The sequence below is a fragment of the Salvelinus sp. IW2-2015 genome, linkage group LG3 (assembly GCF_002910315.2).
Source record: "Salvelinus sp. IW2-2015 linkage group LG3, ASM291031v2, whole genome shotgun sequence".
NCBI lineage: Eukaryota > Metazoa > Chordata > Actinopteri > Salmoniformes > Salmonidae > Salvelinus > Salvelinus sp. IW2-2015.
In genome coordinates, this window is record NC_036840.1 from 7,652,379 (window position 1) to 7,720,886 (window position 68,508).

Here is a 68,508-nt window from a genome sequence, read left to right on the forward strand (position 1 = left end):
AAGGATCTAAACACAGTTTTTTATTTTTAAAACATTTGTAAAAATGTCTAAAAACCTGTTTTCACTTTGACATTATGGGGAATTGTGTGTAGATTGATGAGGATTCTTTAAAAATATTTTTTTTTAATAAGGCTGTAACGTAACAAAATATGGAAAAAGTCAAGGGGTCTGAATACTTTRCGAATGCACTGTATACCTTGAGAAGTGTAGAAGTATAGTATGGATATATGTTGCATCTGGTTCCTCTGCTACATTTGAGGAAGAGATTCAATGGTTGTGGTGAGAGAGCTGAGGTCTCCTGTCCTTGTTTCCAGGGWACCATCCTCATCAACAACATGGTGAAAGTGGTGCGCAGTGATGACCCGAGCATCAATGGGATCATCCATGAGATTGACACCTTCATGATACCAGAGAGGCTGAAGAAGGCTGATGTGATAGAGGGGCCAGTATGTACAAAGATAAAGACTATTTGTAATCAATATACCTGTTTAAATCTGTCAAACACTCCATCATGGGATAACTCATCACCATCTCCCTGTCCCTCTCTCTTTCCCTKTCCATCTCTCCCTTCACAGTTGAACCTCACTGATGTGGCTGATGGTAATGGTTACAAGACCTTCTACAAACTGCTGTTGGTTAGTATTTGTCCCTGTGAAGTTCCTATTTCCTTTATGGATTCTGAGAATAACAATCTTAAACTTCTCGCCTGAAAAGTGTTAAAGAAGGTGTTCTTCTCTGTTTCTCCCTGCAGGACACAGATGTGATGGCAATGGTGAACGACCCCCTCCACCAGCCCGTGACATTGTTCCTGCCGTCGGACCGCGCCATGGCCGCACTGCCCCAGGAGCAGAAAGACTTCCTTTACAACACACAGAACAGAGGACACCTGCTGGAGTATCTCAAATACCACATCCTCCGAGACACCAAGGTGTATGCAGCAGAGCTGGTCCACATCGATCCTATACGGACGCTCCAGGGATCCGAACTCAAAGCCAACTGTGGAGGGCTGGACAACATAGTGAGTAAAACAAAGTAGTGTTGTGTTTGTACAACACTAACAAGCGGAATATAATTTAGAGGCAAAAAAAGTAAGGCCATCTTGTGGTATTTGGATTGACCCAGACCCCAACGTTTTCTGAGAGATGTACTTTTCTGCACAGGGTGAAATCTTCCTCAACGACGGGAACTGCCGAATCATCCAGAGGCACATCCCCTTCAACGGTGGGATAGCCTATGGGATCGACTGTCTGCTGAACCCGCCGAGCCTCGGGGGTCGCTGTGACAAAAAGGAAACTGTAGATTTCCCGGTGAGTGTGACCATATCATGCAGTAGAAAGTCTTTTGTATTGCTACCATGGAATAAGGTGATTAGAATTATTATTGTCTTAGAATGTTTTTTTCTGTGTTTCTCCTGTGTGATAGCTACCCTGTTCATTCTGCACATCATCAACACGCTGCCCCCCTGGGTCCAAACTCAAGGTATCTGTTCACCCATCCACCCGTCGTAACCGTTATGTGAATATAACACTTGCATCTCTCCCCATACTAAAAACTGCACCTTTATATGTATTCTGCAGGAGGTGAAGAAATGTGACCTGCACATGATAGTGAATATGAATAAAGGCTGCCAGGCCTTATGTACTTTTGTCCTCTGGCAACCCAAGTGCTGTACTGGCTTCTATGGACGTGACTGTCTGGGTAAGAACTCCCAAAATCTGCCTCAGATCTCCCTGATCAGACCAAGACWGCATCTCAAATGGCATCTTATTCCCTTTATAGTGCACTACTTGTCAAATGTACTAGGGAACAGGGTACTATTTGGAATGCAACCTACTAAATAGGACAACAATGACAGTTTTGTGGTGAAAACCCCAGAAAAGAATGTAATTCTCAAAGACTAGCTCCAAAAGTCTCATGCAGTCTCAGAAATGTGATTGGCATTCGTTGAAGCAGGTGTTTGAAGTGAGACTACAGATCTGAGTTGTTTCCCATCATGACTTTGACTTCCTGTTCGTGTTTACCTCAAGTTTGTCCTGGCGGGAATTCATCTCCCTGTTTGAACCATGGAAAGTGTGATGACGGTCACCTAGGCAACGGTAACTGCACATGTGACACTGGTTTCCATGGCGACGCCTGTGAGTTGTGTAAAAAAAGCCACTATGGACCGGACTGCACAGGTGTGTAGTGCTCTAGTGTGGATACCTTCATCTCAAGATTTAGTTGTGCTACCTCGTGTGAAGAATTTCATTGTGAACTTGTGTGGCTTAATTTAGTATAATCTTGAATCATTCTCCGTACTGAATCTTGAACCTGATTTGTGATATGATGTCATTTTTTCCTCAGCATGTAACTGCACAGAGCATGGGTCATGTGAAGAAGGCCTTAAAGGGACAGGCTCCTGTTTCTGTGAACAGGGCTGGACCGGGCAGCGCTGTGAGACACAACTAGGTAAAGAACCACAAGTTACAAAATGTCCACCACACAAAGGAAAACCAAGAGCCATCATCTTGAAATGGCAATTTCTGCTACATTTAAAACACTGATATTTAGCATTTAAACTTTGATGTTAACTGTTCCTGTCACCCTTCACCCCCTCTCCCTATAGCGGAGGGTCCAGTCTGCTCCCCAACCTGCTCTCAGAACGGCATATGTAAAGAGAACAACACCTGTGTATGTAAACTTTTCTACGAGGGAGACGGCATCAGCTGCATAGGTAATGGCCTGCAGAGACAACACTGGAGTACTACAACACACACACATTTCCACACACACATCCCACATGCAGACACATACGGTGTATACGCACATGAAACAAATTCTGTACATCACTGTTGATCACTGCTTCTCTTCTGTGTCATGAATTTCTCCTTTTGCTGCTCCTTCCTCCTCCTCTCCACGCCCTCTAGTGGCTGACCTGTGTAAGTTCTGGAACGGTGGCTGTGCCCAGGGAGCTAAGTGCAGTCAGAAGGGGGAGACGGTGAGCTGCGCCTGCCCTCAGGGACACTCTGGAGACGGCTTCATCTGTCGGCCCATAGACCCTTGCTCCGTCGATGACAACGGGGGTTGCCACGAGCACGCCACCTGCACCATGACTGGGCCGGTAAGGGGTCAGCCACGGGGTGCCATGGGTACTACAGGGGTTGCTATGGTAACTTATTAGCGTACCGCCAATAGTCCCAGCATGTCAGCTATAAATATGAATTCATCTTTGTGTGTGTGTGTGTGTGTGTGTCTACAGGGAAAGAAGAAGTGTGTGTGTAAGGATAACTACATCGGGGACGGTGTGACGTGTGAGGTGAAGGAGCTTCTTGTGAACCGTTGTCTCCAGGAGAACGGGCAGTGCCACTCTGACGCCCAGTGTACCGACCTTCACTACGAGGGTACGCCATGCACGCACACACATACTGTACACTCCTTGTATAGGAGTTTCATTTAAAGTCTGCATAAGAATACATAGGATATATATACAGTATAGCTCTTTTCCAAGACCCAAACGCACACATGTGGTGTGTGATATGCTGTGATGTTTACATCTTCTATCTTTGGTGCCCACCAGACAGCACAGTCGGTGTGTTCCACTTCCGGTCCAACAAGGGACAGTACAAGCTGAACTATACATCGGCCCAGGAGGCCTGCACAGGAGAGGGGGGAACCATCGCCACGTACACACAGCTCTCCTACGCACAGCAGGTGAGCACACACACATTAACACACACCAGAAAAGATACACAAACACATTTACCCACACATACATATTCACACACACAGACACACACACAGACTGACAAACACCTACTATGCTACCCCTCTGTCTCCAGGCTGGGCTCAACCTGTGTGCGGCTAGCTGGCTGGACCAGGCCAGAGTGGCCTACCCCACCACCTACTCCAACCCCAAGTGTGGCTTTGGTCACGTGGGCATCGTAGACTACGGCTTACGCAACAACCTCAGCGAGACCTGGGACACCTTCTGCTACAGGGTCAAGGGTAAGAGGGGAAAATGAGAGGAGGGAATAATTGAGAGGGGAGGGAAAGAGGGAGAGCGAGACAGCCCTCTTTATGTGTGAAAAATGTGTTTTCTAAGGTGTTTCATACGGTGTGTGTGTCCCCCTCCAGAGGTGAAATGTGAATGTAAAGCAGGATATATAGGAGATGGATACTCCTGCATTGGAAACCTCCTGCAGGTCCTCACTGAGAAGCCCACCTTCTCCAACTTCCTCTCTGTGAGTATCTAAATGGTATCATTCTATTCAGGTTTTGATTTATTGTATGTTCACTCACAGTGGTTTGTTACTGATCCGGTGTCTTTTTTACCTGCAGCAAATCCTGAACTACTCCCAGATGTCCGTGTCAGGAAAACAGTTTATGAAGCGCCTCAGTAACCTGACCATCCAGTCCACTCTGTTTGTACCTGATAATACCGGACTGTACCAGAACCAGGTACAAGAACACCCTGTCAGACACACTGACATGCATTCTGATGCACACCCGGACATATGTATGCACAGTCTCACACAGCTACTCACACACAGCCCTGTACATTACCACCAGAGGCATCATGCCAGATTTGTCAGATTTGTCATGTTTAAATATACAAAATAATAATAATAAAATAAAATAAATATTTTGAGAATTTGGCAGGATGTCCAACCGGCCTCACAACCGCAGAACACGTAACCACGCCAGCCCAGGACCTCCACATCCGGCTTCTTCACCTGCGGGATCGTCTGACACCAGTCACCTGGACAGCTGATGAAACTGGGGGTTTGCACAATCGAAGAATTTCTGCATAACCTGTCAGAAACCGTCTTGGGGAAGCTCATCTGAGTGCTCGTAGTCCTCACCAGGGTGTTGACCTGACTGCAGTTCGGCGTCGTAACAGACTTCAATGGGCAAATGCTCACCTTTCGATGGCCACTGGCACACTGGAGAAGTGTTATCTTCAGGGATGAATCCCGTTTTCAATTGTACCGGGCAGATGGCAGACAAGGCGTCGTGTGGCGAATGGTTTGCTGTTGTCAACGTTGTGAACAGAGTGCCGTGGCGGTGGGGTTATGGTATGGGCAGGCATAAGCTACAGACAATGAACACAATTGCATTTTATCGATGGCAATTTAAATGCACAGACATACCGTGACGAGATCCTTAGGCCCATTGTCGTGCCATTCATCCGCTGCCATCACCTCATGTTTCAGCATGATAATGCACGGCCCCATGTCGCAAGGATCTATACACAATTCCTGGAAGCTGAAAATGTCCCAGTTCTTCCATGGCCTGCATACTCACCAGACATGTCACCCATTGAGCATGTTTGGGATGCTCTGGATTGACGTGTACGACAGCGTGTTCCAGTTCCCGCCAATATCCAGCAAATCCAAGTTGCTAGCTTATCTAATTATCTTAGTTGGTAGACTTTAGAAAAGTAAGCAATTACTAAATGTACTGAATAAGACTCACATTCCTTTCAATCTTTTACCCAGATTTTTGCAAAGAAGCATATTTCGTTTTTTTGTTAAAAATATAACCACAGGAGGATGGTGGCACCTTCATTGGGGAGGACCGGCTCGGGGTAATGGCTGGAGGTGAAAAAGTGGAATGCTGTCAAATACATCAAACACATGGTTTCCCACGTTAGCGGAGACTGCATTATTGGTAAACGCTGCATATGTCGGCCCAATCGGAAATGACCTTTAAATGTCTGTCGCGCAATCTGTACCGCTTCATCGATCCAGATTGAATAGAGCCCTTACTCAGACTTATATGAACATGTATATGTATAAATGTGTACACTCACTCTCCTGTGTTGTATTGCCCAGACACTGACCCACAGGGACATGGAGTACCATCTCTCGGAGGGCCGGGCCTTGGCCCTGAAAGACCTGACCAACGGCAGCCGTATCCACACCCGGCTGGGCCAAAGCCTCATTGTCCTGGGTATCGTTGACTTCCTCAACCCAAAGGTCCTGGTGAGACATGGAGCTACAGTACTGTACACATCAACCCTGTACTTACTGTACTTTGGGCATTCACTCACTGTACCACACTCAGGTTCTCTGTTGTTTTTCAGTCCCCGGTATAGGAATGTATTATATATTGCCCTGGTTAACCAGGTCTCCTAGATTGAACTAAGATGTTTGAGAAAATGTGAAAATTAGCTACTGAACCAGCCTCATAGACCGCATATTATAGAACAGCTAACCACTGAAAATAAAGTTTGACTTCATGATTGTAGTCTGTGAGCTCAAACTGGTCCCATCCTGATCTCTCTCTCTCTGTAGAGTTCCTCACGTTATATCAACGACCGCTTCATCGTCGACTCCGACATCCTGGCATCCAATGGGATCATCCATGTGCTGCAGGGACCCCTCAAAGCCCCTCCCCCTTGGATAGTGGTGAGATTATTACATCATTTTCTGTTTAGTTTCTCTCCTTGATCTCTGACGAGATGTTGCTAAACTACTGGTCCTTGATCAGATTTATAGTTTATGGTTAAGATTAGGACTGATTCAAATTGTGAGAACTGATCCTACATCAGTTGGTAAGGTCAGGTATTGGTGGACTCCTGTGTCTGACCTCTGACCCTATCTGTGACTGGTCCCCCAGCTCCACGCGGGTCACAAGGCAGGGATGGGGATTGGAGTTGTGCTGTTGATCATGCTGATGGCTGGGGCTGGGTTCGTAGGCTACCACTTCTACACCCACAAGACCAAACCATTCCAGTTCCACTACTTTAAGGTGAGTGTGTTGGTTGAATGATGTCTGAATGTTGTGCAACAAGGACTTTTTGTCTCATTGGAGGCAATCAGCTGTTTACTGATATTCTGTCGGTTCAGAAACTAACGTACAATAAAACATGGGGAACCTCGAACTTGATAATTGACCTTTGCCCTCTTTTGCAGGAAGAGGACGAGACGCCTCCAGACTGCAACCCTGCCATCTGCAACCCCAGCATTGTTAACCCCACTTATGACTCTGCCCCTGCCACAAGTGAACCCGTTCCATCTGAGCTTCCTGTAAGTGACCCCACCCTATTTTATTTGTATACCAACCACTGTAGAGAAAATATGTGCATGAATATGAATTCTATTGAACTATATGTGGTGAAGTAGCACCTTTGCTTTAGGGGGTGACACCATAACTCCAGATGACATATGAATGTGTTTTAACAGGAGGAGGACAAACACCATGTGGTAGAGGGTGGCCCGTATGACCTGCTCCAGGACTGCTGAGAGACACACGTCACAGTCCTCACTCTCCCTCTGATAAAGCTGTGAGGAGTGCTACTACATGTTGTACACGTGTTGACCAGTGGAGGGCAGCACTGTGGGACTAAGAGCACCATTCAATCTGTAGTTCAGCACTATAGAAATGTCATTTCCGATTGCACGGACATTTGAAGCATTTACCGTCAATGCGGGAACATTGCCGTTAAATTTAAATAGCGCTAAACTTCCACGACACAGCTTGACTCGAGCCCGAAGACTATCCTCCTCAGAGAGAGTTGGACAGTGCCCTAAGGACAAACAGGGCTCAGTCTCCCACAAAACAACCTCACTATGGACTCATTCTCAGTGCCTTGTCTAGTAATGTTAGCAGTCTTCCTGTGGCGCAATCGTGAAATAAATATTATACAGATTTTTGGGGGGTTAATTCATATACAAAATAAGTATTTTAAGTCTCTGTCAAAAAGGGTTTACCCACAATTTCAAATCTTTAATAGTATGAAACGGAGATAACCAGATGCAACCATCTTTGTTGATAAAAACATTTGAAGCAATGCTTGAGCAAATCTTTCCATTCATCCAACCAACACACTCAAGAAAACGTTTAACCACAGCCAAATATACATATCAACCGAACTCTCAATGTACAATTATGAAGCAAAGCATAAGCATAAAGGACTCTGGCGTTAGGATCTCGCCCCATAAGCATGGGTTTACAGGTCTGAACTCTGGGGCACTCTGCAGGTCAGTGAGTCAAGGCCACTTGGAGTGGCTGCCACATAAAAGGTGGCATTGGCAGAAGGGAACAAATTATGGTACAGAGGGAACAAATTCTTAGGATTCCCTCTGTGATACAGACAGCAAAGAGCAGTGCTTATGGAGATACTCCTGTAAGTGGGCACTTCTTTTTATAAATGAGAATATATTTAAAAACGAAGTGCCCACCTTTTCCCCCAGGAGTTTCTTCATAGGAGGAGACCCCAGGGATTCACCCCCATGACATCTACCAGCCTTCCAACCATTACTGAGTGTCAACACAACCCCATACTTATATTGGTGAGATCCTTACCAGAGAGCCACTGGCTCTTTCACACTGAACACGTCTCTGTACATTTGTCATGAATAAATGCATAAACAAAGAGCACCACATATTGGTCATTGATCTCTGAAAAAGGTGTCTGTTCCTATAGAAAATCAGCCCAGGTCGAATCACTAAAATAATTGAACCCACAAATGTAAAAACGGGGATTGAAGCTCAAAGCCACAGACTCCGTCCCTTTTTGTTGTTGTTGTTGACCTTTAACATAACATGCAGACCTGTTAGTTTACCTGGTATCGACAAGCCCACCTTTTCAACTAGATTTGACAAGATAGAAAGTGTCCTTTCAGTCTTTTTCCATCTGTAGTTTGTCAAATCTAAGTGTTCAGTTTCAATATACAGCCAAGATTTCTTTTAAACACTGACCAGTAAAAAGTACCTTTACATTTGAATCGCACAATCTGTACCGCCTCAGCGATAGACTGGTAGACTGGGCTCTAGGGGTTCGAATTTCTCCTTAGAGCCCAGTCATTTTGCAGCAGTGCTTTAACCGAATACACTAAGCTTAAGTAATACTACATGTCTCAAGAAATGTACACAGATGTGGAATATAAAGATTTCTTCGGAGCAGTTATGCATTTCAGCTGTTAAGAAGAATGCGACGAAGGGTTTTGAAGTTTGAACAGCAATCCACAGATTCCTAAGGCAAAAGGTTTAGCAGGACAAAGCTTTCAGAATACAGTATTCTTGACGATGTCGCTATACAGTTTCTCGTGGTCGGGATAGAGGACCCAGGTTTAGATATCATTACATGGAACCACTGTTGACAACTTGACATTAAAAAAAGTCTGTCTGATGCGGTGCATGAAAAGTTTCACTGAGGTACAATAACTGCACCCAGCCTAAATATCATATTAAAGATATAGCACAAGATTAAAAATGTTGGACAACAACCGTTAAAATGTATGAATGCATTCCCAGAATTCAGATAAAGTGTTCCCTGAAGGACAGATGGCAAAGCCCAAAAACAGCTCATAACAAAGCACCACTGTACTGTGATGTCAGGGACTCGCCCGTAGGCATGTCTGAAGACTCATCCATAGGCTGACCTGAGAATATGGTGACGGAAGGAGGCACAGAGAAAATAGACATTTTTGCTTGTGTATGTACAATATATGGGTGTGTGTGTGTGAGAGAGAGAGAACTGACTGAATACAAGGCCACAGTGGTGGTCTCCGAGTCACAGAGCTGGTTGGATTGGTAGTTACTGTAGAAAGAGCTGGTCAGAAACACCTGAGATTTACATGAAGGTAACACCCCTTCTCTCCAGCCTCCATCCCGAGACAAGGGGCAACAACAAGAACGTAACAGGAAGTCCCATGGCAGCAGTCCCACATCACTTCCTCTTCTTAGTGCTCTTGTCGGCATCCCGTCTACTCTCCTCAGAGTTCTCCCTCTCTGCTTTGAGACTGGAGGCCGAGGCATTTTTCGCTGCTGTCTGGACCTTAGCCTTCTTGGCCTTGGGTTCGGCTAGAGTGGGTTTAGCCTTTCGGCCCCTCAGGACCCCAGAGAGCAGGGTTTTGAAGAGCCAGATGGTGGCGACAGTGGCCAGGAGGGACCAGAGCACCAGGTGTCCGGGTAGAGTCTGAACGTGGCCCCGTACCTGCTTCAGAGCCTGGGCCAGAGACGAGTCAGGACTGGGCTGAATCGGGAACTTCTCCTGCACACAAGTTAATATGTAAGCACATGTACATACACAACAAAGACACGTAAGAGTGTGAGTGTTGTTGGTATGAGTGTCTGAGAAATCAGATTTGGTACACCTGGCCATACAGCACACACTAGTACGCACCACACACACACACAAAAAAGCAAAGGGGAGCGTGAATTCCATATACTTGAACTTGTTCTCAACTTGCCTACCTGGTTAAATAAAGGTGAAATTAATTTTTTTTAAATATAGCCAATACACCACCACATCTGGAGTTGAGGGCAATCATCATAAGCCACAGTACTGATATTATTAGCACAATACAAAGTTACAACGTGACCCAGTTGAGCAAAAAGGCTTAGCTACCTTGAGTCCGTGCTGGTTGAGCATGGCCTCCAGAGTAGGGCCACCCAGCTGCACTGCAGGATAGAACTCCTCTGAATAGTCTCTCCTCCACCACTCATTAGGACCAGACCTGACAGGGAAGACAACCAATACACCACTCGTTACCATAGGAACATTTTATTTGTGTCTGGTTGAATCGAGTGGCTTTATCGAATTCTGACGATTAGCATACTATACATTTTGTGGGCATTTGATGAATAACATTACTTAATATAGCGAATATTTAAGTTCACTTGTATATCTTAACTGATTTTATGAATGAATAATCTAAGGAATTCATGGGTTAACCATTAGCACTCTCTCCCCAGCACACCCACTGCTGTGGTGGATGTCGTAGGCTGCTCACCCGTCCTGTGTGGTCTGGGTGAACCAGTACCGGTAGAGGCTGGCTCGGAGGTAGACCGGAGGGGCCTGGCTGAATGGGTATTGGGCTGAGTCTGTCTGGATCAGTCTCACCACTGGGACACAGGGAGAGATACAGAGTCATGTGTGAGCAACATAGTGCAGCGTGTAGGTAAGTGGTCATCTGAGTGTTGCTGGTATTTCTCCTTTGTTGGAAGGTTAATGATCTACAGTGTGAGAGTAAATCATGCCCACCTCACACTGACTAACGGTTTTACATGTCAGGCGCATACCACCGAATTTCTGGGTCCGTATTCATAAAGCGTCTCAGAGTAGGAGTGCTGATCTAGGATCAGTTTTGCCTTTAAGATCATAATCAATAAGATTAAATAGACATGGAGGGGGCCTGATCCTAGAAAAGACCACAGGCCTAAAAACATCCATCAAGAGCCAAAATACAAGTAGCCTGCCAGATGCAACTTGCGCTTTCCTCATATTAAAACAAAGACGTCTGTGCTCTATACTTTAATTGAAAAATAGAAGTCATTACCCCAGAGTGCAGTACATACCATCCTTCTTGCCCTGCAGTAGGCAGTGCACTAGGCTTGTGAACCAGGGGCTCTGTTCGGCCAGTCCCTGGGCTGCCTGGCTCATCTGCCAGTCTAACCGTGGCTGGTGGGGGGCCACCACTGGAGGGGCCACGCCCACGTTCCCCGGCTTGTACATGAACTCTATCTCCTAGGAGGGCCAATTGGGAAAGGTGCATTGAAACACGATACACCTTTTGCAGAACTATATAAGACTGTTTTACTTTATAAAAGTCAAGTAGTTGAGGAAGATAATGTGATTGAGGACATTCCATGTCTAATATTGTGAAAGCTGTGAAAAAACTAAAACTTTTCAGCCAAAACTATTATTTTGGTCCCCGCTCTCTTACGGTCCAGGTATTCTTGTCCATGCTGCCTTCTAGGACGACCTCTGACCTCCCGTCCACCCCAGTCATCCTGCTGTCCAGGCTGTAGGCACTGACCAGTCTATAGCGCTCCACTAGGCTGTAGGCCTGTCTAACCTCCGGGAGGATCTTACTGCTGTACACCTGCTCCATGGACGAGTAGGGCACCTGGGGACGAGGACAACACCATGACCAATCAGAGAGAATCTTATAAACAGTGCTAACTACTAGACCAATAGTAACTCCAACAGACCAATTAGGTAGATTTATGCTGTCTTCATTAAAATGATTCACTATTACACAAAACACTGGCAAAGTAATTAGATGGGTTTTACTCAATAGATGAATGCAAGTATGAAAGAAAAATATTTAAGTTAACAACCAATCAGAAGGCTCCCTGTGTGATTGAGAGGTGTGACTCACCACACTGATAGCAAATACGGCGACTGCAGCAGAGGCAATGACAGCCCATTGGACAAGACCCCAGAGCTTCCAGAGGCACCCTCTAACACACACACACCTGGGGAGAGTAAACACAGATCTGAGATCAGTGGACATTAACGCAAAACAAGGATGACTCACGCTGCACCGGGGCAGACCACTGTTCTGGGGTCAGCAAATGCAGTGGAACTAGATATGAACTAGATCTACAGTTGTAGTCGGACGTTTACATACAGTCGTGATCAAAAGTTTTGTGAATGGCACAAATATGAATTTCCACAAAGTTTGCTGCCTCATTGTCTTTAGATATTTTTGTCAGATGTTACTATGGAATACTGAAGTATAATTACAAGCATTTTACAAGTGTCAAAGGCTTTTATTGACAATTACATAAAGTTGATGCAAAGAGTCAATATTTGCAGTGTTGACCCTTCTTTTTCAAGACCTCTGCAATCCGCCCTGGCATGTTGTCAATTAACTTCTGGGCCACATCCTGACTGATGGTAGCCCCTTCTTGCATAATCAATGCTTGGAGTTTGTCAGAATTTGTGGGGTTTTGTTTGTCCACCCGCCTCTTGAGGATTGACCACAAGTTCCCAATGGGATTAAGGTCTGGGGAGTTTCCTGGCCATGGACCCAAAATATCGATGTTTTGTTCCCCGAGCCACTTAGTTATCACTTTTGCCATATGGCAAGGTGCTCCATCATGCTGGAAAAGGCATTGTTCGTCACCAAACTGTTCCTGGATGGTTGGGAGAAGTTGCTCTCGGAGGATGTGTTGGTACCATTCTTTATTCATGGCTGTGTTCTTAGGCAAAATTGTGAGTGAGCCCACTCCCTTGGCTGAGAAGCAACCCCACACATGAATGGTCTCAGGATGCTTTACTGTTGGCATGACACAGGACTGATGGTAGCGCTCACCTTGTTTCTTCCAGACAAGCTTTAATTCCGGATGCCCCAAACAATCGGAAAGGGAATTCATCAGAGAAAATGACTTTACCCCAGTCCTCAGTAGTCCAATCCCTGTACTTTTTGCAGAATATCAGTCTGTCCCTGGTGTTTTTCCTGGAGAGAAGTGGCTTCTTTGCTGCCCTTCTTGACACCAGGCCATCCTCCAAAAGTCTTCACCTCACTGTGCGTGCAGATGCACTCACACCTGCCTGCTGCCATTCCTGAGCAAGCTTTGTACTGGTGGTGCCCCGATCCCGCAGCTGAATCAACTTTAGGAGATGGTCCTGGCGCTTGCTGGACTTTCTTGGGCGCCCTGATGCCTTCTTCACAACAATTGAACCGCTCTCCTTGAAGTTCTTTATGATCCAATAAATTGTTGATTTAGGTGCAATGTTACTGGCAACAATATCCTTGCCTGTGAAGCCCTTTTTGTGCAAAGCAATGATGATGGCACGCGTTTCCTTTTTAGGTAACCATTGTTACAGAGGAAGAACAATGATTCCAAGCACCACCCTCCTTTTGAAGCTTCCAGTCTGTTATTCAAACTCAATCAGCCTTACAGTGTGATCTCTAACACTCACACCTGTCAACTGGTCCTTTTGTGGCAGGGCTGAAATGCAGTGGAAATGTTTTTGGGGCGATTCAGTTCATTTGCATGGCAAAGAGGGACTTTGCAATTAATTGCAATTCATCTGATCACTCTTCACAACATTCTGGAGTATATGCAAATTGCCATGATACAAACTGAGGCAGCAGACTTTGTGAAAATTTATATGTGTGTCATTCAAGACTACCCCTTTTTCCTCCAAACATAACAATGGTCATTATGGCCAAACAGTTCTATTTTTGTTTCATCAGACCGGAGGGCATTTCTCCAAAAAGTAAAATCATTGTCCCCATGTGCAGTTGCAAACCGTAGTCTGGCTTTTTTTATGGCGGTTTTGGAGCAGTGGCTTCTTCCTCGCTGAGCGGCCTTTCAGGTTATGTCGATATAGGACTCGTTTTACTGTGGATATAGATACTTTTGTACCCATTTCCTCCAGCATCTTCACAAGGTCCTTTGCTGTTGTTCTGGGATTGATTTGCACCTTTCGCACCAAAGTACGTTCATCTCTAGGACAGAATGCGTCTCCTTCCTGAGTGGTATGACAGCTACGTGGTCCCATGGTGTTTATACTTGCGTACTATTGTTTGTACAGATGAACGTGGTTCCTTCAGGCGTTTGGAAATTGCTCCCGAGGATGAACCAGATTTGTGGAGGTCAACAATTTTTTTCTGAGGTCTTGGCTGATTTCTTTTGATTTTCCCATGATGTCAAACAAAGAGGCATCGAGTTTGAAGGTAGGCCTTGAAATACATCCACAGGTACACATCCAATTGACTCAAATTATGTCAATTAGCCTATCAGAAGCTTCTAAAGCCATGACATTTTCTGGAATTTTCCAAGCTGTTTAAAAGGCACAGTCAACTTAGTATATGTAAACTTCTGACCCACTGAAATTGTGATACAGTGAATTATAAGTGAAATAATCTGTCTGTTAACAATTGTTGGAAAAATTACTTGTGTCATACACAAACTAGATGTCCTAACCGACTTGCCAAAACTCCACAAAGAAATTAGTGGAGTGGTTGAAAAACGAGATTTAATGACTCCAACATAAGTGTATGTAAACTTCCGACACACACTAAACTTAAACTTTCAACCGTATTTCGCTACTGAAAAACTCCTGGTCCTAAGATTTACCATCTTTGAATCACAAACTTTATTACAGATACTGTTTAAGTATGATATAGGCCTACTCACCCAAGCATGGCTGCCACCACCTCCCAGGTGAGAGAGAGAACTCCTACCCAGATAGTGGGTCCTGTCACAAGCTTCAACCAATTGCCAAACTGCTGCTGGGTGAAGGCTACAAAACAGGACAAATACATGAAACAAAATCACTTAACCATTAACATAACAATGTCAATGATTGACATCCTACAAGAAATAAAATAAAGCAACACTACCGAGTCACTAGGTATACAGTATTACAGTGCCTTCGGAATGTCTTCAGACCCCTTGACTTTTTCCTTATTTTGTTACATTGCAGCCTTATTCTAAAATTGATTAACTATACCCCATAATGACAAAGTGAAAACAGGTTTTTATCATTTTTTGCAGTATTAAAAGTAAAAAACAGAAATACCTTATTTAGGTAAGTATTCAGACCCTTTGCTATGAGACTCGAAATTGAGCTCAGGTGCATTCTGTTTCCATTGATCATCCTTGAGATGTTTCTACAACTTTATTGGAGTCCACCTGCGGTAAATTCAAATGATTTGGAAAGCCACACATACCTGTCTTTATAAGGTCCCACAGTTGATAGTGCATGTCAGAGCAAAAACAAAGCCATGAGGTCAAAGGAATTGTTTGTAGAGCTCTGAGACAAGATTGTCAAGGCACAGATCTGGAAAGGGCTCCAAAAAATGGCTACAGCATTGAAGGTCCCCAAGAACACGGTGGCCTCCATCATTATTAAATGACAGAAGTTTGGAACCACCAAGCCTCTTCCTAGAGCTGGCCACCCGGCCAAACTGAGCAATCGTGGGGAGAAAGGCCTTGGTCAGGGATAAGACCAAGAACCAGATGGTCACTCTGACAGAGCTCCAGAGTTCATCTGTGGAGATGGGAGAACCTTCCAGAAGGACAACCATCTCTGCAGCACTCCAATCAGGCCTTTATGGTAGAGTGCCAGACGAAAACCACTTCTCAGTAAAAGGCACATGACAGCTTGCTTAGAGTATGCCAAAAGGCACCTAAAGGACTCTGAAACCATGACAAACAAGATTCTCTGGTCTGATGAAACCAAGATTGAACTCTTTGGCCTGAATGCCAAGCGTCACATCTGGAGGAAACCTGACACCATCCCTACGGTGAACCATGGTGGCAGCATCATGCTGGGGGAAGTTTTTCAGCGGCAGGGACTGGGAGACTAGTCAGGATAGAGGCAAATTTGAACAGAGCAAAGTGATGAGAGATCCTTGATGAAAACCTACTTATGTAAATGTGATTTTTTAATTTGATACATTTTCAAAAAAAATCTTAAAACCTGTTTTTGCTTCGTCATTATGGGGTATTGTATGTAGATTTGTTTAAATGTAATTGCTCAATCAATTTTAGAATAAAGGTGTAATGTAACAAAATGTGGAAAAAGTCAAGGGGTCTGAATACCGAATGCCCTGTTAACCTACCGGTTTTAGAGGTAATAGACTTGGCCTCCCAGTCAATCTCCAGTGTGAAGAGCACTTTAGTTCCATAGATGATGGCAGCAAATACAGACAGCAACACCAATGACATTATGGTTTGGTGCCAGGCTGCAAAAAAAAAAAACTTAATTAGATTAGGTACTCTTTAGTATCACAAGCAGAGCCCATCATTTGTTTTTGTCCAGCTACTAAAAATGTATTATGTAAGTTACGTTAAGGGGTTACCCATTAGGACATTAGGAATGTTAACTGTAGATAAACTAAATACATCACAGAAGTACTTAAACAGGATAACACCTGACATCCTGCCAGATCAGACCACTCTGCCCGAGAATAAAACAATGAACCCCCCCCTTTTCCCTCTCCCTGCCATCAAGACTCAAGGACACCCATCGGAACTGAACCAGTGTTTTGCTGGCATGCACTCAGCAATGCACCCCTCACTGTGTAATGTCAACGTTGGCCAACTGGCGAGGCAGAACAGGAAAAGAAAGGAAGCCGATCATTACTGTAACAGCCTTTGTGTTTTATAGTACCTTCCACCAGCTTAAACACCATACTGGGTGTGGATAATGCTGTATTAGGGAGAAAGCTGGCCTGAACGTCTACTCTGGCGTTAAATGTGAGCTGTGAGAGTTGAAGGTTGCATAAGAAGAGAAGTTAGGTCATACTCTTGGCGCTCTTCTTCTTGCCGTGGCCCAGCCAGTAGCTGATATGGTCGTCGTCCAACAGGGAGAAAGTCAGAGCCAGGGAGAGGAAGGGGAGGAAGCCATAGTTCCCCACGAACATTAACTTCACCTGGTACACTGCCTGGTTATCAGTTACAGAGAGAAGTAGGTAGGTATAGTTAGAAAAAGGCATCGTGCAAATTACATGTGTGGGGTCGCAATCCTGCAACATTCAAAATCCCCTTAGACAGATACAGTTAGGTGTCATTCATTCCCATACAAGCTAACATGTAACACAACACAACACACACACACAACACACACACACACACACACACACACCACACACACACAAACACACACACACAACACACACACACACACACACACACACACACACCAACACACACACACACACACACACACACACACACACACACACACACACAGGGAGTCTAGAGCCTTATAGCAGTATCTGAGTCTGGCGATTCCCTGGATGATAACAGACTGATAAACACCTACTACTAGTACAATTTTTCTAAACCTCTCCTCTCTCAGCCAGACCTCAACAACTTGATCGCGATTTAGGGGGGGGTGAAAACTTTGAAAACACTGGAGCGCTATATTTCAGTGTTGTTCAATCTTTCTTAGACATTTAACATGTCATGTTTAGCAGCTGCTGGTGTAACCACACACACACCTGAATGTAGAAGGTGCCAGTCTGAGGTGGCGGATGGGGGCGAAGTAGAGGGGGGCACAGCATCTTGTCACCAACAGACGACAGTCCCCAGCTTCAGGTACAGTCTGGAGCTGCTGGATGAACCAGGACCAGGGCAGGGGGATTCCTGGCCTCAAAATGTGTTTCACCGCTGGGAAGAGGGAGGGGGTTGATGGGGTGACAGAGGGAGGAGGGATATGAGAATGGATGAGTAGATTGCCCATAAACTGCACCTCACACCTTTTTGAGATCCCGTTTTTAAATCTCGGACACTTTTCCTGAACTGCGACTGATGTGTAGTGAGGCTCCAGGCATCATCATTATCATCATGGAAGTTAATGAGAATACTGCCGCTGGGTGAGGTACATACCTTACGTGATGCACACTTTACAATCATAGCCAAGCACATGCATTCCTTCCTCATTGTCATTATTATAAATCTACAAGCATGACTAATGTTATCATTACACACCAGTCTTCACATTACTCGTACCATTGAACATAGAACTCCCAATTAGTTGCGGTCCAGAAGCTGTTGGGACACTGGCATGACATTGGACAGGAGTCACATTTCAGCCCAACGTCCAAGACTCCCATTTAGTTGCAGTCCCGAGGAATACTAAACAAAATATAAACGCAATGTAAGTGGTCCCATGTTTCATGAGCTGAAATAAAAGATCCCATACATTTTCCATAGCACAAAATGCTTTTCTACCAAATTTTGTGCACAAATTTGTTTCCTTCCTGTTAGTGAACATTTCTCCTTTGCCAAGATAATCCATCCACCTGACAGGTGGCACATCAAGAAGCTGATTAAACAGTATGATTACACGGTGCACTTGTGCTGGTGACAGAGACAACCACCCAAAAAATGTCCACCAAAGCCGTTGCCAGAGAATTGAATGTTTTTCTCTACCATAAGCATAATGTCATTTTAGAGAATTTGCAGTATATCCAGTCGGCCTCACAACGCAGACACGTGTAACCAGACCACGTGTAACCACGCCAGCCCAGGACCTCCACATCCGGCTGAATTCTGCTGGCTGACCCATTGCTGAGTCATGTGAAATCCATAGATTAGGGTCTAATGAATTTTATTTAATAGACTGATTCATATATAAACTAACTCCGTAAAAATCATTGAAATTGTGTTGCGTTTATATTTTTGTTCAGTATACATTGAACAGTACAGTTTTGTGTCATAAGAGGTTCCCCTGTCTCACCAGTGAGCCCCCACCAGCTGGGGCAGTGGCTGGCAAGCTTGGCGACACCGGAGCCAAAGGTGAGGCGGAACAGGAGCCAGCGCACCAGCCAGAAGGTCACAGCGTCATGCTGACGGAATGCCGAGCGCCACCGCAGGAGGTTGAGCGGCGCGACGAGCACAGTCAGGAAGCCCGCCTCCAACAGCAGACTGTCCCTACGGGAGGGAATCAAATGAGACATTAATAATCAAATACCACTCTCCTTGAAAAAAAAATCCCAACTCCTCCTCACATCATACCTATAAAATGTATAGGGCACTGAACTCCCTCCAACAACCCAAAATCTCAGGTCTCAAAGAAATGACAAAGTTGAAACGTATTAAATCAATAAATACAATCAATAGATGACATTTCACTTGAAATTCCTCCACCAGAAGGCTACATGAAATTCCTGCTCAAAACAGTGGAATACAGTAAATATTCAGTGAGCTTCAAATCCAATGACACTGCCTTTCAGGAAATCAGTTAGCCTAGTAGAAGCAATGCCCGTTAGAGCCAGAGGCACTGAGATGGCAAAACATACTGGTAGCTGGTCATCTTAAAACCGGTTGTAGTTGGCATTCTCTTCATGCAAAACCAAATGGTGTGCGTTAGGGGATAGCCAGCTAACTATAAACAGTTCAGACACACCCACCTCTACTACTTATAAAAACACAACCAGGCAACTATTTATTATCTATTTACCACTTCATGCAATTGCTGTGGAACCCAATGCCTTACACAGGCCCAGTCCTGGCCTTTCTGACGCCCTAGGCGAGACAAAAACAAATTCCGCCCACCCTATATCCCCGCAAAACTAGAATAGTCCCTGTAAGCAAAAAGACGTTGAAAAGACGTCTAAAATACGTCTTTATCAGAGGTGGGGGAAAAATCGTACTTTTTAGGTCTTTGTTTGTCCCGATTCCTGTGACAAATCAAAATAAAATAGGATATGGTGTTCGCTAACATGTCAGCGCATTTTTTGTTGTTGTTGATTGGGCACCATTTATGTTAAGCTATTTGATTGGAGAAACGTGCATGACGTAAAAAGTGTCTGCCTCAATACATTTTCATGCATACCCTTTCTACCGTAGGCTAGATCTGCTACGTGATTCTTTTTTGTTAGATGATTTTTTCATAGACAGAAAGTTGGTGTTTGCATCTCTCCAACAGCACCCTGGAGAGGCACGCTGGGAATGGACCAGCTAAATATTTTTCACCCCTGCCTTTGACAAAGTGGGCACTGCTTATCACAAGGTGGCATCAGAGCTCACCTAAAAATCCCATATGCCACTGGTCGAAAGAAATTGTCATTGTTTTTGGGCAGAACTATGTGAGGTTTTATGTGTTGTTTAAGGTATGCCTTGGTCAGTTTAGCCCTTGTCAATCTACTGCCATAGGCAGCCGCCTAATCATGCCTGATGGGCAGCCCGGCCCTGGCCTTATGTCATCTTGCTTTGCTACAACCAGATACCAGTAAATGTGTTGCAATTCTTGCACATCTCCAAGCTTAGCTAAAAGTCCATAACTCTAAAACCATATTACATGTGTGATAGATGTCCTTCAATGCAAAGTCCGCTTACCCCTATAAAATATGCATGATGTCTAAGACTGTTACATATGCACAAACACTTTCAACAACCGTTCTAGTCGCAGGATAGACAACCGGTGCACTGTAATATGTAATCAACACAGAATTATGAAGAGTGGACAGTGGATTTGACTGGCAAATGGTTCCAATAGCAGTTTATTGTCTGACACTAATGCTCTTGCAGTAAAACCCGTGGGTGATAACAAAATGACGTCACACAGACCCAGTAGACTTTGTGTTCAGCAATAGCACTTTAGTAAACAAAGTACTTTTCGTTTCAATGTTACGCTCTATCAATTCAGCCCATATGAGAATTCAGAACAGATCACTTACCACTGAAAACGCAGAAAGTCTTGACCCACCTGTCAAGAGTAAATGATGTTGATTAATTTACTGTGTAATTTATTTACGGTACAGTATCTAACCAAACCAATGGCAGACAGACAGCCACCTCCACCCACCGACCTGACAGAGGGAGAGGTAGAGGGCCCAGAGGCAGAAGAAGACCAGGCTGTCTCGGAGGGGCTCCAGTAGGGCTGCTCCCAGGGCTAAGAGAGCCCCCGCCAGGCAGAGGAGCTCCATTGCCTGCTGGGCGTCCAGGTCCAGACCCAGCCAGGGCCCCAGCAACAGCAGGGAGGGGTGGGCATGTATCTGCTCCAACACTGGCCTGGAGCCGTCCACACGGGGCTCCACCAGGCGCACAGGCAGGACCCCCTCATTGCCATAGAGACCTGGCCACAGAGACAAAGAGCAGGGATGGATAAACAAAACAGAGGGGGGGGGGGGGGGGAGGATTGTGTTTATTGAGAATGGGGTTAGTGAATAGAGGTCATATTCACATACTTAAAGTAAGTGGGTTTATGGTACCCTGCTAAATAGGTCAAAGGTCATGTATGTGAAAACAAGACACTTGTTTTATCTGTGCTGTCTGCTTATTCAGTCGAATGGAACATGCGAAAGAAAGGTGGAGTTTAGAAGCTTACATTGCTTACGGGTTGACCCAAGATTGTGATCAACTGATTGGAATGTAGCATTATGCATGGAATAACTTTTTAATTAAAAAACTGAAAGCATACAGCTAGTCTTACTACAGTTCTTTGGAATCTAGTGTATTTAGTGTACTTTTGAGACAACAGGTGAAGCTGAGAGAGCAGAAGTGCCACTACGACATACCTGGCACACAGAGTGGACCAACTGAAAGTATGCTCACATTTGGAATTAGAAGCAGAGAAATAAAGTAAAACACAAACACTAAATTGTCCATAGTCACGTTCAATGCATCTCATCTTGCCAGCACTTGTCAAATGAGATGTGTTATTTCAGTTAGGCAACCTGCTGCCTGACAGTAAAGTGACTATGGAGTGGATTGCAAGTAATGGACATATTTTGCACTTGGTAAAATGTGTTTTGTATTGGATATTTGATTCTCCCCTCAATAGCTATTGAAACAAGTATGCCATGATTATGAAGATAATACTATCTAAAATCAGGGGTGGATGGAGAAAAATCCACACTTAAGATTTCAAATCTTCAATAGCTCTTACACAAAGCGTTCAATCACTATGAAAATTATAAATTCTATATTATAAACTCGGCGGTTTGAGCCCCGAATGCTGATTGGCTAAAAAGCCATGGTATATCGGACCGTATATGACTTTTTTTTACTATTCTAATTACATTGGTAACCAGTTTATAATAGCAATAAGGCACCTCGGGGGTATGGTCAATATACCACAGCAAATGGCTGTATCAAGGCACTCCGCCGTGCGTAAGAACAGCCCTTAGCCGTGGTATACGGCCATATACCACACCTTCTCGGGCCTTATTGCTTAAAATCGGGGGAGGATGGACAAATATCCATGTTTGTTTGTGTAAAGAAAAGTACAAACACTACACCTTGTATTCCAAAACCAACATCAGCGGGAGTATATGATGATTACAATTTGGCGGCGTCTAGTCAGAAATCCTGTCTAGGATGTTGGTTTCAGACGTTTTGGAATACAAGGTGTAGTGTTTGCACCTTTCTTTACAATAGTGGTGAAATCCACGGAATGTTCCACACAGGAACAGCCGACGACAATACCGCACCGAATAGATGACGAGCTGTAAAGGATTCCAAGGGTAAATATCATTGACACACACACACACACACACACACACACACACACACACACACACACACACACACACACACACACCACCACACCACACACACACACACACACACACACGTTCTAAATGCTGAGTTGATTAGCAGGTGGACCCAGGTGGACCATGTAGCAGCCTGAGTGAATGGGGCCGTCAATTAATCACCCATCTCCTCCCACCCCAACAACATGTTATTTAACAGAAAGAGATATTGAACACTAAACGCAACAACAAAAAATCTATAGAAAAAATATATTTTTTTAATCCATCCTCCCCTGATTATGAATAAATCATTTTCATAATCATATCGTGCTTTGCGTAAAAGCTATTGAAGATTTAAACCCCCCGATAAAGAAAATCTAAATGTCTAAGAATAAGAAGTGGATTTTGGTCAATCCTCCCCGATTCAGAATCTATCATTTTCATAATAATAGAATGTTTGGTTCAATAGCTATTGAGGAGACAAAACCGAATAGCAACCCAAGATTCAATATAAAACTCATTTTACCTTGGTACATTTCACATACAATTTGCATAATAAGACGGCTGCATGATAAAGTAAAGTGGTGTAATGACAGTGACTGGCAAATCAACATGACTACAAGTTCGTATTTAGACTGGGAAAAGGTGAAAATTATACTACAAGTCAGATCTATTGTATACTGTTAGGGGTCTGAGCCAAGCTCGAATACTGGATTTATGACGGGTTATTCCCAACGCACTCAGCGCTTGCAGGAAGCTTCAGTGTGCACCTTCTGGGGGAAAATCCTAACCCTCAAACAGACAGACACAGCCATAAAAAAGACAACGACCTTGTAAAGAAAACATCCACTTGTCCCAAGCAAATATCTAAAACGGGCATCTGTCCAACAATGGCCAGTGCTGTCAGGACGTGGCCATAGCATGTAAGGCCACATCACTTCTATAGCTGCCAACCTGCATCACTCTCCTTTATACAGCCACCCTGCCCTAGCCTCATACGAACTTGTGAGCTCGCGAGATCAGGATGGTTCGTACGAGGCTAAGACCACCCTACATTAATGTTTGGCTCTCATTACTACGCATAGTGACATTCTATAACAAGGCATTCACCTATACAACTAGTTAATGTTTATAAATAAATACGAACACATCAATGTCGATCTGTGTACGTAAAGTATCAAACTGAATAGTCTACTGAATATACATTCTCCTTTTCTAGGCCTAGGCTATAGTGATGGTGCATGAGTTGTAACACTGTAGCAAAGGCAATGAACCTAGCGAAATAGCTTGGCGCGTGGAAGTTGTCATTAGGTCGCCCGATCAGTCCAACAGCACAGGCTAGGTCAGAAAGTAGTCATTTCATCCCCAGTGTACTTAACCGACCAGATGCAACTACATGAATCAGTTCATCATCACAAGCGAAACATATGGACAAAGTGGGAACCACCCGACTCAACGACGCAGAGCTGAACACCTTTCCATGACCATCAACAGTCAACCAATAATAAGGTTCCTTCGATTACAATTAATAAATAGATGTTAAATATATCAATGTTGTTTTACCTGGTATCTGAACATAGAGGGATGCAAAAGCAAACATGTAAATAATTGCCATACTCCATAAAAACATATGACGCGGTAGTCTGGTTTCCCCCATGTTTACGGCTTGGCGTTCCTGCTAAATATAAAAATATTTTCTACGTCTTTCAACACAGCACGAATAAATAACGGCCGCTGTGCAATTCATCCAGTACGGTAAAAAAAATAACTGGATGGTGCAGAAGGCGTGGTTCTTCTTCTTCTTCTGTGGAATGTATATCGCGGTTGGAAACCAACTTTAAACTGCATTACCGCCACCAACTGGACTGGAGTGTGGACCAGAGACAGCGAAGTCGGATGTTTCGCCAGCACTTTCAATGTACTATTTAGCCTTGTGTGTCCCAGTCTCAGCCTTGTGACCACTTTCCTCCCTTCTGTCTCGGCCAGGGAAGTGTCATTAGTCCTTTGTTGTACAGCCAGAAGAGTTCAAGAAGCGATTAGTGAAGTAGAGCAGTGGTCCCTCAGGTGGGACTTCAGGTTGAGAAAACACAGACTGTGTTTTTTTCTAGAAAGAAGGTTGGGGAGGAAATATACTTGAAGCTGTATGGAAGGAATCTGGAGAGGGTGGAAGGGGTTTAGGTTCCTGGGGTCTGGTTTGACACTTGACACTTGAATGACTCCTGTTCACTCAACTCCTGAAACTGACCCCACTCTGCTTTACCAAATATCCATTTTCTACTGATTCTTCCTCCCTCAATCCTACACTACACATGATCGGATAGTGATCACTACGCACTGTAAATTCCTCCAAAACATCCCAACGACATCTGCCTGCCATTCAACTTGAGATCAAAGTAAGATCCAGAGCAGATTCATTTCCAGTTACTGGGTCAATCCCGGTTCCTCGGCCGTCATTAAGACTCACAAGCCCTTTCTCATCCAGTATTTCCTCCAACACTTGTCAGTTTACATCAGTCCGTGACCCTCCCCAGAGCATACTATGAGCATTAAAATCCCCACACCACATTACCCGTCTCCTATCTTGACCTTCTACATTCCCAAGGGCCAGCAACTCCAATCTCTTACACAGGTTGTGAAGGTTCACTATTATCACTATTACCATATCCCACCCCTCCCAACCACAACGCTACCACTACATACTACTGTTCCACTCCCTCTCCCACACACCTATATGAGTTCCCTTGCTTTATAAAGGTAACACACCCTCCTCCTCCCCCTGCCATCCTATCTCTATGGACTGCAACATAACCTTGTAATACAAAATCTAGAGTAGGTTTTAGTCATGTCTCCTGGAGACATATCACATCAGGTTTGGCTGGTAACTCCTCAATAAACTGTTTTAACTCTCGACCATTAGCCATCAAACTTCTGGCATTCCATTGAAGGATTAACGCAATAATGCAAATTAACCAATACATGAACCTGGCTGGAATCCACCTTTTTCCACTCCACCACTACACTCCATCCCATCCTCCTCAACTCCTAACCTCCCTACCTTTCCATCCATCTCTGCTCCAGTCACAGCTCAGCGTTGCTCAACCACCTCCACCGGATTTCTCCTCCGTTTCGCTTATCTTTGTTGAAATCTATTAATTAACTTAGCTATATTGAATAATCATTGTTTATCTATCCTAATTCATTAAATGTGGACAGCTTCTCAGCCCGGTGTGGTTTCTCACTTGCTATGGCCACAATAGAGCTCCACAGTGGAGGTGTCATAATACCCATAAAACCTAGCGGTCAAAGAGGGAAATGGTTCCAATTGTTTTTCCACCATTCATTTTTTCCCATAGGGAATTTTAGAAACACTGAAAAGTCACCTCGTCCTAAAGAGATTTACACTGTTATCAACATGTCACGCCAGGGTAAGCCTACATGAAACACAGCTCTTATTTTAAGTGTTGGAACCATTTCTTTGTTTGACCACTAGGTTTTCTGGGTATTATGACTCATACTGTGGTACTCTATAGAGCTGCCATCTTGTAGTCCTAAAACTTTGAAATAAATAAAGCCATCCCTATGGGAAAAAATCATGGGGAATGAACAGGGTTTTGGAAAACACACAGAAAAAGGTCTGAGGTCAACACAGGCTTATGATATCTTATATGTTTTGTTTTATGAGATAATAGCAGTCAATTAACATGACATTTATGATGCGTTTATCCGCGTGCCACGCACGCCCTTATGAAACGAAATCATTGAGTTGTATAGAGATCACAACGTTGTATCTGTCCCACTATGGCTTCTGTGAGTGCACGGGCCCTGCCATTGAGGCCATCTATCTCCATTTTGAAGTAGTCAATGTACTTTTTCTTCTACAAGTTGGTAAACAAACTGAAAGGGCCCAGTGTCGTTTGAACAGGTATAAAGCCTTGGTTGGCGATTTGCTGCCACTTGCAGTTATGGAATGTTTTCGGAGTATAATTCATTGGCTGATTCCCTGATGACCTGGATGGAATTATGTGATTCTTCCTTAACCCATAGGAAGTCCCACTACTTCAAAATGAGGAAAGTCAACACTTCCAATTCCCGAACAGGCTTTTGGGCACTAGAGTTCTCTATATAACTCTATGAATGAAACATTTTTAAAAACAAAGCCTACACAAAAATAATCTTTGTATCGGGTCATTAGTTACTGTAGCCTACAAACATTTTATCTTCATTCAAATAAATAATGCGGGTAAATCTGACATTCCCCATGGGTTGTGTCGTGGTAGCTGGCTGTCTAGACAGGGAGGACGGGTTATTCCAGGTCAACCCAAGGCTCCTGACATTTTAAGCTGTGCAGCGCCTGTTTGAATGATACATCAGCATTATCTTACAGTGGCACTGGTAGTTTTTCCAAGAATGCCATTGACTTTTATAGGTAGCCGAATATTGACGTATTGTGATAAAAAAGGAACCCTGTGTTAGATTATAGGCCAGATAAACAGAGCAGGAGGCTGAACGTCTGTCCCATGACTGTTTAAACAGATGTTGTTTTATGAAAGTTGCAGCCCCCCCCCCCCAATTCATCAGGGAATGGATGCTACAAGTTATCGAAAGCGTTCCACAGGGATGCTGGCCCATGTTGACTCCAATGCTTCCCACAGTTGTGTCAAGTTGGCTGGATGTCCTTTGGGTGGTGGACCATTCTTGATACACACAGGAAACTGCTGCGTGTGAAAAACTCAGTAATGTTGCAATTGACACAAACCGGTGCGCCTGGCACCCACTACCATAACCTGTTCAAAAGGCACTTAAATATTTTGTCTTGCCCATTCACCCTCTGAATGGCACACATACACAATCCATATCCCAAGGCTTTCAAAACTCCTTCGTAAACCTGTCTCCTCCCATTTATCTACACTGATTGGTGGATTTAAGTGCCATAAGGGATCATATCTTGCACCTGGATTCACCTGGTCAGGCTATCATGGAATGAGAAAGTGTTCATAATATTTTGTGCACTCAGTGTACATTCCTACCTCCTTAAAACATGTTCCTACGTTATAATTGAATGTATAAAATCATGTGCAATTTACCTCAATCATAGTTTACAAAAATTACAAGAGAAAAGTAAATATCTCTTTGACAAACGATATGAAGACAGAAATACAGTGTGCGACAACAGTCAGCTTTGTGTGTGTGCCCGTCACGTTCTTCTCAAACCTATTGGAACATCTAATTGTGATTGCGTCATACACCGTGTCATTGTGGGCCTTTGCCTTTACACAAGTCTGAAAATGAACACTGGATCAAAAAAGTTATTGTTTATTCCGTTATGTGAAACAAAGTCAGATGTCAGTGGTTATGTTTGTGATCCAGGAATGATAAGCCGATAGTCGGGAGAAGACTGCTGGTGTGCTGATGTCACAGCTCGGGCTGCCCCATGTGACCACCCCAAAGAGGAAGAAGACCCCATTTATTTTCTGGCAGAGGAGTGGAGCACCAGAGTCCCCCTATAGATAGGGAAAATACTTGATATTTGAAAACATGATACATTAATGTTAAAACAATGTAACTATAACAATGTTGTGAACGTTTGCGTGCACTAGTCCAGTCGTGTGTTCAACATCAACTTAGAATCATTCCTAATTTTTATGAAGACCACTCGTTCACATCAGTAGTGTTTGTTCATAGCCATTTTACAACCATTCATTGATCCAAATCGTCACCCAGGTCTTCATGAGTACACCATAGAGTTAACCGTCCCACTATACATACCATGCAGGAGACAGAGCCGGCTGGGTCTGTACACAGCTGAGTGTCCCTAATGAGATCCTCTCCCCAGCTCTCTCTACAAGCGGTCCTGTTGACCAGACCCAGCCTGGCCTGGTGCAGGGTGGCTCTGCTAACCTTCGCTAGGGGGAGACAAGAGAGCACATTATATATAGAGAAGGATGCTGCCTACTTATGATAATGTGTAAGAGCAAGACCGATGAAACACCGTGGATCCAGGAGGAGTCCCTCCAGTTCCTCAGTGGTAAACCAGCCACCAACACGAGAACTTATGGTCATGAGTTATTATGTTGCTGTACATACGTGCCGATTTGCTGGATCCCCAGCCTGTTGTCACACAGGACCAGCTGTCATCCAGCTTCACATCCTCATGTGGGAGGCAAACTGGAGACACTGTGTCATCTAGGGACATATCATAGAAGAACCACCGCCAGAATAAGCATCCTAGATATGTCACATGCTTTAGGCCTGCAAGCCAAGTTAACGGTCCTGTAAACCAATACAATCAGTGAGCTAAAGTAACCCATACTGGAAGAGTATTTGATACCAAATCGAGCTGGAACACTGAGCTTGATGAGTGTGAGGTCAGAGGTCGGAGGGAAGGTTCCGTCGTGGGGGTGGCTGAACACCTCGTCCACCGGGATGGTCTGGGCAGCCATGAACCTCAGGTCGTGACCTCCCAGCACCACGGTGTCAACTGTAGCTCTGAAAGAGAGGAGAGAATAGACCCCAGTAGTCTCGTTTCACTGTCAAAAAATAAAATGAAACCATCTAGTGTTCAGTGAACTAACAATGTCAAATACAGATAGCCTACTCAAATAATTAACATCCAATCACATTAACCGTTACTCTCTCGCGGGAATTCCACTAATGGAGTAAGGCCCGCTTCCATAGAGACACATAACAGCTCTACCAGCAGTACTAAACCTGCACCTGTCGACAACACAAGTTGTTCTGCTTCCACGAGCACATCAGTAATTCTACATGTGTTGCTAGCCAACCTAGCATGTACACTGACAGTTGTGAAACATGCAGCCAAAGACATGTATAAAAGCAATAGATACCATTAATAAGAAAGGGGCTAGAAGTGTCTTATATGCTGAGCTACCGAGTGGCTAGGACAGGCAGGCCCCATAATATTGTGGAGGACTTAATTCTTCCTGCTGCCGCAGATATGGCTGGGACAATGCTGGAGGAAAAGGCCAAAACTACACAGATAGCCTTCATCAAACAGCACTGTTTCACGACACATCAGGAGATGTTTTGAAACAATTACTGCTTCGCATACAAGCCAGTGAATTCTATGCATTATTGCTGGATGAGGAGTCAGACGTGGCGGGCCTGGCACAGCTCCTGGTATATGTCCGTTACGTTTATGGGGGGTCAATTAAGGAAGACATCCTCTTCTGGAAACAGGAGAGGATATTATTAAAGTACTGGACAGCTTTGACATCAAATGGATGGTCAAGATGTGTTGGTATCTGTACTGATGGCGCAAAAGCCATGGCAGGGAGACAGTGGAGTGGCAATGCACGTGCAAGCAGTTGCTCCCGATGCCACTTGGGTACACTGCAGCATCCACCGAGAGGCTCTTGCTGCCAAAGGAATGCCTGACAGCATGAAAGACATTTTGGACACTACAGTGAAAATGGTTAACTTTGTTAAAGCAAGGCCCCTGAACTCTCGTGTATTTTCTGAAATACGCAATGATATGAGCAGCGACCATGTAACACGTTTACAACATACAGAGGTGCGCTGGTTATCAAGGGGCAAAGTAATTACATGTTTTTTTTAAATTGAGAGACGAGCTTAAAGTTCTCTTTACTGATCATCATTTTCACTTGTCTGACGAGTTTCTCACACGACTGGCCTATCTGGGTGATGTTTTTCCTCGCCTGAATGATCTGAATCTAGGATTACAGGGAATCTCCGCAACTATATTCAATATGCGGGACAAAATTGAGGCTATAATTAAGAAGTTGGAGCTCTTCTCTGTCTGCATTAACAAGGCCAACACACAGGTCTTTCAATCATTGTATGATTTTTTTGTGTGCAAATTAACACAAGCTTAAGGACTAAGTCAAATGTGAAAGTGAAGCACCGGAGTGAGTTGGGTGCGCAATTTCGCAGGTACTTAAAGAACCCAGTTACTTAACTGGGTTCTTTATCCCTTTCATGCCCTGCCTCCAGTCCACTTACCGACATCTGAACAAGAGACCCTCATCGAAATTGCAACAAGCGGTTCTGTGAAAATGTAATTTAAAATCAGCCACTGCCAGATTTCTGGATTGGGCTGCACTCAGAGTATCCTGCCTTGGCAAATCATGCTGTTAAGACACTGATGCCCTTTGCAACCACGTACCTATGCGAGAGTGGATTCTCCACCCTCACTAGCATGAAAACTAAATACAGGCACATTGTGTGAGAAATTATTTAAGACTGAGACCCTCTAGTACAACATTGCAGAGTTATGTGCATCCTTTCAAGCACATCCATTAACCTGTGGTGAGTTAATCACAATTTGATGAACAAATAAGGTTTTATATGTAAGATGGCTAAATAAAGAGCAAAATTGTTGATTATTATTATTTGTCCCCTGGTCCTATAAGAGCTCTTTGACACTTCCCACGAGCTGGGTTGTGACAAACACTCATTCTTATGTTTAATAAATGTGAGTTTATCGTATAGTGCGTGTGGCAGGCTTACAACGATGGCAAAACTTTTGAGAGTGCGCTGACCCTGGTGCTAGAGGGGGTACACAGCTGGAGGTTGAATGTTTGAAGGGGTACGGGGCTATAAAAAGTTTGGGAACCACTGATGTAGAGGTTAGATTACAGACGATAGTGTGTGTCCTGTGTCGGTACTTGGTGACTGACTCACTTGCTGTGGCAGTGTTGCGGTACCAGGACCCAGTGGTGGTGGATCAGGGTCCCGCTGCAGTAATGTCTCCCTTTGGACTGCAGACTGACCTGCCAGGGCCAGGAGTTGGCGCACGCCTCTGTCACACTCCCCACCCGCACCTCACCCTCCAAGGTCACATACACCCCTGCCGGGCGGGAATCCAGCCGGCAGGTCAATATCTTACTCTGACCACAACTCTCTGGGAGACAGCAAGAGAGGGTACAAGAGGGTTAGTGGTCAAACTGAATATGATCTGCTGTTTTGATAATGCAATGTTTTGATCAACAAAATAAAATTTGATGTGCTGGCAGTAAGATTAAAATTAATCAGACATTAATTTTTACTCCCGTAAACATTTTTATTTCAGGTAGTTAACTAATTTAGCAGTGACATAACCTACCTTCAGTCACAGTAATACCACCAGACATAGACTTTTCACCTGTTAAAAATAAAAGATCATTAATAAATCTCCTGAGTGCTTAAAATGAAGTACTTCTCTAGGGTTGGGCTCCAAGTGTGTACTTACCTTGAATTAATTCATTGATCCAGTCTAGGTAGACCTGTACTTTAGTATAGACCCCAGGCCTCTGGGCTCTACCACAGCCCACTCCCCAGCTGACCACTCCAGCCAACTCATACCTGGACCCTGTGTAGCAGGACAGAGGTCCACCTGAGTCACCCTGCAGGAACAACCACATCACAAGACGAGGATCACAGGACACAGACTTTTTGTATGAAAGTAGAATACAATGAAAGGGATAAATACATGAAAGCATTGCCAGGGTTCGAGTTCACTACCTGGCAGGCGTCTACGCCTCCTTCAGGGTCTCCAGCACAGAACATGGTGGGCTGAACTACACCACGGTAGAACTTGTTACAGTCCTCTGGGGACAGGCAGGTCACATTAACCTCCTGGAGTCTGTTGGCACGAGGCCCATCTGAGAGTAGAAGAGTAGGAAGAGGGAGAAAGAGCACACGAAGAGGGGAAAACAAGAAACAGGACCTTCCTCACTGTGAATGATCAATTATGATTTAAAGTCAGTCATGATCCTAGAAGACCATACCTGACCTTTCTTATAAAGAGAAAAAAGGCAACTAAATTTCAAAAAGGAATGTAGGCAATCTACTGACTCTCTCTGGTGGTACCCCAGCCGGTCACTGTGCATTGCTTTTTGGGTTCGATTGGCCTCATCCATATCTCTATGGGTCTCACACACTGGTTGAAAATCAGCAGGGTCTTCAGCTTCACCAGGGCAATGTCATGCATCTTTGTCATGCGGTTGTAATCCTTGTGGGTGACTATTTTTGAGATTGCAACCAACTGAAAACAAAAAGAAATGTGTGCCTTAACAGGTAAAATGTCAATGCAGAATAGTAATACAGGGGGGGAAAAATCTGTTTAATGACTTGAATGTTGTTCGTCCATGTGTGTGTATATCCCACCTGTTGACATTCTTCATTAGGATTCTCAAGGTCGTGTTTTCCCGCCATCACAGTCCAGAAATCCACTTTGTTATACCTGTAAAACGCCATCCATAATCACTTTGATTTCTCTAGCTATACATCTATTCAATTTATTGTTACTTGAACTTCCAGAACTACTCACTGCTTGAAGCAGTGTGCGGCAGTCAGAACCCACTGAGGAGCGATGATGGCACCACCACAGGCTGGCATGGTGGTAAAGCGTAGGGATACCTGCCATGGCCAGGAGTGGGCCCAGGCCTCCACACCACCAATGATCCTCACCTCCATCTCCTGCTCTGGCACAAAGGACCGAACCCCTGCCAGATCTGCAACAAAGCTCAGAGGTTACAGGTTTCTTTATTGGTGTGCAGGGACAGGTTACTCATTGCATCAGGACATGGGGGGGGGGGGCTTAGTTTTAAGTAGCTTAGTATAGCAGTGCATGTCTGGTCTTGCCAGTAGGGCTGATGCTACCAGTGTTTGTGTAGATCATTGTGCGCATTACATATAGCCAGAATAGATTCTGAACCTACGCTTGCTTACAGCTGCCCAAGAGTTTTCCCGGACTTAAATGCTTTAATTACATCAACAAGTTCTTCCTCTGTAATTTGTCCTTCACATGAGTCTCTGTACAGAAGTTAATTTTACATTATTATAGAAAGAAAATCCATTCCTCTAACTAGTGGAGATGGAGGAGACTGAAACGAAAATATATGCTTAAAGCACTTTGCTTCCACTTTCAAAATATTGGTTTGGTGAATTGTGGGTGACTGTCATTTGTAACAAGTTATAGTCAACAACAACAAAAAATAGATTAAATTGGTGCATTTTTCCACATTCCATCCAATTCACTTTATAATATATTACACTTGATCTTTCTTAAGTTCTTCCATTTATTTTCCCTCCAACTTATTCTGTGCCTCCATGTTAGTTTTTATTGACATCTGTACGGTTAGTCCCATTTCCTTTGTTAATACGAACTCTTTTGACCTAAATTGCATTTGTTTTAAAGATTAGTATTGAATGGCCTCTAAAGCCACATTTAAAAGTGTCCCATACAATACGGGATCTGCTGTACTGTACGTAGTGTCGGAAAAAGTAAGTTATAAATTCTTCTGTCCTGGTTAAAAACAAGGTATCATCCAATAGGCTTTGATTACATTTCCAATATCCTCGCCCAGGTGGAAATTCTGTCAGAGAAATGTATACGCCAATTATTTGATGGTCCGACCGCATTCTGTCAGCACTTTATCTTTTGGTGCCAGGGAGAATGACAGTCAAGACGACTAGCTTGATTGAGCCTCCGCCATGTAGATCTCACTAGCTCGGGATATTTAAGCCTCCATTTATGCACTAGTTTTAATATATCGATGATATTCGTGATTTCTTTAAGTGCATGGGGATGATAGTTTGTAGTGCGATTTATTTTACGGTCCATCGAGTTATTTAAAACAGTATTATAATCTCCAACCATAATAAATGGAACAATGTATTGCTTGATCAATTATTATATGTTTTCAAAGCAGCATGGTTAATCAGTATTTGGACCATATAGATTAATGACCCAAATCCGTTTGTGGTCCAATAACATATTTAAAATAATCCATCTACCTTGCGGATCTGTTTGGACAATTTGTACATTCAAATCAAAATGGTTAATTCATATCATCACCCCTTTGAGTTTCTATGCCCATGGGAGAAGTATATTTGCCTCCCCCGCCAGTCCTTTTCCCACACAACTTCATCTAAAATTGTTGAATGCGTGTCCTGTAAACAGATATTATTTTCCATCTCTTTAAGCCAGGTAAATACTGATCCGTCTTTTCTTACTGTCCGCTAAACCATTTCAATTATAACTGGCTATACGTATTTAACCATAATGAGACTCAATTCCGTTTATCATAATATGTTTGGAAACATACCATTAAAAAGTACCACAATAATTGAGTGTCCATATAGCTGTACCATGATATTTGCGTCGCTACTAAGTGAACCTCCAATTGTTCTCCACTATTCCACCCGCTAAAACCTACCCCCGCCACCCCAGGTTGGGTTGTAGTCAGTGACAGGCAGATCACCCCTGTCCCACTGGATCCTAGAGATTGGGATCCATCCTTAAAAAGAGCACACAATGCCAACGCCCTCACCTCGATTGTTTTAGGATTCACTGTTAAACGTGTTCTTCCATACCTTCAAATTGAAATCCGCTGGTGAGGGTTGCATTTCCCTCTTCTGTTCCGTTCAATGCACCATTTTGAAGATTCTGTACAATTTCAGTCTGGTTAAGTACATCTAAAGAGAATGGTCAAAAATCACAGAAGCATCCCCATTTACTCAATCAAGTCACTACAACAAAACTAGAACGAAAATCAATGTGTTGCCCTTACCGTGCTGGATTCCAAGCCCCAACACAGACAGATACACAATTAGGAAAACACACATTTTCATCCAAAGTGCATTAAAAAGTTGATTGGTTTAAGACTGATGGCCCAATCGGAATAAAAGTGACACGGGTAAATGACACGTGACAATGTGCCTTTCTACTTTCAAGCACTCATCAGCTTCCCACGCTGCACCTGCCACCATCATCACCTAATTAGATTCCTTAACATGTAATGCACCCACTAGGCCAGATGAGGGCAGTATAGACCCATTTCATATGACTCTTCCATCACAACGATAGGGCAACTTCTATTTATCAGACACCTCACAGCACGCACCGACACCAGTTAAAAAAACATACATTTATTTGTATGGTGCAAATCAATCTCAGTCATTGCACTAGTCAGTTCGTCTTTATCCTGTTGTACATTCCACATCAAACATTCATTCGCGATCATCATAGCAACATCAACAGCAACAAATAATACACAGCTTCAGAAATGTTGAGCGGATCAGAGGGTCAGTGTTAGGCCTTAGGAGGAGTCTATAGACACTAGCTTACTTGTACTTGCGGAAGGCTACGTTGAGCAGACGTTGCTTGCTTCTCAGAGGCTCTGCCATAGCTTGAGGTTAAAAGCACATGTTGTCAATGTGTTCACGGAGCACACCGATACCTTGTCTTATAACAGGGCTTATGTATCCCAAGCTCAGGCTGAGGGGTTGCAGGGACCACATTTGAGTCAAGGCAAGCCCAACCCTAAGCACGGATATACAGTGACTTCAGCAAACTGTCCTTCATGTTGGCAAAATGCAATTTGTCTTCCAGCTAGAATGATATTGTTGGAGCATTTACAGTGAACATGACACCCAGTACATTTCAAAATCTCAACATGGGTTTACTTATGGTTTTGCTCATCAGCAGAGATGAGGGAAGTGATCACAGATTTAGTGACTAAAAACAGGATTTAACATGAAATTAAATACAAACACAAATCAAACTAAACAAAACATTTTCAAAAGCAGATCAGTTTGTTTGAAGCGTTTTCAGGCTGGGCGATGTGTGGAGCTCGCGGTACTGTCTTAAAGAGAGCTGATCCAGTCCGCTCCAATTTGAAGTGCTGCTGGCTGAATCTCCATCTCCACTCCTTAGGGTCCTCTCTCCATCTGCTTCCCCCAGAATGTGACTCCAATCACAGGCTTAACCAGCCTCATGCTCCCCTGGAAGCTCCATCACCCCCAGTCTGCTTCCATACCCTGCAACCCTGTCATGTTCACCATAATCTCACATCATCAACCAGGTAGGTTGACTTAAGAAGGTATTTTTTTAACCGTACTGTTGGGGCATCCAGGGTCCTTGGTCCCCAACTCATGCCCAGAATAGTGCTGTGTCTGGGTTAGTCTAGGCCCCGGTCAGCCTCCTCTCCAGCCGGTCCAGCTTGGCCAGGTTCTCCTTCAGCAGCTTGGAGCCAGGGGTTAGGATCAGGGCCCTCTGGTAGTACTGCCTGGCTGCTGCATAGTCTCCCTGCAGTGGATCAAATACAGACATTTATCAGCTCTCATCCTTTGCCATATATGCTTGATATGCAATTCCGGTATAATCAAAGACTTGATGACTTGTAAAATGGCTTTTGACGTATGCAAATTAACTCTACTGTGTAGTCGTAGTACCTTGATATGTTGAATTCCTCCCATGTTCATCCAAGCCTGCGATTGGTCAGGTTTTAGTTCCACTACCAGCTTGTAGCTCTGTAATGAAGACCACGCATACCTTAATATAAAGTAGTTACAACCAACGATCACTAGATGGCAGTAGGGTTCTTATGCTCGGACTATAAAGTGAATACGAAGGGAGAAAAGTTGACTTAGAAGATTACGGAAACTTTAAAATCGGCGCAACATGTTGTGTGTCTTTGAACACCAAACACCCTGAAACAATAGAATATGCAATCAAAATACCACAAGCAGACATTGGATCCGTTTCAACATTGTCAACCACCACACCCCAAAGCCCGCATGATCTCAATTGGCCCTGTTGTGCCTTTTCTTAGAAGGGGAACAACACCCGAACAAGAGCTGGAGCCCTGGCGCCCGGCCAAGACCCACTGAGAGAGACAGAACTGCAGAGTTTATCTCTAAAAGAAACCCTGAGAATAAACTGTTCAACATAGCAGGCCTTTGTTGACTTCCTGAACTGAAGAAAGACGGAGAGATGGAGGGAGAGAAAAGGGAGTGAGAGAGTGGAAAGGGAGAGAGAGACAGGGAGGGAGTGGAAAGACAGAGAGACTTGCTCTCTAAGTAAAGAGAGAGAGGGAAGAGAGACCTGCTGTATAAGCAGAGAGAGTTCAGCACGAGGACAAAACGAAAGAAAGACGGAGGGAAGAGAAAGAAGGTTATCTTAGGACACACACTCTCTCTTGTGAGAAGTGTGGTTGGGGGGAAATGGGCTTATTTGTTGATGCAGATAGTGGAGGAGATATGGTGTTATTTTAGTGACAGGGGGGGGAAAGATCAAGGCAGCGAAAGGCCTGGAACGCTGTTTGATGTGATTTTATTTGCAAACTTTGTATCTCTTCTCTCTCTCAAGTGTGTCCGCTTGAACAGGAGAAAAAAAGCGCCCGGCGCTTAGAAGATCCACAGGCGGAAACCCCTGCAGATAATATACTTCATGTAGGAGATGCAAATCGGGTTGTTTTTAAGGAATATACCTAAAAATATGTTATTTTCTTTATTCCTAGTAGCTTTCGGGGAGATTGGGATATATGAGCCAATTAGTGGTTTCGTTTTGTAAGGGGTAAAGTTTGAGGTTATAGGAAGTTCTAAAGTTATTCACAGAGGTGAAAGGAGAGAAAAGAAAATACAAGAGAAAAGTAGATAATGAGGGCGAGAGAGGGGTTATGACGGTGAGGAGAGAGAGAGGGGTAATGCCATTGAGGGAGAGAGAGAGAGGGGTAATGACGGTGAGGGGAAGAGAGAGGGGTAATGATCTAGGGAGAGAGAAGAGGGTTTGGTGAGAGGGAGAGAGAGAGGGGTAATGACAGTGAGGAGGGAGAGAGAGGAGGGGTAATGACAGTGAGGAGGGAGAGAGAGAGGGTAATGACAGTGAGGAGGAGAGAGAGAGAGGGTAATGACAGTGAGGAGGGAGAGAGGAGAGGGGTAATGACGTGAGGAGAGAGAGAGAGAGAGGGGTAATGACAGTGAGAGGAGAGAGAGAGAGGGGTAATGACAGTGAGGAGAGAGAGAGAGAGAGGGTAATGACAGTGAGGAGGGAGAGAGAGAGGGTAATGACAGTGAGGAGGGAGAGAGAGAGGGGAATGACAGTGAGGAGGGAGAGAGGGTATGATGGTGAGGACGGGAGAGAAGAGGGTGTAATGTTGAGGAAGGAGAGAGAGGAGAGCGTCAAGCAGGAGACAAAGTTAATTAGGTTGGAGAGGTTGAAACATTAGTGCATGAGGAGAGAGGGAGTCTGAGGAGAGAGAGAGCAGATGGAGAAAAGTATGCAGAGTAATGAGGGGTGTGTGTGTGTGTGTGTGTGTGTGTGTGTGTGTGTGTGTGTGTTGTGTGTTGTGTGTGTGTGTGTGGAGCCTCCTGTACCTCGAAGGCTCTGTCCAGCTGGTTCATCTCTCTGAGCTGGTTGCCCTTGGAGAAGTGAAGCTCTGCCCTGACAGACATGTCTAAGGGGTTTTGCAGTAGTGCCTTGTCTAGAGCATCCAGAGCCTGAAGGAAGAGGAGAGAATTAGTACACATATACAGAGGTTACCACACACACACACGTGCATACACACACACACACGCATCCACACTGGGATCCTGATGGTGTGTGGAGACAGTTTCAGAGTGTTCTCATGAGTAAAGCTCACCACGACATTACTTCTGTTTCTCGACTGTATCACCAGTGTTACACTAGGTACACACCCTTCCATGGTTAGGGATAGACTTCCATGGTTAGGATAGGACTTCCATGGTTAGGGATAGACTTCCATGTTCACGGGATAGACTTCCATGGTTAGGGATAGACTTCATGGCTAGGGATAGACTTTCCATGGCTAGGGATAGACTTCCATGGTTAGGGATAGACTTCCATGGTTAGGGAGAGACTTCCATGGCTAGGTAGATCCATGGCTAGGGATAGACTTCCATGGCTTAGGGATAGACTTCCATGGTTAGGGATAGACTTCCATGTTAGGGATAGACTTCCATGGTTAGGGATAGACTTCCATTAGGCTAGGGAATAGACTTCCATGGCTAGGGATAGACTTCCATGGTAGGGATAGACTTCCATGGTTAGGGATAGACTTCCATGGTTAGGGATAGACTTCCATGGCTAGAGATTAGACTTCCATGGCTAGGGATAGACTTCCATGGTTAGGGATAGACTTCCATGGTTAGGGATAGACTTCCATGGCTAGGGATAGACTTCCATGGCTAGGGATAGACTTCCATGGCTAGCGGATAGACTTCCATGGTTAGGGATAGACTTCCATGGTAGGGATAGAACTTCCATGGTTAGGGATAGACTTCCGTGGTTAGGGATAGACTTCCGATGGTTAGGGATAGACTTCCCGTGGTTAGGGATAGACTTCCATGACTAGGGATAGACTTCCATGACTAGGGATAGACTTCCATGGCTAGGGATGACAGTGAGGACTTGTGAAGAGCAGAATGTAATTTTAACCTAAAAGCCCCAGCAGCCTTGCCTTGACCCCAAGTCAGAGCAGGTCCACTGAGGCCATGGTCCAGTGAGTCCCAGGAGCCGGGCCACGGAGCTGGAAACACAAACGTCTGAGGCTTTTTGGTAAAACACCTTGCTAAATCCTCATTGGAAATGCACCATGACATATCAGAGAGAGACAGACTCGTCATTCACTGGCTGATGAGCAGAGAAAAGGTCGTCAGAGAGAGATAAAAAATAAAAAATAAAAAAAGAGAGTGAGGCTGATTATAGTGGTAGACAGTGTTCTGTGGAGAGAGAGAGAGAGAGAGCGAGAGCGAGAGCTGAGAGATTTGAAGGGGACAGAAAAGAACTAGGAAGAGAGAGGTGGGAATTCAATGTAATTTACTTTTGCCTCTGGGAGAGAGAAGTCTCATCCTTGAGATAACATAAATATCATCAGTTCCCTTTGACAGAAAGAGAGAAAGAAAAAAAGCATGTATAAAACCCCCATTAAGGGGATATGGAGATCGTGTAGCTAACACAACTGGAAGCGTAGCAGTATCCCTGGTGAGTTAGTATGTAGACACTAGACAGAAACACACTAAGACTATCCAAAGGGAGGATGGTGTAATATTCACTCTGTCTTCTGTCTGAGAGACTTAGAGAAAATAAACGTCCTCTAGCCCTACTGATTGCACTGGAATCGTCTCGATCTACTAAATGTCGCGCTTGGTTCATAGAACCATGGCTACGCGAGTAACCTCCGATCTCCGATAAATGCGGTCGTGACAAACAGAGCGCTTTCTTTTTTTTCGTCCTACAAGTTCGGCTCTAACTTTTGACCGGTCGGAGCTATTAGCTATTATGACCCCATCACCGAAAGCCGTGACTCTCAGCAATATGGACGTACCTGCCGTTTCCCTCTACGGCGCTCACAAGCTGCGCAGGACATGTTGGAACGGACTGACACACGGATTTGAAAGCAATGCAGATCTTTCTCAACAATTTCAGTGACTACATACCATAAATCCTTTAGATCGAAAGGTGGCCTCCCTGATTTGACATATCTTAGTGTGTTACTATGTTTATTGAGATAATGGCAGTAAGGCCAAGTTCAACATTTTCATCAAATAATATATATATTTTAGTTTTGTTGATGATACTACCAGGTGTCCTAAAATAGAGAATCAAATAGCTTGATGGACTATGTTATTACTGTCCTAAACAAATGATATGTGTTAGGCCCAGGAGGCTGGTGGCACCTTAATGGGGGAGGACGGCTCGTGGTAATGACTGGAGTGGAATTAGTAGAATGGTATCAAATACATCAAACGTGTTTGAGGCCATTCCATTCGCTCCGTTCCAGCCATTATTATGAGCCGTCCTCCCATCAGCAGCCTCCACTGGTGTTAGGGTAGTTCATATAATAGAGAAAATGCATAGAAAAATTGGTGTTCTGAATAAAAAAGCGATTGGCAATATTTTTATACCCAAGCGGTCCCCAGAGGGGGAAAAAAGGCCTTATCTTGCCGGTCCCTGGCACAAAAAAAGGCCGGTCCCTGCCGGTCCCTGGCACAAAAAAGTTTGCTGCTCTAGTCAGCCCCCTACACCACCTCTGTTATTTTAGGAAGGAAGTACTATTTTTAGCAGCGAGGCTAAATCTCAAATAGCACCCAATTCCGTATAAGTAGTGCACTACACAGGGATAAGGGTGCCATTTGAGACACAGAGATTACATCCATTCTGTTAGAGTGTCTACAGATGAGCCCCCAGAGACGGAGGGATGGAATGAGGGATGGAACCAGGGACGGCGGTGGAGGAGGAGGAGAATGTAATCAGGATGGAGAGATGAAGTAAAGGATGAACGATCAGTGTGAACAGAAGGGGATGGGATCCTGTGAGACTCGGAGGAGACATCTAGATGTGATGGGTTTCCATAGCAACCACTGTTTCCGCGGCGATCACCGTTGCTGACCCTGAGGGGATAAGGATTGTTCTGTTTTTCTTGACTGTCTCGGTCCTTCGCCCATCCCCCATCCCTATTCTTCTTACTCTTCTTACTCTTTCCCGTTCTTTCCCGTTACTCTTTTCCGCTCTTTCCCGTTCTTTCTTTCAAAGGCAGACACCACAGACCCAAACAACACACTCACCTCTGTGTTGTTGCCTCGTTTGCTGTAGATGGCAGACAGTAGGCGGTAACACTCGATGCAGCTCCCCTGCTTCGATATGATGCCCAGAGTCATCTTCTCTGCCTCTTTAGAGCGGCCTGCCATGGCTAACACTTGTGCCTGTATAGGGAGAGAGAGAGAGGGAGGAAGGGAGAGGGCAATTCAGGGCCAGACATCTGTTTGTGCTGTCCTGGTATGACTGCAGCATGTGGCGCGTACATGCCTGCATGTGTGTGTGCCTGCGTCTGTGTGTGTGTGTGTTGTGCCTCACCAGAGCCAGCCAGATATCGGTGCTATCTGGCTGTAGCGTAGCCGCCTCGCGGTACACCTGCAGAGCCTCCTCATAGCGTCCTGTGTTGTAGTACAGCGCCCCTAGTGGCGTCAGGATGTCCACCTTCCTCGTCACCTGCAGGGCCCTGGGGTCAAAGGTCAGATAGTGTTGCTCTCGTTTTGACTTGTGAATCTCTGCCATATTACCAAATTGGTTGTCACCTCTTAACTCACTTTTTGTACCAAGACTCCGCCTCCTTGTTCTCACTGGAGGAGCGAAGGAGGCGGCCCAAGTTTACCATGGCGACGTAGTGCGCCGGCTTGAGACGCACGGCATGCTGGTAGTGGGCTGCCGCCAGAGCGCCTTCTCCTAATGAGAGACAGAGAGTGAGAGAAAGAGAGGTGTGAGTAAGCAAAAACTTTATTTGCAGACAGATCAACACTCTCCTCTCCRACCAACCCGACAGAACTCACCGGTATCGACCAGAAACACTCCGTAGTTATTATGCAGGTCCGAGCTGTCCGGGCAGCTCTCTATGCCTTGAAGATAAACGTCATTGGCCTCCGCAAACCGCTTCTATAATAAAAAGAATACGAGATCAATAAAATAGTTATATTGAATTATTGAGTATGAGCTGATGTCATGTGTGAAATTGTGGCTACGCTGAGATAAGGTTAGAGAGAGCCTGTGGTAATAGAAGGTTAGGGAGTCAGTGAGTGTGTTTAATTGAACAAGCCAAAATAATGGCGCAGAGACTGGAGTTCCCGGCAGCAAGATTAATGATCTACAGCGAATTTTAATTGAATTCTGAATCCATGGAAAGGGGGATATAGCAGAACTCACATTGCCTAACATGCTCTTACAAAAGTGTGTGTGTGAGAGAATGTGTGTATTTTTGTGTGTGTGTGCAACCAGTGCATAGATTGAGACATCACTGGAATGGCGTGTGTATTACCTGCAAAGCGTGTGTGTGTGTGTGTGTGTGTGTGTGTGTGTGTGCGTGCATGTACGTGTGTGTTACCTGCTCTGCATAAAGTGATGCTAGACTGGAGTAGGCGTCAGCGAAGTGTGGACCGAACCGAATGGAGTCTCTCAACAGAGCCTCTGCCTCTTCCATCTTCCCTTGGGACCTGAAATAACATCATCATCGTCAACATCATCGTGTGGCTATGTTGTGTCCGTTTTCTGCTGACACACACACACCCCCGCTGTGTATCCATACAGGAGATGACCTGGAAACGGTGCCAGGTCCAGCAGGAGTAATGGGACTCCATGTTGCGTCTGTAAGGCTGAGGCTGTATGTTCACAAGGTCGTAATTGAAAATATAGACCTGATGGATCTTGTAGCGCAATAATGAAGTTAATTTGTTTCAACATTAGAGATAGCCACGCTAGCAGAAATGTGGCTGTGTGTGTGTGTGTGTGTGTGTGTGTGTGTGTGTGGTGTGGTGTGGTGTGTGTGTGTGTGTGTGTGTGTGTGTGTGTGTGTGTGTGTGTGTGTGGTGTGTGTGTGTGTGTGTGTGTGTGTGCTGCAAACACTTTACACTCCCATCAATGTTGATGTTGATGGATCTGTAGCGCAATAATGGAGATAATTTGTGTTGCCATTACTGCCATGTTTCTCCATTAGAGCTAGCCAGGCAAGCAGGAATGCTGCTGTGTGTGTACTACAAATACCTTACACGCCCATCAATGACAATGAAGTAGGTGGGGGCTATAATGCAGACAGTAAACAAACAGAGACAGAATACTCCCACTGTCCCGACTAACGCCAAGTCTGCTGCGCTGGTGTGTCTGTGTGTGTGTGTGTGTGTTGTGTGTGTGTGTGTATGAAATGTTTTTGTTGTTCTAACAAGCCCCCCCTAAGCCTTCCTCTTTGTGTCAACCCAGTGATTTCATGAGTGCTCTGTTTATTCTGTGTTAAACAAATGTTTTTCCAATCAGCCTCCTGCCAGAGTGACAGGGATGAGTAGAGCAGAGTAGTGTTGATGATGTGAACACACACACACACACACACACCACACACACACACACCACACACACACAACACACACACACACACACACCACAACACACACACACACACACACACACACACACACACACACACACAACACACACACACACACAGCCCTAATGAGCAACAAGCCGAACAGCTCGCCACCACGTGTCTAAACTATTACCCCTCAGCACTATGACTGTGTGAGAAAGAACAGACACAGCATTCTGCTAATGTAAGCCATTTATCCTCAGGTAGGGCACTGTGTGTCCCTCGTTATGTGAGCTGCAGGGACAGTGTGTGTACGAATGAATGGGGTGCGAGCCTTGTGCCGAGACCTTGAGTGCACGCACAATTGTGTGTGTGTGCGCGCGCGCATGTCGTGTGTCCATGCATGTGTGTGCATATGTATGCAGGTGTGTGTGTACATCCTACTTGAGCAGGTTTCCCAGGTTGAACAGGGCTCTGTTGTGCTGGGGGTTGGTGTCCAGGGCGGTCCTGTAGTAGTGCTCGGCATCCTCTGGGTGGCGTGTCAGAGTACCCAGGTTGTTCATAGCACTGGCATGGCGAGGGTACAACCTGGAGAGGTTAGGGGAGGGGGAAGGGAGGAAGAAAGGAGAAGAGCAGGAAAGTAGTTCAYGGAGAGGAGAAGGGGGAAAAAAACTCTTCAAGTTCCAATCTGGAAGAAAACATTCTTCCTTCATCACATTTTGTGATGACCGCAAATGGTTGAAAAGGTGCCTGATTCGTCTGGTCAGGAAGCAATTTAGCACTTTTGGGGACATGTGACCCTTCTCATGTATCCTTACATGACCCCATAGCGCTACAAGAAGACAACATGACCCCCATGATACCGTCATTAGAATAAGTGGTTGTTATCCTGATAACGGTTATCGTACACAAAATGGCTTCTGTAAATCAATCACTCTAGAGCTCCTGAATAAGGCATGAAACGGACCTTATATAGGACATTGAGTGCTTTAAGAAAGGATCGAGTCAAAGGTGGCATGTAATTGCAACCCATTTGTATTATTAGTGGCATAACTATGAGACACACCCATCACAACCCCGGGGGCAAGAGGTGAAACAACGCCACGACAACCGTGTCCATTTCCATGGCAACTCAGTCTCCTTTCCATTGGCTAATGAGTCACAGTTTATGTCGCCTTTCAGTGTGACACTGCCTAGAAAGGAAGCAGTGTGGACTTAGTGGCACGCACACTGCCGTGAGCACACTATTGATCCCCGCACACACCATCCCCGAATCTAATGTCTTAGCAGGGGACCAGAACACGAAACCTGAAAAACAAACGAATAAAACAACCTCGAAAGAATGCAACAAAACCCACAACTCCAGGGTATAACAACACAGACTCTCTCTCTTATCACATTTTAGCCCAAATGAAAAACAAGAAAAATGACCTACGAAAATAATTGAAAAGTGGAAGTAAAGTGCCTGGGGGTTAAAGTTTGTCAGTGTCTGAAAAAGAGCACCCTATTCCAGAAGTACTTGAAGAAATGAGGAGATGGTAATGTCATTGGCCAATGAATGTGTAATGTAAAGTATAATGCCTCGCCCAGCAGACTGTAGACCAATCGCGTTCACGTTGTCATGCTGCGTCACGCAGTTGCTGAGTTAAGCGTCACACAATCCCTTCTACCTATGTAATGTCACGATATCAAAGCTATATGGTATTAAAGAGAACAAGTTCATTATTTCACATTTTGGTAATATTTGTAATGTTGTGTTTCTCGTTCACGTAATTCATGCACATTTTTGAGCTAGGGCAAAATTGACTCCCACTTGACCACTTGTCCAGAATGACCCAGAATGCCCAGTGCGGCCCATTGACAACATACAAGCAACATATACAATGACCGTTAATAAGAATCGAATGGAGTTTACCATCTCCTCATTTCTTAAAGTATTTCTGCCTATTCCCTATACAGTACACTACCTTTGACAGAACCGATGGGAACTGGTCGAAGGTAGTGGACTATATAGAGAAAAGAGTATCATTTCAGAGCAGCCTCTGTGTAGAGAGTCATGTGGTTTGCAGTGGGATAAAAGCAGCGAAGGGTTCTGGACAGGATTATAACAGCACACCTGCAGGATCCTGTGGCTGTATGTAGATACAGGCAGGAGAAGGCATTAGAGGGGAACAGGAAAAGAGCGAGAGGGAGAAAGAGAGGGAGGGGGGAGCACACTTCTGCTAGTCTGTCTTTAACTACATGGAGGGATGAAACAGAGATAGGAAAAGGGGAAGGGGGGGGAGTGGATGAAATGATGGGGTATTCGGAGGATGGAGAGATGGATGGATAGGGGGATGAGGAATATAGAAGCGGGGGAATGGAACTGATGGAGGTCTGAGATATGGATCCCTATACACACACACACACACTCTAGCTAAGCCGGCTCACGGAGCATCCTTCAGTGAGCATCTACATCTCTGCCAGGGGGAATAGAAAGGTAAAAAGAACAAACTGCAGAAAGAGAAAAGAATGATCCCACTGGACCTAAACCCTTCTGTCCAAATAAGTCAAACTGGCTCTAGCTAGCCCCTGGCACACTGGAAGAGAGGAGAGAGGAGGGGAGAGAAGCGAGAGGAGGGGGGAAGGGAGGAGGTGGGAAGGGAAGGGAGGAAGGGAGGAGAGAGAGACTCAGATACAGCAGTAGACATACACAGCATGATTTCCTTGCTCCTGTCAGTCAAATACTGATGACTGAGACAAACAAACTCTCTCTCACACACCCGCACAACTACACAGACAAAATGACAGAGCACTGAAAGGATCATCAGTTATGACTCAAGAAGAATGGAGGGTGGTAGTGGGGAGGGAAGAGAGGGGGACGAGAAAAAGGGAAAGCTGGTCTGGGGGGTAAATATATAGCCCTCTGGGCCAGGGCCAGTGACAGGCAGAACAAATGGATCCCCTCTTTCATTAGGTACAGCGCTGTGTGTTTGTGTCTCACTGAGATGAATGGGGTGCAAGCATCGAGCTGAGACAAGGCCATTACATGCTTGAGAATATGCAATCTAGTGTGTGTCTGTGTGTGCAAGCAAGAGAGCGTGTGTGCGTGCGCGCCTTTATGCATTCATGTGCAGCAAACAGAGTTCCTCCTGATTTAATGAAAGAGTGTTTTGTAATTAATTGAGGGGGCGGARCATCAACCTACGATAACCAATAATGTGTCTCCTACTTAAATGAATGAATTCTATTTAGGCCTGGAGGTACAGTCTAGACATTATAGGGACGACATGCCATATTAAGAAAGATGTCCTCCCTTTGTCCTGGAGCAAGGGCGAAGAACTGTTCTCCGTTGAGACCTACCTGACCGTTTCATGACCGCTTGCTGATTGAGGTTTGGAGCCGAGATTCCAATGGGGTTTCTTCGCGTTTCTCAGTTGGTTTTCTTACCTCGAACGTAATTTTGACTGTAGCTTGAAAACTTTCAGGCCCTGGAGTGGGTGAGGTCACCTGAGGTTCCAAACACGCCCTGAGAGCCTAGACTGTGGTTTTGTCAGAATGACCGTATCCCTGAACGTTGAAAGCTGATAGTGTTYTTGCGGTTGAGGAATGACTGTGGTTTGGCGGGACTGTGTCCAATTGACATGGTGATCAGGATGAAACACCTAAACTCCCTCTTATTCCTGTAGTTTTACTTTCTTGGACACTGAGATTGACTTTAGAGCAGATTTGTAGTGGCGTAAACAGCAAAAGCTCTGTCATTATGGACACTATAACTGACCTGAGAGCAGTTTTGTAGTGGTGGATGGCCTCTTGGTGGCGCCCTCTGTCTTTCAGGAAGTTGGCATAGTTGTAGTGAACCTTGGCGTTGTGAGGCAACGTCTGGATGCCAGACCTGTAGAGAGAGAGAGAGGATGAGGGGGAAAGTAGGAGAGGCAGTGAAACAGATGAACATAACACACCCACACCAAACCAAACCACACCCACACCAAACCACACCCCCAAGACAACTCTCGTTTGGCTTCAGTCGTGGCCGCGAGCATTCTTAATGAGCAATCTTCAAAACAAGGCCAAGCCAGGAAGTGCAGTCGCCTTTTACTGCATGCGTTTGTCTCAAGTTCTATAAGTTATTGATGGTCTTTGCATTGTCATCAACTGCAATTCGACTGGGGGCACTGAATTTGCTCGTCCTGGTCCATTGCGGATTGATACTACAGTTTAATGAAAAGCTTAGGCTACAGTAACGAGTGATAGTTTTAAAAAAATAATTAAATCCTGTTATTTTCCCTCAATATGTTTGGCGTGTTGACAGTCATCATTGTTGTAATTGGCTTCAACGAGCCTACATGTGTCTTTCCTCATCGCACTTCTCCTAAAATAAAAAATAATAGGCTCCTGTAAATTGTATATGTGTGGGGCATGTTCTCAAGAAGCAAAATATAGCCTAGGCCTACGGTTGATACTGCATTATAGGACTAAATCATTTAAATATGTTTGGAGAAGCGAGTCTTTGGTAACTGAATGAGAGGTGCTGTTTGGAGATGGGGATGGATACCTGAACAAGTGAAATTAAGAATGCAAGTAAGATTTGTTTATGTTTTAAGATGTGAGGTATATTTTTCACTCAAGGCACTCTGACGAATAGACCATTTTAACACCTTATATGGATAGGCTAGGATAAAGGCAAGGATAAAAAAGACAATGCATTGCCATTGAACCAGCATTCGTTAGTAGCCTAGGCCTAAGGTAAGGGTAGCCTATGAAAGGCTTGGTCTTTAATCGTATAAACCAAAAAAAAGCAATCCGTTTTTTAAAACAACAACAATATTTCTACATTGGATGGGGTCAGAAGCATGAAATCATAAATCGCTTCTCTTGTTCCATGGCACTGTTTGCACATGTAGGCCTAAATGTCTTCACGCATAACATTTGCACGTCTATACAAAATACTATTATTGTATCCTATTTGCAAGGCAGATTCTCAACAACAACAAAAATCTGCCGTTGACTTGGCATTATAGGACTGAATAGTTTGAAGGAGCGTGTCTTTTGTTATCGGACGAGGGCCGCTCTTTGAAAATGGAGATGAATAGCCTACTCGAACAAGTTCAATGAATTATGCAGGTATGTGAATTATGAATAATAAAAAGCACGAGGGCTAAAACCTCTCAAATATTTCAAAGCACTCTCAGTAGACCATTTATAACCCCTTTAAATCATAGGCTATTTGGCTAATGGCCAGGATAAAAATACACACCTTTGAGATGCTGCTAAACCAGCCTTCATTAAGAGGAGGGTGGTTTTGGAGGGAAACCAATCATTTCTAACTACGAGATTCACCGGCACAAAAGGTACTGTGTCGTGGCTGGATAGGCTGCTCTTCCGCTCTCCAAATCCAACTGCGTCACTGTTAAGACCTGCTTTTGGTGGGTCTTAAAACCTCCCTTCAGCGCTGCATGAAATTGTCACTATTGCGCTTGTTTTTAAGGACACACCTCAAATATTACCCTTCTCCCTCCCACTTCAGCGCAAGCTAGCTGATGTTAGACAAGTAAATTGCCTAGATCCCAGAATGAGAGATGGAGGGATGGAGGGATGAAATGAGGTGTCTTAGTAGCCTGTCCTGTTAGCGAGGCAGACAGAAAGAGGAATGGACAGATAAACAGCATGCGGCCGAGTCTGGGAGAGAGATAACGTCTGCTGAGGACATAGACTGTAGATGGGGTCAGGGGGCGTGCATCCGTGTGTGTGTGTGTGTGTGTGTGCGCGATTAGCATGTAATCTGACCTTGCCATGTTCTAATAAACAGCTTTATATTCACACCCATTAATCCGGCTTGTAAAACAACATGGAAAGGAGAGAGTGTGGAAGGAAGGAGAGAGGAAGGGTAAATAGTGGGAGAGAGGAAGAGAAAATGTGCGTGGTAAGAGCAAGCCTCTCTAATGTGCTACTGGTGATAACTCAAGCCATTACATTAAATCAGGGCCTGACACACACACACACACACACACACCATACCACTGACCTGAAGAGGGCCTCCCGGGACAGCCAGATGTCGTTCTGCTGAACGGTCTTCCAGGAGAAGAGCAGGAGGAGCAGCAGRGTGGAGACGGTCAGCGCCGTGGTGCCCCAGCGACCCACCACAGAACACAACCTCCCCAGACCATGGGCCACCAGGATACAGTAACCCATACTGGGGGAGGAGGGAGTGAAGGGGAGAGAGAGGGAGAGGGGAGTGAAGAAAGATGGGGATAAAAGGTCAGAGAGAAGAAGGGGGGTGAAGATGAGGTAGAGAGGAGTGGGGGAAGGAGACAGGATGGGGGGGAAGGGGAGAAGTTAGAGAAAGGTATGTGAGTGAGGAAGGGAGGCAGGGAAAGAGAGGGGAGTTTGTAAAAGTAAAGAGGGGGAAGGGAGAGATGAAAGAGGAAGGAGAAGAGGGGAGCCGAAATGAGGGGGGATGGGAAGAGAGGAAGAGAGATGTCTTTCAATTCTCTCCCACTCAATCATCTCCAGTCCAGTGCTGCAGAGTAGTACATACATGAATAAGACTTTCTATTCATCCTGCTCTCAAAGACATTCACTACTCTGAGACCAATGTGCTTCTCTAGAGTTTTCCCTGGACAGGATTCGTTAAGAAAACGACACAATAAAATGATACATTAGGAAAACGCCCCTTTCTAGAACAGGAAGCTCTCATTGGCCGCTCATACACTTCCTGTTTATGGTTAAGACGTCCCTGGTCGCCGTGTCCTGACCGTTTGAGCTAAACATAGCGTGATGAGCCGCTCCCTTAGGTGGTGGAGTCTGATGGCTTTAACAGCACGTCCACACACATATGATGCATGTACACATGCACACACCAGTGAATGTGCACACACACAGACACACACAGAAAAGCAGGCCAATGGACACACAAACACTACACACAAACCCTGTGCATGTACACACACCCAAGAAAATGACGTGCTGTTCAGTTATCCAGAGTTCAAGAAGTCCTAGAAGTCTAMCCAAGAATCCCCCCTCTCCAATCCCACAGTACCCTGTTTTTCCACAGGAAATATAACATGTCTGCTTCCTTACAATCCCCAACCTCCCCAAACACACACACCTAAGACTGAACAAACCACATCTCCCACCCCAATGCTCTTATACACATCTAGATGTGTATAAGAGACAGGTGTGTGTGTGTGTGTGTGTGTGTGTGTGTGTGTGTACACACGTGTATTAGCACAGGGCAAACAGGGCTCTCTCATTCCTTCCACACCATTGCAGTTTCCACTACAAACCCAGACAGAAGGAAGGAAAGTGGGTGGACAAAATAAAACCAGGACAAAATAAAACAGAGGAAAATCAGCGTAAGAGAGAGAGAGACAGAATGTGAGAACAGGTTGAAAAAAGAAAGGAGGCAGAAAATACGGCGTTAAAAGTACGGATGTGACAGAACGAGACGGCGACAGACAGACAGAGGAGAAGAGCGAGAGAGGAGCCAAAGAGTGTGATTGAAACCGAGGGAGAATAAATGGGAGAGAGCTAGCAGCCAGCTATTTAAAGTCTGTCTGCTGATTTACAGTATCCTCCTGAGTGTGTGTGTCAGACAGAGAGAGAGAGAGAAAGGGAGACAGAGAGAGAAGAAAGAGCAACCAGACAGCCCCGGCAACCATCAGTCCTGCTTTAGACATTCTGCTGTCAGAGCTAACGGCCTAGCCAGTGCTAATATTTACCCTGGCGCACGGCACACCCCTCCCCCCAATCAGAGTCCTGGGTGGGTGGACAGGGATGAATGCCAGCCTAAGTGGGGACCTTGATATCACACGCTGGAATTCACTGAGCTGAAAACTATCCTCATTACAGGGGTCTGGCTGATAATACACACCGGGGATATGGACACACACACACACGTGCTTGCATGCAGGCACACACACTGCACAACTCCCCTCTGAGTACTGTGTGTGTGTGTGTGTGTTGTGCATTGTGCGTGAGTAAGCATAATAAGCCTTGAGGCCTGTGTGAAACAAAGCATGTGACATATGAGAGAAGTGCAGTCTCTCAGAATGACACAGTGAATTCCAGCGTGTGATATCAAGGTCCCCACTTAGTGTGTGTGTGTGTGTGTGTGTGTGTGTGTGTGTGTGTGTGTGAGAGAGAGAGAGAGAGAGCAGGCACTGTGACGTTGATCTCAGACAGCAGACCGTAAAGTGAGTGAATCAGCATAACCATGAATGAGATTACCCTGCGCTAATTGTCCTCTCTCTGAAAAGCACCGCCAATGGATTCAGCTGGAACGCCCGCGCCTCTGTCAGTTGTATAGCCCTGCCAGACACAAAACACACACACCAAGCCTGCCTGCCATGATAACGTCCCAGCGTTCCCTCTTGCTCTGTCGTGGAGTAAAATGGTTGTGTGATTGCAGGCAGCGGAAAGCTCTCAAAAAAACACACGGAGCAGAACTCTGTTTCCCCGGAGACGCCTTCGTACGCTTGGGCCTTCATTAAAAAGTTCTGCTCGCGCGTTCGCCAGAAAGTCAGACAAAAGGAAGGTACGCAGCATCGGAGAAAATCAATTAACAACACACAGAATGCTAACTGAGAACCTGGCAAATGTTTAATTTGAAAAGCAAACAAAGCTTTTCTCTGCAGGCGCGGCAAAGTGGAAAGGGATAGTAGAAATGTCCTGTTACACAAGATTCCAATCTCTTCCAATACATTCTCATACACCCACACACATCCACATTGTCTCTCTAGCCGCAATCACAAATCACACATCTCTCTCTCTCATGCAAACAGTCACACACACTCAAACGCTAGCTCACATAATTGCAATCGCTCACTGTCTCACACACACACACACACAATCCCGATCCCCTTTTGCATTTGCATCTCTGATACCTCAGGCTGGGGTGGAATTCATTTAGCGGCCCGAGTGTCGAGCTGTGAGTGGGCGATATTAAACCCTGGGATGGGGAACCTGTCTGCATGGAAATCACTACTAATCCTGCGCTCAGCTACGCAGATGACTCAGGGAGTATAAGTGAAAGTCCCCTGCAGACCCGAGCAAGGAAAGATTAGCAGAATTAATAGTTAGAAGGATGGAGAGAGGGAGGGAGGGGGGAATTAGAACAATTTGAGTTAGGCTGCGATAGGAAAAGGAAGGAAGGGGTTAGGAGGAGGTTAAACAGGGATATAGAGCAGGAGAAAACCTATTGTATGAGCATAAACCTCCCTAAAGCAACCATGTCCAATAAAGARTACATTTAGATGGAAGTGAAAACCCTGTGCCCAGCCATGTGTCTGGACTACTTTTAGGTAACAGGCAGAGGCAGAGGTGAGGGGTCTCTCTTTAGCACCGTCTCATGTTCCCTTCACTTTAAATCAATCCCAGCATGCCCTCTGCCTCGTTGACWAGTATTCCACTGCGCTGGTTAGTTACACCGAGGCTGTAATAACACACATACTGTACTGTACAGTACATATACCTGCCTGAGACGATACAACACATACATTTTGGAAAACAGTTGCATGTTTCCTGTTTGATCAACTCCCCCCACAGTACAGGAGGAGGAGGTCCATTCCCTTACTCCTCCTATCACAGCAGGAGGAGGAGGTCCATTCCCGTACTCCTCCTATCACAGCAATGGGAACTGCTTTTGAGGGGGATCATTTACATATTTGAGAAGCATCTGTTGACACTTTATTCTGTCATTATGCATGCAGGAGGTTAAGTGAGTGGAGAAAGATGAAGAGAGCGGATTTTACACAGCCCCCCCCCCCTCCCACGGCTTTCTCCAGCTATACACTCTAAACTCTCAACCTGCAGGAGTGAATGTGTGTGTCTGTGTCGCGCGGACATGCATGTGTGTTTAAAGGCAGAGAGCCCCAAGGCCCATCTGAGCCTGATCAGGCTCCAGGCCCTACGCCATGGTAATCTTACACGCACACATGCGCACACACACAGACACACCACCACACAACACACACACATACATACACACACAGGGACCGGATTACAAAAGAGATGGGGTAGGCCGTGAGTCAGGAAAATGGAAGTCGAGCGAGAGAGAGAAAGAGAAGAAGAGAAGAGAACATTGACAGACAAAAATAATTAGATTTTCTTATAAGATATCAGCACCGGGAAAAATAAATAGAAACATATTATCTGGACGCCCTTGAAACACTGAAGGAGAGAACAGACAGTCCTTAGAGTGATGCAAGGTAGCGGGAGAAGAACAGACAGATGGAGAAGAGAAACAGACAATGGAGAGAGCAGAGAGTAAAGAAGAACAGACAGATTGTCACGCCCTGGCCTTAGTATTATTTGTTTCTTTATTATTTTAGTTAGTCAGGGTGACATGGGGTATGTGTGTGTTTGGTGATTATTATGTTATAGGGTGTTTTTTTGTTGTAGTGTATGGGTTTGTGTTGATGTATGTGTCTAGGTATGTCTATGGTTGATGTAGGTTTTAGGAAAGTCTATGGTTGCCTGATTTGGTCTCAATCAGAGACAGCTGGTTATTGTTGTTCTCTGATTGGGAGCCATATTAAGTAGCCATAGGCTTTAGTGTTTGTGGTAAGTGTCTATGTTGAACGTAAGTAGCTTGTGTGTGCACTTCGTTTGTAGCTTCACGGTTGTTTGTATAGTTTGTATAAGTGTTTCGTTTCGTGTTCATCTTCGTCGTTCTAATAAAAGAAGATGTATTCATATCCCGCTGCGCCTTGGTCCGTCTCTCCTACACACGATCTACACAGATTGAAACAGACAGATGGGAAGAGACAACAGATGAGGAGAACAGACAGATGGAGAGAGCAGAAAAGTAAAGGAAGAGAACAGACAGATGGAGAGAGAACAGACAGATGGAGAGAGACGAACAGGATGCGAGAAGAAAACAGACAGATGGGAGAGAACGAGACAGATGGAGAGAGAACAGACAGATGGAAGAGAACAGACAATGGAGAGACAGAAAGTAAGAGAGAAACAGGACAGAGATGAGAGAACAACAGATGGAGAGAGAACAGACAGATGGAAGAGAGCAGAAAGTAAAGGAGAGAAACAGAAAGTAAACGGAGAGAACAGACAGATGGAGAGAGAACAGACAGATGGAGAGAGCAAGAGAAAGTAAAGGAGAGAACAGACAGAGGAGACAGAACAGAGAGAGTAAAGGAGAGAACAGACAGATGCGAGAGACAGAGAGATAAAGGAGAGAACAGACAGATGGAGAGAGCAGAAAGTAAAGAAGAGACAGACAGATGAGAGAGCAGAGAGAGTAAAGAGAGAACAGACAGATGGAGAGAGAGAAAGAGTAAAAGGAGAGAGAACAGACAGATGAGAGAGAAAAACAGATGGAGAGAGAACAGACAGATGGAGAGAGCAGAGAAAGTGAAAGGAGAGAACAGACAGATGGAGAGAGCAGAAAGTAAAGAGAGAACAACAGATGGAGAGAGAAGAGAGTAAAGGAAGAACAGACAGATGAGAGAGCAGAGAGAGTAAAGGAGAAACAGACAGATGGAGAGAGCAGAGAGTGAAGAAAGAGAACAAGACAGATGGAGAGAGAACAGAAGATGGAGAGAACAGACAGATGGAAGAGAGCAGAAAGTAAAGGAGAGAACAACAGATGGAGAGAGAACAGACAAATGGAGAGAGCAGAAAGTAAAGAAGAGAACAGACAGATGGAGACAGAACAGACAGATGGAGAGAGACAGACAGATGGAGAGAGCAGAAAGTAAAGAGAGAACATAACAGATGGAGAGAGCAGAAAAGTAAAGGAGAGAACAGACAGATGGAGAGAGACAGACAGATGGAGAGAGCAGAGAAAGTAAAGGAGAGAACAGACAGATGGAGAGAACAGAGAAGTAAAGGAAGAACAGACAGATGGAGAGAGCAGAGAAGTAAAGGAGAGAACAGACAGATGAGAAGAGCAGAGAAATAAAAAGGAGAGAACAGACAGATGGAGAGAGCAGAGAGAGTAAAGGAGAGAACAGACAGATGGAGAGAGCAGAGAGAGTAAAGAGAGAAACAGACAGATGGAGAGAGCAGAAAGTAAAGAGAGAACAGACAGATGGAGAGCAGAAAGTAAAGAGAGAACAGACAGATGGAGAGAGCAGAGAGAGTAAAGGAGAGAACAGACAGATGGAGAGAGCAGAGAGAGTAAAGAGAGAACAGACAGATGGAGAGAGCAGAAAGTAAAGGAGAGAACAGACAGATGGAAGAGCAGAAAGTAAAGAGAGAACGACAGATGGAGAGAGCAGAGAGAGTAAAGGAGAGAACAGAAGAGGAAGAAGCAAAAGTAAAGAGAACAGACGATGAGAGAGCAGAAAGAGTAAAGAGAGAACAGACAGATGGAGAGAGCAGAAAGAGTAAAGAGAACAGACAGATGGAGAGAGCAGAAAGAGTAAAGACGAGAGACGAGAGAGCCGTAAAGGAAAGAGGAGGAGAGAGAGAGCACTTCATAGAATCCACTGCAAGACGTACCAGAGGGCCCTTACTAAGTGGTGAAGCACAGCAGAAAGAAATCAACCTGGTGTGTGTGTGTGTGTGTGTGTGTGTGTGTGGTGTGTGTGTCTGTGTGTGTGTGTGCTGATGAGCTCTCCATATGTTCTATCACTCACTCGGACACACTCTTGTAAACCTCCGCATAGATAAAACACACTAGGCTGTCCCCAACAAAGAAATATATTGGGGCGACCGAGATCGTCTGTTCTTGGTTGACTTTTTTTTTTAAGTGTATTGTTTAATAAATCAACTACAGTAGATGTAGGATAAAATGAAGACACCAAATGACTAAAAAGAGAAGCCAGAGATAATATGCCTAAACAGAAGGAAAAAAAAACTGGTCCTCCGCTGCTCACTGTTTCTGGCCTTTGCAAACAATCGACAGCTGAATAAATGGGGTCAGCCCTAAAACACACACAAATGCAGTAAGGGCAACCAAGCTAGTCTACACACTACTGCACACAGGAGAATACACCAGCTATCTAATTAAAACTCCTAACCCAGAGAGGTTTAGAGGTGGGAAAACACACACGACACAACACATTACCTACAATAACCACACACACACACACACACACACAACCCACCTGGGCATGTAGAGGACCCTCTCTGCCACCACGAAGCCCACTCTGAAGAAGAGGTTACTGGCTGGGATGAAGGGACAGACCAGGAACAACACCCCCAGCAACACCTCCCTATTCTCCAACCTCTACAGAGAGACAGAGAGAAGGGGGGGGGGCGAGGGAAAGAGAGAGGGAGAGAAAGTGTGAGAGGTTAGCACATCCATAGGAAAACCAGAGCCTAAAATTCCCACGTTGAATCATTTCGCCTGTTGCCTTCATGTTGTATGCAGTAGCACACATACTGTCCAGTGTTTGAATACATGACGTGCATGTAAGCATGCCCACTTCAAACAGCAGTGGAAATAGATCAATGACATATTCATTATACATGTCGCACTTAGTTACTGAGCATATCTGACTGAMGCTCTGAAATATCGAAGCCCGARGCCGATTGAGTAGATCATTAAAAACAGTTCACTCATTTTAAATCTACTCTGCGTCGAACCGATTCATTTTTAATAAGAGTGAAAAATCCCCCTGTATTTGTCCATTCTGAACATAGCCGGCGTAGTTATCAGAACAAACAGAAGCTAATTGGTCTAATGACTGTGCTCTCAGTAATGGCGTTGATTCCCTCGTTAAATTACAGTTACAAAGCCGCGGCGTCTTAATTAAGCCGCCGGTCCAATCCACGCCTCATTCTCTTGTCAACCACCTAATCACACCGCGGGACATACAGCATGCGAACATAGATAGGATCACACACTAGTCAACTACAGACACACACAGACTGGGGGCTAGATATTATGCCATAGATAGGATCACACAGTAATTAACACATGCACACACACTCTCCCCCATTCAACCGTGCTGCTCTAAGCAGTGTGATCCCATACAGTAGGCAGTGGAGTGGACCAGTGAATGGATGGGGGAGGGTGGGTTGTTGACAGTCTCTCTCTATGTGCCATTGGTTCCCTGTATGTCATTCTAACACAGCCCCTTCAGGGGACTCTCTCTCTCTCCCTCGTCTGTCCTTTTCTCTCTATCCTCCACTCTAAGTCATCTAACCCTACTCCTCCTCCTCCTCCTCTTCTTCTTCTTCTTCGTTCTATTCTCCCTGTCCGTCTTAACTCTGCTGTAGAAGAGAGCAATGTCTCAACTGCTTCTCCGTTACTATGGTGACGGCAGCAGGCGCCTGTACAACGTCTGTCACAATTTGTCAGGCGGCGACACAGCTGCTTTAACCTTGCAGACCTTTCTCCCTCCATCCTCCTCCTCCTCTCTATCATCTGTTCATCTCTTCTCGCTCTTCCGCCCTGTCAATCTCTCCATCTCTTCAGCACTCATCTCCTCAGTTCTCTACTCAACTCTTTCCTTTCCATTCTAAATGTCCTCTAGTTTCCTGTCAGTCTACTCCTCCTCTCCTCTTTCCTTTCCACCATCCCTCCTTTCCTCTCTCCTCCTCTCTCAGCCCCTGGTGTAGAGGAATATTCTGTGCTACAGCCCAGTGCTCCAGATGACTATAGTGGGTGGTCAGCAGCAGGGCATCCCTCCCAGATCAGACCCCTCTAGTTCTGGACTCACAACCGTTAGTCCATCCCAGTAGAACCCTTCAGAACTGGCCGACTGACATATGTCCCAGTCCACACACACACTCACCAGCCCTGCCAGGCCAACAGATGGCTAGGTAATACACACACACARACACACACACACACAGACACACACACATGCATGCGAGTACATGTGCACGCACACACGATGCAATCGCCATCACACTACTCTATCCCATCTGGACAAGAGGAATACCTATGTAAGAATGCTGTTCATTGACTACAGCTCAGCATTCAACACCATAGTACCCTCTCCTGTACTCCGTTCAGCCACGACTGCGTGGCCATGCACGCCTCCAACTCAATCATCAAGTTTGCAGACGACATTACAGTGGTAGGCTTGATAACCAACAARGACGAGACAGCCTACAGGGAGGAGGTGAGAATAAAAGAGATGATCGTGGACTTCAGGAAACAGCAGAGGGAGCACCCCCCTATCCACGTCAACAGGACAGCAGTGGAGAAGGTGGAAAGTTTTAAGTTCATCGGTGTACATATCACCGACAAACTGAAATGGTCCACGCACTCAGACAGTGTGGTGGAGAAGGCGCAACAGCGCCTCTTCAACCTCAGGAGGCTGAAAAAAATGTGCCTTGTCTCCCCGAAAACACTCACTAACTTTTACAGGTGCACAATTGAGAGCATCCTGTCGGGCTGTATCACCGCCTGGTACGGCAACTGCACCGCCCACACCCAGAGGGTGGTGCGGTCTGTACAACGCATCACCGGGGGCAAACTACCTGCCCTCCAGGACACCTACAGCACCCGATGTCACAGGAAGGCCAAAAAGATCATCAAGGACAACAATCACCCGAGCCACTACCTGTTCACCCCGCTWRCATCCAGAAGGTGAGGTCAGTATATGTGCWTCAAAGCTGGGACWGAGAGATTGAAAAACAGCTTCTATCTCAAGGCCATCAGATTGCTAAACAGCCATCACTAGCACAGAGCCGCGGCTACCTACCTACAGACTTGATATCATTGGCCACTTTAATACATGGAACACTAGTCACTTTAATAATGTTTACATATCTCGCATTACTCATCTCATGTGTATATACTGTATCCTTCACTTCCTATTCTTTACTARCTATTGGATCTTAGCCGCTCTGTCACTGCTCATCCATATATCTCATACTGAAATATTCTCATCCCATTCCTTTACTAGATTTTGTGTATTATGTTTTTTTTTGTGGAATTGTTGATATTACCTGTTAGATATTGCTGCACTGTCGGATCTAGAAGCACAAGAATTTCACTAACCTCGCAATAACATCTGCTAACCATGTGTATGTGACCAATAAAATTTTATTTGACACACACACACACCTCACAAAATGGGATCCAACCATCATTTTGAACAGTAAATAGAGCAATAAACCAACAACACACTCCCTGTAAGGTGTTTTCTTTCCCTGCCCACCCGTACTTGTTCTCTCAGGATTCCCTGCCTCTTCACGTACTTGTTCCTCACAGGCTTTCCCTGCCTCTCACGATACTTGTTCTCTACGGCTTTCCCTGCCCTGTCACGTACTTGTTCTTCAGGCTTTCCTGCCTCTCACGTACTTGCACTCTCAGGCTTTCCCTGCCCATCACATACTTGTTCGCTCTCAGGCTTTCTCCCTGCCCTCTCACATACTTGTTCCTCTCAGGCTTTCCCTGCCCACTCACAGTACGTTGTTCTCCTCAGGGCTTTCCCTGCCCTCTCACTACTTGTTCCTCTCAGGCTTTTCCTGCCACTCCATCTTGTTCTCTCAGGCTTTCCCAGCCTCTCACTACTTGTTCTCTCAGGCTTTCCCTGCCTCATCGTACTTGTTCCTCTCAGGCTTCCCTGCCCTCTCACGTACTTGTTCTCTCAGGCTTTCCCTGCCCACTCACATATACTTGTTCCTCTCAGGCTTTCCCTGCCTCTCAATACTTGGTTCGTCTTTCGCCTTTCCTCCTGCCCTCTCACGTACTTGTTCCTCTCAGGCTTTCCTGCCCTCTCACCATACTTGTTTCCTCTCAGGCTTTTCCCCTGCCCACTCACAGTACTTGTTCCTCTCCAGGCTTTCCTGCCTCCTCACATACTATAGTTCCTCTCAGGCTTTCCCTGCCTCTCACGTACTTGACACTCTCAGTCTTTCCCTGCCTCTCACGTACTTTGACATCTCAAGGCTTTCCTGCCTCTCACGTATTTGTTCCTCTCAGGCTTCCCGCCTCTCACGTACTTGACACTCTCAGGCTTTCCCTGCCCTCTCAGTACTTGACTCTCTCAGGCTTTCCCTGCCTCTCACGATTTGTTCCTCTCAGGCTTTCCCTCGCCTCTCACGTACTTGCACTCCAGGCTTTCCCTGCCCTCTCCGTACTTGAACTCTCAGGCTTTCCTGCCTCTCACGTACTTTGCCTCTCAGGCTTTCCCTCCCTCTCACGTACTTGTTTCATCTCAGTCTTTCCCTGCGCTTCACGTACTTGACCTCAGTTTCGCCTCCCTCTCACGTACTTGACCTCTCAGGCTTTCCCTGCCCTCTCACGTACTTGTTCCGTCTCAGGCTTTCCTGCCCTCTCATGTACTTGTTCCTCTCAGGCTTTCCTGCCCTCTCACTACTTGTTCCTCTCAGCTTTCCCTGCCCTCTCAGTACTTGTTCCTCTCAGGTTTCCCTGCCCTCTCACAGTACTTGTTCCTCTCAGCTTTCCCTGCCTCTCAGTACTTGTTCCTCTCAGGCTTTCCCCTGCCCTCTCACGTACTTGTTCCTCTCAGGCTTTCCCCTGCCCTCTCCACGTACTTGTTCCTCTCAGGCTTTCCCTGCCTGTCACATACTTGTTCCTCTCAGGCTTTCCTGCCCTCTCACGTACTTGTTCCTCTCAGGCTTCCCTGCCCCTCTCACGTACTTGTTCCCTCTCAGCTTTCCCTGCGCTCTCCGTAACTTGAACACTCTCAGGCTTTCCCTGCCCTCTCACGTACTTGTTCCTCTCAGGCTTTCCCTGCCCTCCTCACGTACTTGTTCCTCTCAGGCTTTCCTGGCCTCTCACGTACTTGACATCTCAGGCTTTCCTGCCCTCTCACGTACTTGTTCCTCTCAGGCTTTCCCTGCCCTCTCAACGTATTTGTTTCCTCTCAGGCTTTCCTCGCCCTCTTCACGTACTTGTTCCTCTCAGGCTTTCCCTGCCCCTCTCACGTACTTGTTCCTTCCGGCTTTCCCTGCCCTCTCACGTACTTGTTTCCTCTCAGGCTTTCCTCGCGCCCCCCCCCTTCACCGTACTTGTTCCTCTCAGTTTTTCCGCTTCCCACTCACACTGTCACTTGTTCCTACTACAGGCCTTTCCCTGCCCTCTCACGTACTTGTTCCTCCAGGCTTTCCTGCCCTCTCACATACCTGACCTCCTCAGGCTTTCCTCCCTCTCCACGTACTTGTCCTCTCAGGCTTTCCCTGCCCTCTCACTACTTGCCTCTCAGGCTTTCCCTGCCCCTCCACGTATTTGTTCCTCTCAGGCTTTTCCCTGCACTCACACGTACTTGACACTCTCAGGCTTTCCCTGCCCTCTCACGTACTGTGTTCCTCTCAGGCTTTCCCTCCCTCTCACGTACTTGTTCCTCTCAGGCTTTCCCTGCCTCCACGTACTTGACACTCTCAGGCTTTCCCTGCCCTCTTCACGTACATGTGTTCCTCTCAGGCTTTCCCTGCCCTCTCACGTATTGTTCCTCTCAGGCTTTCCCTGCCCTCTCACGTACTTGTTCCTCTCAGGCTTTCCCTGCCACTCATGTACTTGTTCCTCTCAGTCTTCCCTGCCCTCTCACGTACTTGACACTCTCAGGCTTTCCCTGCCCTCTCACGTATTGACACTCTCAGGCTTTCCTGCCTCTCACGTACTTGACCTCTCAGGCTTTCCCTGCCCTCTCACGTACTTGTTCCTCTCAGGCTTCCTGCCCCTTCCTACTTGTTCTCCAGTTCCTGCCTCACATATTTGTTCCTCTCAGGCTTTCCCTGCCCTCTCATGTACTTGTTCCTCTCAGCTTTCCCTGCCCTCACACGTACTTGTTCTCTCAGGCTTTCCCTGCCCTCTCACGTACTTGTTCTCTAGGCTTTCCCTGCCCTCTCACGTACTTGTTCCTCTCAGTTTTCCCTTCCCCTCACTACTTGTTCCTCTCAGGCTTTCCCTGCCCTCTCACGTACTTGTTTCCTCCAGGCTTTCCCTGCCCTCTCACGTACTTGACACTCTCAGGCTTTCCTGCCCTCTCACGTACTTGTTCCTCTCAGGCTTTCCCTGCCCTCTCCACGTACTTGTTTCCTCTCAGGCTTTCCCTTCCCTCTCACGTACTTGTTCCTCTCAGGCTTTCCCTGCCTCTCACATACTTGTTCCTCTCAGGCTTTCCCCTGCCCTCTCACATACTTGACATTTTCAGGCTTTCACTGCCCTCTACGTACTTGACACTTTCAGGCTTTCCCTGCCTCTCACGTACTTGACCTCTCAGGCTTTCCCTGCCCTCTCACGTACTTGTTCCTCTCAGGCTTTCCCTGCCCTGATCAGTACTTGTTCCTCTCAGGCTTTCTGCCCTCTCACGTACTTGTTCCTCTCAGGCTTTCCCTGCCCTCTCAACGTCTTGTTCCTCTCAGGCTTTCCCTGCCCATATCAATACTTGTTCCTCTCAGCTTCCCTCGCCCTCTCACGTACTTGTTCCTCTCAGGCTTTCCCTCCCTCGTCACATACTTGTTCCCCCTTCCTCCAAGGCTTTCCCTGCCCTCTCTCGTACTTGTTCCTCTCAGGCAGCTGTTGGTTCCATTGAGTTTCTATACTGTATGCCTTTGCTGATGATGTACTGACCCCCACACCCCCGTGTCAATGGTCAGGGAATATAAATCAGGAAGTGACCGACCATGGAAGTGGTCATTCTAATTCTATGACATTGACCATGTTTGCAGACAAACTACTTGCATATTGGCAGTCACAATGCCCACATCAAGCAATGGCGGCATAGGCCTGCGTTCATCCAGGCGTTGTGTGATCTAGCAGGAAACTTCAATGTAGCCAGGCCTGGAATGCGCCCCACAGAGCATGCTTTAAACGCTTCAATGACTTCTTGAGGTCAAGGTTAAGGGCAGGAACCAGGAAGTGACAAACACAAACAGAGGACAGGAGTGATGCACCAATTACTTCCTGGGTCAAGGGTCACCTGTTCATTCTGCTTGAGTGGTTGTGGGTGATGATACAGACGATCTCTCTAGGGGAGGTCATAGGGGTTACAGAGGCAAGTCACACTGATGTGACTATGGGACATCTCCCAAGGGCCTTTGTTGCAGTCGGGAGTGTGACGGGAGAGAGGGGAGAGAAGAGAGCGAGAGACAAAGAGAGAGGCAGAGAGGGAGGAAGGGAGAAAGCCATTTATAAATAACTAGCCGATGAAAACTAGAGGTCGACCGATTATGATTTTTCAACCGCCGTACCGTGGTATTGAGGACCAAAAAAAAGCCGATACCGATTTAATCATCGATTTTTAAAAAATGCATTTAATTAATTTCTTTGTAATAATGACAATTACAGACAATCTGAATGAAACTTGTTTTTTTAACCCTTATAATAATACATCAATCAAATCATTTTAGCCTCAATAAATAATGAAACATTGTTCAATTTGGAGTTAAATATGCCAAAAAACAAGTGTTGGAGAAAGAAAGTCAACAGTGGCAATATGTTGCCATGTAAAAAAAGTAACGTTTAAGTTGCTTGCTCAGAACATGACGATAATATGATAAGTGGTGGTTTCCTTTTTAACATGAGTCTTCAATATTCCCAGGTAAAAGATTTTAGTTTGAGGTTTATATATGAATTAACAGGACTATTCCTCCAATAACCATTTGTATTTCATATACATTTGATCTATTGGATGTTCTTATAGGCACTTTAGTATTGCCAGTGTAACAATATAAGCAACGCCACCCTCGACAACAGCCACCTTGGAAGCATGCGTTACTATAGCTCCACAAAAGCAGCGGTTCCTTTGCAGAAGCAAGGGGAACACTACTCCAAGTCTCAGAGCGAGTGACGGTTTGAAACGGCTATTAGCGCGCACCCCCGTAACTGCTAGCCTTTTCACCATCGTTACACCAGCCTAATCTCGGGATTTGATATGGCTTTGAAGTCATAAAACAGCGATGCTTGAAGCCTATTTGCGAAGAGCTTGCTGGCAAACGCACGAAATCTGTGTTTGAATGAATGCTTACGAGCCTGCTGGCTGCCTACCACCGTCAGTCAGACTGCTCTATCAAATATCAATCAAAGACATTAATTATAACATAATAACACACAGAAATATTATAGATATGGTCAATCAGAAACTAATCATTTTAGAAAATAAACGTTTTATTCTTTCAGTGAATACGGAACCGTTCCGATTTTTATCTAACGGGTTTGGGGGCCATCAATAAGTCTAATATTCTGTTACATTGCCACAACTTCAATGTTATGTGATAATTACGTAAAAGTTCCTGGCAAATAGTTCGAAACGAGCCAGGCGGCCCAACTGTGCATATACCGCTGACTCTGCGTGCAATGAAACGCAAGAGAAGTGAACACAATTTCCCCTAGTTTAATATTTGCTGCTACATTAATTTCTTTAATAAATATGCAGGTTTAAAAAATGTTCTTCTGTGTATTGATTTTAGAAAGGCAATTGATGTTTATGGTCAGCGTAACAATGGTGCAACGACCAAGTGCTTTTTTTCGCGACTAGCGCTTTGTTAACTCACTCGTTTTGGGCGAAGTAGGCTATGATTCAATGATAAATTAACAGCACCGCATCGCATTATCATGCAACGCAGACAAGCTAGATAAACAGTAATATCGATCAACCATGTGGTAGTTAACTAGTGATTATGTTAAAACCTCTTGAAGCTAGGGGGCAGAATTTTTAATGTTTGGAAAAATAATGTTTCGCATTGTGAGCTGCCTATTATTCTCAGGTCAGATGCTAGAAATATGCCATGTAATTGACAGAGTAGGGATAGAAAAACACTCTAAAGTTTCCAAAACTGTCAATATTGTCTGTGAGTATAACAGACTGATTTTGCAGGCGAAAACGTGATGGAAATCCAACCAGAAGTGATTCTAATTTGAAAAATTCAACTGTTCATTGCCTTGCCTTTTCGTCCATTTAAAAGGATATGCAACCAGATTCCTTTTCCTGTGGCTTCCTCAGGGTGTGAACAGTCTTTTAGACATAAGTTTCAAGCTTTTATTTTTGAAAAACTAAGCAAGATTTTATCAAAACGCAGGACGGTGTCCCTCCCATTAGTTTTGCACTGGTTGCTCGACAATTTTCTTTCTCTTCCAGTATTGATAGTTACAGTCCGGTTGAAAATATTATTGATGTTAAAAAACAATCCTTGAGGATTGGATTATTAAAACGACGTTTGACATGTTTCTACGACCTTTACGGATACTATAATGGAAATTTTCCGTCAAGCCTTGATGAATTGCCTAAGGCTGTGGAATACTGAACATAACGCACAGGCAAAGAATTTAGTTTTTGATATAGAAAAAAATCTTTATCGAACAAAAGGAACATTTAATTTGTGTAACTGGGAGTCTCGTGAGTGCAAACATCGAAGAATGCATCCAAAGTTAAGCGATTCAATTTTATTGCTATTTCTGCTTTTTGTGACAATCTACATGCTGCCTTAGTGTCTTAATGTTTTTCTAGTGATGGGATAACTCGGATTGCCTTTCGCTGTATACATATTTCAAACAATCTGAAACAGGTGGATTAACATCAAGCAAACTGTGTTTTGGCTATATTGCACTTGTGATTTCATTAAATATAAATATTTTTAGCAAATTGTTTTTAATTGGCAGCCTCTGCCAATTAAGCGGTTGTTGATGAAAATGATCCCGCTAAAGGCATCCGTGCGTCAAAAGATTGATTGTTTTTTATAAGAAACGTTAATTGCTGCTAGCACTTACCTTGGCTCCTTGGCTGCACTCGCATAACAGGTAGTCAGCCTGCCACGCAGTCTCCTCGTGGAGTGCAATGTAATCGCATGATAGGTGTCCAAAAATGCGGTTACCGATTGTTATGAAAACTTGAAATAGGCCATTCCGTATTAAATCGTCGCCTGTGAGAAGATGGAATTCGAGTAATATGACCTCCATCATGGTACCACTCCACTGTTCTCATCAGAGGAAAATGAACATGTGCTGCACATACCTTCCATCTCTCTCTCTCGAAATAAAGCCATCAAAGCAGTGATAACTTGTCTTAACAACCAATGACACTAAGAGCCTAGATTGAGTTTACCCCTGTCTGATTAGTGCACAGCAGAATACCATTGCTGTAATGTAGAGTACGAGTCAGCATCTCCTACAGTAAACCTGTTCCCACCCAGCAGGGGCTGGCCAATTAAATGTTCATCTAATTTCCTCACTCTTCRCTGCGAATGGAAAAGTCTTTATGCTCCCTTTTCTTCCGCTTCCTCTCTTTTACTCTCCCTCTCATTCGTACTGCATCTCTCTATCTAGCTTTTCCTCACTTGCACTTGTCTTTCCTCGTCTTGCTCTGGCATGCACATACACACCTGACTCCTTTTCAATACACTTCCTGTTCCCATCACTCATACATGATCACAGAACTCTGTTTGAGTGGGCTGTTCCGGATGACTGGTGTTGAGGCCATGTTTAGGGTAAAGTTCATTGAGAAATAGTACTTACAGGAGCAATTAGGGTGAATTGCCTTACTCAAGGGCACATAGACAGATTTTTTTAATCTAGTCCGTTTGGAGATTCGAACCAGCGACCTTTCAGTTACTGGCCCGACGCTCTTAAAATGCTAAGGCCACCTGCCGCCTTGTTTCACTTCATTCTCTACAGGAAGATCAGCGTATTGAGAAAAGTTACCTCCCAAACTACAGGAAGAGAACAAGAGCTCTCACAATTCGTTCAGCTTTAAACAGTTATACTGACGCAAACTACGGGAAGGACAAGCAGGGTGAAGAGATCAATATCACAAATGCCATCCGGTGTTGACTCCTGACAGTAGCAGCCGAGACATCTCTCACTCTGAGTGAGATGGGGACCAAAGGTCTATTCAATAACGACGAATGATGCTTTTGACGAGCAGGCTTGATTGAATAAGGCTTGTAGAATGAGTTCATCTCAGGGGAGAAAGAGAGGAGAAGGGAGAGAGCGAGAGGAGAGAGAGGGAGGAAGGGAGGGTGGATGCACTAAGAGGAGGGTGCTATGTGAGAGCATACCCACACACTTTTCACACATAATAAGTCTCCTTCTCTAAACACTGCCTGTCACCACGGCAACGCAGAGAACGCCGTGTACTGTATGTTCATGGTGTGGGTCGGGCAAATAACGTGTGAGAGTTTGCGCAACTCCTCTAACAGAGTGTGGTGTGATTAGGTGAGAGTTTTCATAGCATAGTGTCTGTGTTTAGAAACCTGTGAGTATCCGTGTGTAAAAGCAGGCCTAATACAGAAACCCCTAGCTTCTAATGTAGACTTCCAAGTACTAGACAGATAGAATCAATACACTGTGTACAAAACATTAGGAACACATGCTCTTTCCATGACAGACTGACCAGGTGAATCCAGGTGAACTATGATCCCTTATTGATGTCACTTGT

The 68,508-nt window shown here is 45.1% G+C and overlaps 4 protein-coding genes across 5 annotated transcripts in view; 1 reads left to right on the forward strand and 3 right to left on the reverse strand.

Moving 5' to 3' along the window:
• The window catches only part of LOC111955984 (stabilin-2), a 42,649-nt gene extending 34,875 nt beyond the window's left edge, over positions 1–7,774 (forward strand). The window contains 20 exon segments of the mRNA XM_070436529.1: positions 315–446; positions 576–635; positions 752–1,018; positions 1,161–1,307; positions 1,423–1,479; positions 1,578–1,698; positions 2,028–2,177; positions 2,344–2,448; positions 2,606–2,713; positions 2,907–3,100; positions 3,239–3,380; positions 3,557–3,690; positions 3,819–3,984; positions 4,114–4,220; positions 4,318–4,437; positions 5,814–5,963; positions 6,276–6,389; positions 6,601–6,732; positions 6,897–7,010; positions 7,167–7,774. Of these exon segments, the coding sequence (XP_070292630.1) occupies positions 315–446; positions 576–635; positions 752–1,018; positions 1,161–1,307; positions 1,423–1,479; positions 1,578–1,698; positions 2,028–2,177; positions 2,344–2,448; positions 2,606–2,713; positions 2,907–3,100; positions 3,239–3,380; positions 3,557–3,690; positions 3,819–3,984; positions 4,114–4,220; positions 4,318–4,437; positions 5,814–5,963; positions 6,276–6,389; positions 6,601–6,732; positions 6,897–7,010; positions 7,167–7,226 (2,580 nt within the window). The 3' untranslated portion in view covers positions 7,227–7,774.
• A 1,328-nt stretch (positions 7,775–9,102) lies between these two features.
• LOC111955991 (lipase maturation factor 2) lies at positions 9,103–24,412 on the reverse strand. The gene is made up of 14 exons (XM_070434317.1): positions 24,222–24,412; positions 20,994–21,259; positions 20,862–20,890; positions 18,920–19,113; positions 17,668–17,847; positions 16,982–17,116; positions 16,296–16,418; positions 14,866–14,971; positions 12,093–12,189; positions 11,655–11,837; positions 11,287–11,455; positions 10,722–10,833; positions 10,337–10,445; positions 9,103–9,979 (listed from the first exon to the last, which is right to left on the reverse strand). Exons 1-14 carry the CDS (start codon positions 24,313–24,315, stop codon positions 9,656–9,658), a joined length of 2,121 nt encoding a protein of 706 aa, XP_070290418.1. The 5' UTR covers positions 24,316–24,412; the 3' UTR covers positions 9,103–9,655.
• Positions 24,413–27,955: 3,543 nt separating this feature from the next.
• On the reverse strand, positions 27,956–35,319 carry LOC111950027 (transmembrane protease serine 9-like). 2 transcript variants are annotated; one of them, XM_023967367.2, is made up of 13 exons: positions 35,192–35,319; positions 34,995–35,096; positions 32,947–33,130; positions 32,784–32,859; positions 32,472–32,661; positions 32,139–32,278; positions 31,867–32,020; positions 31,741–31,779; positions 31,320–31,539; positions 28,987–29,144; positions 28,743–28,841; positions 28,425–28,561; positions 27,956–28,159 (listed from the first exon to the last, which is right to left on the reverse strand). In XM_023967367.2, exons 1-13 carry the CDS (start codon positions 35,250–35,252, stop codon positions 27,995–27,997), a joined length of 1,725 nt encoding a protein of 574 aa, XP_023823135.1. In that variant the 5' UTR covers positions 35,253–35,319; the 3' UTR covers positions 27,956–27,994. The 2 variants fall into 2 exon arrangements, with proteins under 2 accessions (XP_023823135.1, XP_023823129.1); XM_023967361.2 differs by having other exon boundaries at positions 28,969–29,144.
• An 809-nt stretch (positions 35,320–36,128) lies between these two features.
• On the reverse strand, positions 36,129–57,570 carry LOC111950049 (protein O-mannosyl-transferase TMTC1-like). Its single transcript, XM_023967392.2, has 13 exons — positions 57,565–57,570; positions 57,316–57,437; positions 50,271–50,438; positions 48,027–48,140; positions 44,711–44,854; positions 43,298–43,406; positions 42,750–42,852; positions 42,510–42,645; positions 42,277–42,421; positions 41,988–42,125; positions 38,778–38,900; positions 36,855–36,932; positions 36,129–36,708 (listed from the first exon to the last, which is right to left on the reverse strand). The coding sequence occupies exons 1-13, from the start codon at positions 57,568–57,570 to the stop codon at positions 36,586–36,588; spliced, it is 1,509 nt and encodes a 502-aa protein (XP_023823160.2). The 3' UTR covers positions 36,129–36,585.
• Between the last annotated feature and the right edge of the window lie 10,938 nt (positions 57,571–68,508).

Excerpts from the sequence above, each read along its gene's own strand:
- LOC111955991 (XM_070434317.1), bottom strand. The coding sequence starts at position 24,315 with ATGGGGGAAACCAGACTACCGCGTCATATGTTTTTATGGAGTATGGCA. Across the intron at positions 17,848-18,919 it reads CAGCTGGTGGGGGCTCACTG|CGGTGAAACACATTTTGAGG; the intron begins GTGAGACAGGGG and ends CCCTCTTCCCAG. Across the intron at positions 11,456-11,654 it reads TGGACAAGAATACCTGGACC|GAGATAGAGTTCATGTACAA; the intron begins GTAAGAGAGCGG and ends TGGCCCTCCTAG.
- LOC111950027 (XM_023967361.2), bottom strand. The coding sequence starts at position 35,252 with ATGAAAATGTGTGTTTTCCTAATTGTGTATCTGTCTGTGTTGGGGCTT. Across the intron at positions 32,860-32,946 it reads GCCGCACACTGCTTCAAGCA|GTATAACAAAGTGGATTTCT; the intron begins GTGAGTAGTTCT and ends GGCGTTTTACAG. Across the intron at positions 28,562-28,742 it reads GGGATCCAGCAAATCGGCAC|CGAAGGTTAGCAGAGCCACC; the intron begins GTATGTACAGCA and ends GTCTCCCCCTAG.